We start from the raw sequence: 72,089 nt of genomic DNA, 5'->3' as shown, positions 1-72,089 counted from the left end.
CAGCTGCCGTTGTTGGCGTGGCACTATTTATTAAATTATTGAAGCGTCTTTTCATTATGGCTTGCACTTGTTGAGATAAGCAAGTTATACCCAGGCCGCCACCTCTTATAGGGGTATGCAGATAAGCATCCGCACATGTTCGGTTCAGACCAAGAAACTTTCTAACGGATACTCTGATGATCGTATCAGCGGTTTTTAAAGTCTTCTTGGTGACCATGGCGCTTTGTAATTGATCTTGTATGCGCGGCAACAAGAAGTGTTTAACGATGTTAAGTTTCTGTGCCGGTTGAAGTCCTAATTTGTTTATTCTATAGAGCTGGATTTTGAGGTCGGAAATGGTGGATCGAGTCTGTCCCATGACTCCATACCGCCTGCCCAGGTATTTAAACATATCCTGAGGTGTTAATTGGCGGATGAACTGACCCTCTGCCGCGAATAGAGGCCGAGTAACCACGTAAGAGTGTTTGTTGCCTCAGTTGACGTTAACCGATATGGCAACACTCTTTGTCGGGTTAATCGACATCCCTCGCTTCGCAAAGAACTTAGTAACATTTCTAAGCTGCTTAGTGGCACTCTTGACAGACTCTGCCAATAGCACTAGGTCATCCGCATACGCTAGTACTGACTCCTTCATGTCATCTGAGACAGGTATGCCCGACCCACCATTCTCCAGTTCGCCCTACTAATCCACTACTAAGTTAAAAAGATAGGGCGATAAGGGGTCTCCCTGCTTTACGCCTCTATCGATGTTGATTCTCCTTGTTTCCTTGTTGCCAGCAGAGACTATGGTATAAGATTTTAGGTAGGAGACCATTATATACCTTTTTGTTGTCTCGTCTATAACGAACCTGTTCAGAGCTCGCAGAATGGACCATTGCGATACTGTGTCGAAGGCTCTAGAAAGGTCTAACGACAAGATGTTGTATGGCTTAACTCTACGTCTTCTTTCCTTGATGAGCGTTTGGTGTGAGATGTTATTCAGCAAGTCACAATTGATCTTCTTGAAACCTCTTTGGTTGGCGTGTATCGGTAACGCCCCGAAACGCTTGCCAAGGACACGATGAAACACCCTGACAATGATCGATGATATTGTGATCGGTATCCAGTTGTTAATCAAGCGTTTAGGAATAAGTGTTGTTCTGTTCCCTCGGAGCACCTCGGGAGTAACTCCAAAGAGAAACATGACATTATATAATAGAACCAATCTCTTCACAGGGGCCGTTTTAAGAGCTAACAGGGGCACTGCGTCTAGACCAGCCGCCCTTGATTTAGATGTAATGGCCCATAGGATATCTGACTCTGTAATTGGCTGGTCCAGGTTATGTTCCTCTTTCTGATCTAAGATTGGTTTGTTGTCTAGGAGAGAGGGACTTCCGAATATGCCCCTGTACTCGGACTCTATTGACGCAATGTCAGGTTGTACATCGTCCCCCCAGAGTGGTTTACTGTCTAGGATTTCACGCGCCAAAACGGCTCGATCGGATCGCTATCGTCGTTGGACGACATTGTATTTATAAAAACGCTCATAGTTCCTGTTATTAAAGACTGGGGCCCTGCGGTTTCAATTTGCCTCCTTTTTGGGCTTCCCAGTCCCTGCTTCGTTGAAGAGTGCAGTAATATATTTATTCACCTCTTGTCTCACTCCCTCTCTATGGCGGTCTAGGTTGGTGAAATGAGAGTAACGGAATAAAGTGCTATCATAAGTGTTCCATCCGTCATTAGCGTGCCAGTAATTGTATAAAAACATAGAGATAGTGTTATGCTGGTGTTCTATCGCAATGGGTACGAACTCCTCAGCATTCGGATTAAGACTTTGACGATCTTTAAAGCTCGAGTCCCTGCCTCGATCTCAAGGACTCTCGAGAAGAGAGAACTCCACTACTTCACCTTCTGCTTCCTCGTGGGGCCGCGCGTTTTCGTTCTCAAGTTGTTCGAGGGCCTCGATGTTGTTTTCTTTTCTAAGGAATTCGAGGAGTTCCTTGTATCCATCCTGTTTCCGTCTATATTCGATTGAGTCGATTGTATGGTTAAAATAGATACTCTGGAGATGTTTGTTAATAAAACGGCCAGTATAGGCGAGTTCGTGTTTGGACATTTCTATGTAGTCTTCATCCTCGAATTCAACGGGGGCATTAGGCTTTTCGTAGATATTCTCAAGCTCCTCATTGTACTCCACGGGGTTTGTTCTCCGCATGTGTTGTCGCATTCCAGCTTAAGACTTATAAGTTTGTTTCCATACGGAGCAAACATTGCCGTCAGCCGGGGGTGCAACCCGGCAGCGTAGCCTTTTTAAATGGGTTTGAAGCCCAGTTTCAGTGGCGAAAGTTTTACCACATATGCACAAGACCATAGTTCTAGGACTGAAACTAGGTCTGTCGTAAGTTCGATTCGGTTGTTAGGGGATAGTTGGATAGACAGGAAAAGACTTGTCTACCACTTAGATGAAAAGTCGGAAGGTGTACTATTGGACTCTACCACGGAGAGGTGTACAGAACTTGATTAAGAGGGGCTGCAAACTTTAAAAGCTCACAAAAGCTCCCTTATTGTTAATATTTTCATAACACTTTTATGTGATACACTTTGAACGGCTTCTACATACAAAACTTCTCCATTCAATTTTCACAATTCATCTTTTTCGACAAGCTCATATATATGGGGGAATCTAATTTCCTAATACTTGTTTTTCATTATTATTACTACTTTCATACAACTTTTATATAATACACCTCAGACGTTCAAACATCGAGCGGCCATCTAATATCATAATACTTTTTTCCTTTATTGTTAATATTTTCATAACACTTTTATATAATATACCTTGAACGGCTTCTACATACAAAACATCTCCATTCAATTTTCACAATTCATCTTTTTCGACAAGTTCCTATATAGAGAGCAATCTAATTTCATAATACTATATACTATTTCATAATACATCATTATTACTAGGTGGGTCTTTTCGCGGCAAGCCGCACGGACCTGGACAGAGCCAGTTCTCAACACTTGTCATCATGCAGTCAAAGTGGCCTGTCACATACAAGGTCCCAAACCCCGCCTCTTCCATTTGCCAGTCCCTTCAGTGGGGACTACGTGCCACCCTAGTTCACCCTGGACCCTTAAAGGTGGGTCTCGGTGGCCACAACAGCACGACATGAGGCCTTAGGAATTAACCTGCCCCGCCAATATTTCGTTTTCATAGTCCGCGCCACTTTCCAGGACGGACTCCTTTCCAAAGCGAGGTCAAGACATTGTATTCCCCAGCTGTATTAAGCTGGTGCGCGTCTGAAAGGATCTCACGACACTCCCTGTCCATGTTCCCTGGAAGTGCACAGTGGTCCTCGATAGCCGAAGGTTGATGGTATCTATAAAAATATTTAGAATAAAAATATAAAATATTAAATCTACCTATATCTAATGGTAGTACACCTTCGGGCGAAAATCATATTGAGGCTTCTTAGTTTGAGTAGATTTTTCATCAGTCTATTTAAGATTGAGCCATAAAATAGCGATGAATTGAAAGGCTGCCAATAATAGTTTTGGTAATATAAGATCTGATGTCTTGCTTAGAATACTAGAAATGATATTATTATCTCGACACTAGATTCCACGCGCTCCTACCACGACTAGAGGGGCCACGACGATGTTTCCCAGGGTACGGGATGTCATGGCACTTAGGAAGCGTGGCTCGCTATAAATGGCGCTCTTGTTCACAGCGGCTAGGGAAAGGGAGCTAGATCCCTCCCAGCTGACGGCAATGTCACACAGTATGGCTCTTGAACCCATCTGGAGCACGAGATCGGGTTTTTTTAATGCGCCGTCGATGCATCTAATGTGGGGTTCAACTTCTACTACCCATCATTTCTACTCGGCAATTTTTCGCGTATGCGTAACAAGCTGGTCGTGCTGCCTTATTCTCTGCCAATGTGACGTTGGACGTTTTTGTAATACATGGCTAAGTGACTCGTTACGATCACATCCCATCCTACATTTTCTCTCATGTAGTGGATTGGACGAGATTCCCCTAGTGGGTAGGAGATTGCCTCGAAGTTTCACAGCTCTTTCAAAATCTGACCCTGACCAGTAGGGCTGAGGGTTGTTGACCCAGCTACCCCTTTCTGTGGAGACCATTGCCAGAATATATGTTTTCCAGTCTCTCGATCATCTGCCGTGCGATGATGCTTCCGCCGATGTTATTTGTCCACTTCAATAGTTTTTCATATAGTTTGACGCTATAAGGCAGGAAGAGAACAGCTGCCGTTGTTGGCGTAGCACTATTTATTAAATTATTAAAGCGTCTTTTCATTATGGCGGGCACTTGTTGGGATAAGCAAGTTATACTCAGGCCGCCACCTCTTATAGGGGCATGCAGATAAGCATCCGCACATGTTCGGCTCAGACCAAGAAACTTTCTAACGGATACTCTGATGATCATCTCAGCGGATTTTAAAGCCTTCTTGGTGACTATGGCGCTTTGTAATTGATCTTGTATGGGCGGCAACAAGAAGTGTTTAACGATGTTAAGTTTCTATGCCGGTTGAAGTCCTACTTTGTTTATTCTATAGAGCTGGATTTTGAGGTCGGAAATGGTGGATCGAGTCTGTCCCATGACTCCATACCGCCTGCCCAGGTATTTAAACATATCCTGAGGTGTTAATTGGCGGATGAACTGACCCTCTGCCGCGAATAGAGGCCGAGTAACCACGTAAGAGTGTTTGTTGCCTCGGTTGACGTTAACCGATATGGCAACACTCTTGGTTGGGTTAGTTGACATCCCTCGCTTCGCAAAGAACTCAGTAACAGTTCTAAACTGCTTAGTGGCACCCTTGACAGACTCAGCCAACAGCACAAGGTCATCCGCATACGCTAGTACTGACACCTTCATGTCATTTGAGACAGGTATGCCCGACCCACCATTCTCTAGTTCGCCCTACTAAGTTGAAAAGATAGGCCGATAAAGGGTCTCCCTGCTTTACGCCTCTATCGATGTTAATTCTCCTTGTTTTCTTGTTGCCATCAGAGACTATGGTATAAGATTTCAGGTAGGAGTCCATTATATACCTTTTTGTTGTCTCGTCTATACCGAACCTGTTCAGAGCTCGCAGAATGGACCATTGCGATACTGGGTCGAAGGCTTTAGAAAGGTCTAACGACAAGATGTCGTATGGCTTAACTCTACGTCTTCTTTACTTGATTAGCGTTTGGTGTGAGATGTTATTCAGCAAGTCACCATTGATCTTCTTGAAACCTCTTTGGTTGGCGTGTATCGGTAACGCCCAGAAACGCTTGCCAAGGACACGATGAAACACCCTGACAATGACCGATGATATTGTGATCGGTATCCAGTTGTTAATCAAGCGTTTAGGAATAAGTGTTGTTCTGTTCCCTCGGAGCACCTCGGGTGTAACTCCAAAGAGAAACATGACATTATATAATAGAACCAATCTCTTCACAGGGGCCGTTTTAAGAGCTAGCAGGGGCACTGCGTCTAGACCAGCTGCCCCTGATTTTGATGTAATGGCCCATAGGATATCTGACTCTGTAATTGGCTGGTCCAGGTTATGTTCCTCTTTCTGATCTAAGATTGGTTTGTTGTCTAGGAGAGAGGGACTTCCGAATATGCCCCTGTACTCGGACTCTATTGACGCAATGTCAGGTAGTACATCATCTCCCCAGAGCGATTTCCCGTCCAGGATATCACGCGCCAGAGCGGCTCGATCGGATCGATATCGTCGTTGGACGACATTGTATTTATAAAAACGCTCATGGTTCCTGTTATTAAAGACTGGGGCCCTGCGGTTCCAATTTGCCTCCGCTTTGGGCTTCCCAGTCCCTGCTTCGTTAAAGAGTGCAGTAATATATTAATTCACCTCTTTTCTCACTCCCTCACTATGGCGGGCTAGGTTGGTGAAATGAGAGTAACGGAATAAAGTGCTATCATAAGTGTTCCATCCGTCATTAGCGTGCCAGTAATTGTATAAAAACATAGAGATAGTGTTATGCTGGTGTTCTATCGCAATGGGTACGAACTCCTCAGCATTCGGATTAAGACTTTGACGATCTTCAAAGTTCGAGTCCCTGCCTCGATCTCAAGGACTCTCGAGAAGAGAGAACTCCACTACTTCACCTTCTGCTTCCTCGTGGGGCCGCGCGTTTTCGTTCTCAAGTTGTTTGAGGGCCTCGATGTTGTTTTCTTTTCTAAGGAATTCGAGGAGTTCCTTGTATCCATCCTGTTTCCGTATATATTCGATTGAGTCGATTGTATGGTTAAAATAGATACTCTGGAGATGTTTGTTAATAAAACGGCCAGTATAGGCGAGTTCGTGTTTGGACATTTCTATGTAGTCTTCATCCTCGAATTCAACGGGGGCATTAGGCTTTTCGTAGATATTCTCAAGCTCCTCATTGTACTCCACGGGGTGTGTTCTCCGCATGTGTTGTCGCATTCCAGCTTAAGACTTATAAGTTTGTTTCCATACGGAGCAAACATTGCCGTCAGCCGGGGGTGCACCCCGGCAGCGTAGCCTTCTTAAATGGGTTTGAAGCCCAGTATCAGTGGCGAAAGTTTTACCACATATGCACAAGACCATAGTTCTAGGACTGAAACTAGGTCTGTCGTAAGTTCGATTCAGTTGTTAGGGGATAGTTGGATAGACAGGAAAAGACTTGTCTACCACTTAGATAAAAAGTCGGAAGGTGTACTATCCCTAAAACTAAAACCCCCTGGAGTCTGGAGGTGGGCACGGTCCGATAAAGGAGCCAGATAGGTGACCGTGGGGCAGTCTTCGGATAATCCCAATCTTTTAGAATAGACAAGAGATTGCCGTGTTGGATCAAGACTAAGAATCCTATCTGGGGCGCTCTGTACGTTAGCCACGCCAAAATAAATTCTAGCGTGTTACCGACTCTACCACGGAGGTGTACAGAACTTGATTAGGAGGGGCTGCAAACTTTAAAAGCTCACAAAAGCTCCCTTATTGTTAATATGTTCATATCACTTTTATGTGATACACCTTGGACGGCTTCTACATACAAAACATCTCCATTCAATTTTCACAATTCATCTTTTTCGACAAGTTCATATATATAGGGGAATCTAATTTCCTAATACTTGTTTTTCATTATTATTACTATTTTCATACAACTTTTATAAAACACACCTCGGACGGCTCCATACAATTTTCACAATTCATCATTTTCGACAAGTTCATATATATAGGGTAGAGGTGCTCAAACTTGAACTGCTGGCGATCTACCTCAATATTTTTAGAATACTTACGATCGACTCTGAGAGGCTGCAAGTATGTGTGATGCAGGGTTGTCGTACATACACAATACACCCTACCTACCTAGGTAGGATGTATCGTAGCATATATAGATATTAGCTTTTGCACAATATAGGTACATTATTTTAGTCAAGGTTTGGGTTAGGTTTAGTTAGGTTCTTCTCTACAATATCAATGAAAAACTCATAGTTATTCAAAATTGCGAGTTTTATGGTTGTTACAAAACAAAAGAGTTACATATGGTGTTAAACCTATTTAAAGAGTGGCGGTAGATGTTGAAGCGTGGCACTGCATGTCATCAGCATACTTTTCATAAGATGGTACGTAACCACTGAGTGCTAATCGCAATCATGATGACATATGATCGTCAGTTAGTCGATTGCGATATTTTGACTTAATTATCTTCAGTTCAGAAAATGCAGACTCGCACATGTAAGTTGACCCAAACAATGCCGTCAGTTGAAGGGCGATTTGCCTTAGATTTGGATATTTATCTTCAGATATAAAACACCAGAAATTTGTATCAGATGCTGTAGCTTTGAGATGTATATCTGATATAATCTGCACCAACTCATTTTCAACAGAACATGAGTTCATATTAAACCGACTTGCTATTTCAGTAGCTAATTCCTCAATGTTTTCACATGAAAAAGGATAACTCATAAATAATGTTATATTTTCCAATTTACTGCAATCATAAAAACGCATTTCGAATTGTCTCAAAATATTTGATAATTCAACCTCATACATATCATAATTAAACTGAGGAATCCATTTTTCGTTTTTCAAAATCTGAGTGTCATCACCTCTTTCGTCTAGAAAAGCTGTTATTTCGGGCAATCATTCTTGAAACCTTTGTAGGAACTTTCCGCGAATTAACCACCTGACGTCTGTGTGAAGAACTAAATCAGTGTGTTCAGCTGACCCCCTATCTTCCAAATGCAACTGAAAGAGCCGCCGTTGCAAGCTACGTGCACGGATGGAATTCACAATTTTTGTTGCAATACCCATAATTTCCTCCGTGTTTAAAACTTTGGAACACAAAACTTGTTGATGTATAATGCAATGGAATGAAAAAAATGAAGGGAATTCTTCATTAGCTCGACACAATGCCACAAAATCGTTTTTGTTTCCAGTCATTGCTGGTGCTCCATCGGTTGTAATGCACACTAATTTATATATTGGTAGCTCGTAGTTTTTTACAAAATTAAAGAAAACTTCTTATATATCTTCGCCACGGGTCTTCCCCTTCAGAGGAATGATTGTCAAAAATTCTTCCTTAGCCGACATGTCATTGAATACCATCCGAATAAAAATACACAGCTGGGCAGTGTCTGTCATACCGGTGGATTCGTCGAACTGTAAAGAAAAGTATGTACATTCCATGATATCATGTTTTAGTTTATCTGCGATGTCCTGACTCATGACTTCAATACGCCTTGTGACAGTCGGACGAGATAACTGAAGTTCTCTAATAGCAGACATGATTTCTGTTTTATTTTTAAAATCTCCAAATAAAGTCTCACCCGCTTCAATAAATGCTTCCTTCACCACCGATCCATCTTCGAATGGTTTCTTGTGTTTCGCAAATATATGAGATATTTTAAATGACGCGATCGTAGCAGCTTTTGATTGTTTGGCTGGTCTTCTGAACATGGTTTATTCTTATTTTAAACAAGATATAAAATCACTTACTTTTCGTTTTCTTAACTCACTCTGTAGCGGAAAATCCTTTTGATAGTTTTTATGAACCGTTTTATGATGCCTCTCTAAGTTACCACGCTTAGGTATTGCAACTGACGCACGACAAATAACACAAATGCACTTATCCTTCACCATACAAAAGAAAAATTCTTCCTCCCAATTCTTATTAAAATGATACGTTTTAGATTTCTTCACTGCACTCATTTTCCACTATTTAATAATGAACTTTGTATCGACTTGTCGATCGCGATCGACCGTTTGAGCACCCCTGATATAGGGGAATCTAATTTCATAATACTTGTTTTTCATTATTATTACTATTTTCATACAAGTTTTATATACCTCGGACGTTCATACATCGAGCGGCATCTAATTTCATAATACTTTTGTCGTTTTTGTTACTATTTTCATAACACTTTTATGTGATACACCTCGGACGGCTTCTACATACAAAACAACTCCATTCAATTTTCACAATTCATCTTTTTCGACAAGTTCCTATATCGAGAGCAATCTAATTTCATAATACTATATACTATTTCATAATACATCATTATTACTAAGTGTGTCTTTTCGCGGCAAGCCGCACGGACCTGGACAGAGCCAGTTCTCAACACTTGTCATCATCTACTCAAAGTGGTCTGTCACATACAAGGTCCCAAACCCCGCTTCTTCCATTTGCCAGTCCCTTCAGTGGAGACTACGTGCCACCCTAGTTCACCCTGGTTCCTTAAATCAATAAAGGTGGTACTCGGTGGTCACAACAGCACGACATGGGGCCTTAGGAATTAACCTGCCCCGCCAATATTTCGTTTTCATAGTCCGCGCCACTTTCCAGGACGGACTCCTTTCCAAAGCGAGGCCAAGACATTGTATTCCCCAGCTGTATTAGGCTGGTGCGCGTGTGAAAGGATCTCACGACACTCCCTGTCCATGTTCCCAGGTACCAGGTCTGGAAGTGCACAGTGGTCCTCGATAGCCGAAGGTGGATCGTATCTATAAAAATATTTAGAATAAAAATATAAAGTATTAAATCTACCTGTATCTAATGGTAGTACACCTTCGGGAGAAAATCATATTGAGGCTTCTTAGTTTGAGTAGATGTTTCGTCAGTCTATTTAAGATTGAGCCATAAAATAGCGATAAATTGAAAGGCTGCCAATAATAGTTTTGTTAATGTAAGATCTGATGTCTTGCTTAGAATACTAGAAATGATATTATCTCGACACCAGATTCCACGTGCTCCCACGACTAGAGGGGCCACGACGATATGTTTCCCAGGGTATCGGGATGTCATGGCACTTGGGAAGCGTGGCACGCTATAAATGGCGCTCCTATTTAGAGCGGCTAGGGAAAGGGAGCTAGCACACTATGGCTCTTTAACCTATTTGGAGCACGAGATCGGGTTTCTTTAATGCGCCGTCGATGCATGTAATGTCGGGTTCAAATTCTACTACTCATCATTTCTTCTCGGCAATTTTTCGCGAATTAACGAGCTGGTCGTGCCGCCTTATTCTCTGCCAATGTGACGCAGGACGTTTTTGTAATACATGGCTAAGTAACTCGTTACGATCACATCCCATCCTACATTTTCTCTCATGTAGTGGATTGGACAGGATTGGTAGAAGTATGGGTAGAAGATTGCCTCGAAGCTGCATAGCTCTTTTAAAATCTGTCCCTGACCAGTAGGGCGGAGGGTTGTTGACCCAGCTACCACTTTCTGTGGAGCAGTCACCTTGATGGAGACCATTGCCAGAATATCCGTTTTCCAGTCTCTCGATCATCTGCCGTGCGATGATGCTACTGCTGCCGCCGCTGTTATTTGTCCACATCAACAGTTTTTCATATAGTTTGACGCTATAAGGCAGGGAAAGAACAGCTGCCGTTGTTGGCATAGCACTATTTATTAAATTATTGAAGCGTCTTTTCATTATGGCGGACACTTGTTCGGATAAGCAAGTTATACCCAGGCCGCCACCTCTTATAGGGGCATGCAGATAATCATTAGCACATGTTCGGTTCAGACGAAGAAACTTTCTAACGGATACTCTGATGATCGTATCAGCGGCTTCTAAAGTCTTCTTGGTGACTATGGCGCTTTGTAATTGATCTTGTATGCGCGGTAACAAGAAGTGTTTAACGATGTTAAGTTTCTGTACCGGTTGAAGTCCTGCTTTGTTTATTCTATCGAGTTGGATTTTGAGGTCGGAAATGGTGGATCGAGTCTGTCCCAAGACTCCATACTGCCTGCCCAGGTATTTAAACATATCCTGAGGTGTTAATTGGCGGATGAACTGACCCTCTGCCGCGAATAGAGGCCGAGTAACCACGTAAGAGTGTTTGTTGCCTTGGTTAACGTTAACCGATATGGCAACACTCTTTGTCGGGTTAATCGACATCCCTCGCTTCGCAAATTGAAATTGAAAAGTAAATTCCCAAAAAATTTTTCTCCGAATTTCGGAAAATTTTTAGCCTAGCTCGGGAGACCTGATTTTTCGCAATCCAAAAATATCCGAATTTTTGAAATTACCCCTTTGGGGGGTCTAGATGGAGCCAAAAGTCGGAATTTTCGGAGAACCTCAATTGGGAGTTTGCAACTTTTTTACGTTACAAAATAGCGAAAAAATGGAAAGTTCGTTTTGGGGACAAAAAATATCCATAATCCCACGAACAAAATTTTGGGGGATCCACGGGAGGTTTTTCTGGAATTTTGACATTTAAATATACCAGCGGGAAGCGCCTTGACATACCCTAGTCATTGGTATAAATTATTACTGAATTCCCTCCACTTTGTGAGGGTGCCAGGAATCGCTAAATATTGAACCTGGAGATGCGATTTTCGCAGGATTTTCCGGATTTTGAGCGCCTATAATTGAAATAGGCTCGAAATATTTTTAGCACACCACCCTCCCAAGAGTTGCTCCGAATAGTACCGGAAGGCTCGAAATGGTGTTTTTAGGTAGATGCTGCATATAGCTACCAAAGTGAGAAAAAAATTTTAACCTCAAAATTTAGCGTCACGTGTGACGTCATTTATTAACACCGATGGGTGAAGTTATATATATCAATCGATAGAGGAGAAACATAGAATTTTTTTGCTCATATACAGAGTGGTTTCGAAAAGTTTTCGTAATCTCGAAATTTCGAGGATAATCTCGTGAGGTGAAGGTGATATCTATATGCCTATATACGTATTTTTATTTTCCCAATATTTTTTGTCTCTTGCATATTTTTGGTATTGGTCATACTAAGAAAGTTGTTTTTTATTTATGATATTGAGAGGGAGGTAAGCTTCGCTTGAGGGGGGCATGACATTTTTGTCGAAACAATTCAGACCCTTCATCATAAAGTATAACCAGGTGAGTAGCCAAAAATTTTTGAAAGGGGGGGCCGCCCCCCTACCCCTCTGAAGATTTTTTAGAAGGATCCGAAGCTATCCCAATCTCCATTATTTTTGATTTTCTATACAACGGTTTTTTTATTTTTTTTCTACGACGTCTCCTTCCCCTTCAAAAACCCAGCTCATGTTGCGCGTTAACTAGTACAAGGACCGGCTCTGAAGGGCAAATTTTCAAGGTGCTCCGATTTGGATGAAAATTTGTGAGGAGGGGTAAAATTTGGCCAGAAGAACGGTTCCGATCATAAAAATTTTCCAAAACTAGGTTTAAGGGGTTAAAATTGACTTCGAAAATTTCATCAGGACCGGCTAAGGAGGGGTTGTTAAATTTTGTTTTACGATTTGGCTGAAAATTTGAGATAAGGGGTTTTCGGGGATGAGAAAGCCGATGGTGATATTAGTATTTTTCCTCGTACTTTACTTGAAGAATTTTTAGAAAATATTTTTTTTCTCTTTTCAACTATAAAACTTCGGCAAAATAACTCAAAAATTGGTATCCTCATATAAAAATACGCCTTATTTCATTTTTTCCATCACACGATCCACAATATTTGAATTTTATTCGAATTAAGATTCAAAATTTTTTGTAAATTATATCCCTTGAAAAATTATATATCCCACGTCTATGGTATAATAATATGAATAAAAATATACAGAATCCGAAAGCACAACAATGATATTGTTTGAATAGAATATATTCTCCTTATTTTACCCTTGAACATAAAAACAAAAAAATTTGAAATTCGAATTTAGTATAATAGTAATAATAAATCCGTTGAGCTGAAAATAATGAGTCGAGTAATCATTGAACTTTTCTTCTTAATATTTTGGCTCCGATTTCAACCAAATTTCGTACATAGGGGTCAAATGATATGGGGATTCGACAAGAGATGTCAGTTTTCGGAAAAAAAATTATAACAAGGGGAAAATCCGTGAAAATCCATGAAAATTGAATTTTCGTAAAAACAATATTTCCAATCGAAAAAATAATACATTCTCTGGAATCTCCGGCGACGGATATATGATATTTCATCTTTTTTCCAATACTTTTAGACGAACCCATATTTTCGAAAATTTGGCACAAAACCGAGAAATTTCCGGAATATTGTTGTCATCCCTGAGTATAATATTGAATAAATTCGAAACTATGAGAGTTATCATGCTATTTATGGTATCAATCGATTAAGAAAATCTCCATTTCACTCATTAGTCTCATTGCAATTCTTCATTCCAAACATACGCGTATTATACAGGGTGAAAGTCGAGACAAATTTTTTTCTCAAAAAATTCCACATAAAAATTCATATTATCTACAGATCATCAGCTAAAACGTGGTAATGAGGAAAAATCGAAAAAAGACCATAGGTACTATCATAGAAAAAATATACCTCTTTTCCCTTGGTTACACAAGGCGAGTTAGAGAGCTTTGACTTTGAGCTTTTGCAACGGAATTCGACATTTCAAAGGGTTACCCCTGTGGAATGAAAATGGACAAAAAATCTTTTGACTCCGATTTCAATTAAATTTTGTACATGGGGGTTAAATGATATAGGGATTCGACAAGAGTTGTCAGTTTCCGGAAAAAAAATTTGACAAGGGGAAAATCCGTGAAAATCCATGAAAATTGAATTTTCGTAAAAACGATATTTCCAATCTAAAAAATAATACTAATAATCAAGCCTCGGATTGTCCTCCCATTAATAGCGAACCGTGCCACTTTTTTGATGACGCTAGCTGGCGAAAATAATCACATAGATGGATGGAGAATCAAATTTGGAGAAAACAATTTAATACCAGTTACGTTCACGAGATGTTTCAAATGTTTCTATTCGAGTATTTCGGCTAACGAAAAAAATTATGTCCACCCCGATAATCCCCCCTCAAAAAAGTTCTACGGTGCAGCTGAAACCCACTTTTTTATTATTCGAGCTAGAGAAAAATTGAAAAATTATTGGGATAGAGAATAATGTGTACAATTGCGATACCTACCACCATTAAGGGTAAAATCCTTCATAATTACCAAAGTACCATAGCGATCACACCAACACTTTGAACACACATTTTTGAATGTGTCAAACTTTATGTCTGGAGATACGTGTTCGTCGAATATATGTTTCAAGTTCACCTCATCCTGCTTGAATAACACAATAACATTACAATTGTCGCGAATAAGCTGTTTCGGTATTTTTGAGTATGTTTGACAAAGATATGCAGCATCAATATCTTTATGTCTACACATGGAGTAGTATTCACGAATTTTCTGCTGACCGTCACAGGCTACGTCATCGAATAAAAAGATGGAATTTGGTCGAGCTTTCTCTGGACTAATTATTTCCTCATTGTCTTTAAATGGGAAATACCCAACACCCTTGACTTGCGCTATAACTTCTTGTAGCAATTGATACTTTGGTTGAAATAACGATTTTGAATAGACATAAACATTTTTGAACTTCGCGCCATTTGGATTGAATAGGAGCGCCAGCACGACGTTCGTCTTACCACACCCACTGGGGCCACATATAATGGCACGGAAAGAATTTGGCAACAATTTACCATGTTTGCCAACAGTTGGTGTTGAGGTGAAATCCAGATTTTCAATGGGTATAGTCTGCTCTTGTTGAATTATTTTCATTGTGTGTGTCGTTTTTCGTAGTACTACTCTTTAAATATAGGTGTCACCAATTGAGCGTGTCAGTCTTAATGTTGGTGTTTGAAGGAGATGGTATTTTGAATTCTCTCATCAATAAACTATTGAACTTCACTTACCTAGCTATCAGTACTGTGGACGTAAGTAAACCACCGCCCCCCCCACCCTTTTTCCGAAAAATACATTTTTTTTTAGCCGGTACAAAATTGGAAAAACGTCTTGATCGTGGAGATCCGGGCATCAACCCCTTGGACGCTGCTTGTAAACAACACGATATTTCTTACTGGAAGAATAAGTCTCTCGAAGAACGACACAAAGCCGATCATACTTGAAGATAAAGCTTGGGCACGCGTCAAATCAAAAGACGCTTCACTGGGAGAGAAAGCTGCTGCATTACTTGTAACAGGCGGAATGAAGGTGAAAAGAAAGCTGGGAATGGGTTGTCGTCGCAAACGTCGTTCCTTGCATCGAGATGTTATTCTGAAAGTGGGAAAGTCATTGAAGAGAGGAACATCTATGAAAGACACCGCAACGTTTGCCTTACGAGCAGCCAAAGCACTTATTAAAGAATTTGGCGGCAAAAAAGAAGTCGAGGTTCCTCGAGTAATACCTGTAGCGAAATCCGGAGGTTTCCTACCACTTATTCCTTTGTTTGCCGGTCTTTCGGCAGTTGGAGCTTTGTCAGGTGGTGCTGCTGGGATTGCAAAAACCGTCATTGATGCTAAGCATGCGCAAAAGAAATTGGAGGAAGATGTACGTCATAATAAGGAACGTGTAGGATCTGGCCTATACTTGAAAAAGTATGCAAAAGGTGGATTTGGATTGTATTTAAAAAAAAAACTAATAAAGCTACCCAATCATGCACTATCTGACTTTGACATTGCGCATTATGCAAAATTACTTAAAATATCACATTTTCGAGGAGTTTTCATGCGAGACACCCTCTCCAAAGACGGTCCTCGAAAACAAGAATGCGCAGTGGTTAATTTAGATGTCTCTAAGAATAGTGGGAGTCATTGGGAGGCTTACAGAAAGATAAACAACGATGTAGAGTATTTTGATTCATTTGGTAATTTGAAGCCGCCGAAAGAAGTTGTTGAATATCTGGGAAAGAGTGCGAGAATTTTCTACAACAATACCCAATATCAAAACTACAATCAAATAAATTGCGGACATTTGTGTTTGAAATTTCTACAGCAACAATGACGAGCGTAGAACTATTACTACAACATATCTACCATGGAAAAACGTTGAATAGTTTTACTGCCGAAGAACTAAAGCACTTTCCCATTGAACATCTAATAGAGTGTGTAAGACCTTGGGAATTGTTGGATATGTGGCATAAACTTCCCAATGAATATCGAGGAAATTTTGAACTACAAATACGACTACCTTGTTTCATCCATTACAACCGACCTGATTGGACAACACATTGTGATGGTCCTCCGAGTTCTCAAGCCACTTGTTTTCTTTGTAACAATAAATAGAATAAACAAGTAGTATTATTTAAATTCAAACATCACCCGAATTCCATTAGTCACCATGTCACAGTTGCTGAGAGTAAACAGCATCAATCATGAATTTACCTTTCAACCTACTACGCCTATTGTGCTCGATCCGAATAATGATTACTAAATAGCTTTGCGATCTTTTCATTCTTATCACAGTATACTAAACATTGAAAATTGTAAGTTTTACTACTACGATACCAAGGGCAAGCTTCAAAGTTTTGATTTTCCCACAGGATGTTACGAAATTGCCGATCTTGAAGCGTTTATACGAGATAAATTGGGTGTGGACAATTCAACTAGACCAGAGGGTATATTTTCACTAAAACCCAATCACAATACGTTGAAATGTGAAATTTCCAGTAAATACAAAATTTCATTCAAAGAAGATAATAGTATTGGGAGAATTTTGGGTTTTTGACCGAAAATAGTCGACGCAAACAAAATACACTCGTCAGATCTCCCCGTCAAAATCATTAAAGTATCTAGTATTCGCTTCGATTGTAACATTACCACTGGAGCCTTCGATGCAAACAGACCTGCTCATACTATATACGAATTCGTCATACAAGTGGATCCAGGATATTCCATAGACGAAATTCCTCATAATTTGCACTATTTACCTGTTATACCACAACGTGAAATAACCAATATCACCGTCATCGCTTTAGACCAAGACGGTCAGCCTGTAAACTTTCGTGGAGAACTAAGTACGTTGGTGTTGGAGCTTAGAGCGCGAAGCAAATGGGACTAATAATAAATCATAAAAGACAGTCTACAGAGCATTCAACTTCATTAGATAAGCTACCATCAAAGCTAAAGCAACTCACGTTCGCAAACAAATTGGTTCTGCAATCGTTGGGTTTTAAATTGAAAAATAACAACAATGTATGGAAAACGTCAACGCCAAAACGACAACATGCCTCCAATGTTTGATATCTACCGTAAGCCGATGTTTGACGATTCAATTCGAAAGGCTGAATACAGAACCTATGCTCCATTTATAAAGTCATTCAATTGCAGTGACATTGTGGAGTTTAGCATTAATCAGGTTGATTCGTTCTTTGCAATGAGCGAACCTTTGTTGTGCATTAAAGGTTCGCTTGAAATACACGGAGCTGGTGACGTAAAATTAGCAAATAATGTTGGAGCCTTTCTATTCGATTCATGTACGTACAGTGAAAGTGCCAGAGAAATGGAAACAGTTCGGGATCCTGGAATAGTGAGTGCCGTACGTGCTATGACTTGTTATAACCAAGAAGATTCCAATCATATGGCTATAGCCGGCTGGAATTACCCAAAAGATCCTATTCTGAATGTTAGCGACAAGTCCTTCAACCTTCAAATACCTCTCAAACATATTTTCAGCATTTTCAACGATTATTCAATGATTACATGTGGGCGTCAAACAATACGACTAGTTCGGGCACGAAATGATAATGATTGCTTATATATTACTGAAAAGAATGTCTCTGGAACGCTCTCCACTACAACAGCTAAATTAAACATTACAAGCGTTGAGCTAAAAGTTAAACATATCTTTCCTAATGACGACATAAAATTAAATCTCATGAAATCCATTCAAAAATATCAACCTATAGTTATTCCATTTAGGAAGTGGGAGTTACACGAATTACCCTCAATTACTAAAGGAGCAAGACATGAAGTTTGGGCTGTCAAGACATCCACTTCAGTTGAAAGACCTCGTTTTGTTATTGTTTTCTTTCAAACCGACAAACGTAACTTGAGTACAGCTGACCCGACTTTATTTGACAATACCGACGTACAAAGTATAAGACTGTCACTTAATGGTGATTATTGGCACAATGAAAGAATGCAATTGGATTTCGCTAAAACTGATTACAATGAAGCCTATTTTAACTATACTGAATTCTATCCCAACTACGCAAACTCCACACAGAAGCGCCCCCTGCTGGATTATTCTTCTTTCAAGAAACGAGCATTGTTTGTTATCGATTGTTCAAAACAGGAGGAAAGCATGAAGGCATCCACAGTCGATGTGAAACTTGACATTGAAGCAAACATAGGTTTTCCCGAAAATACCAAAGTATATTGCATCATAATTCACGATTGTGTAATGGAATACTTCCCCCTCACCGAAATTGTTAAAAGCTTGAACTAGATGTTGTGAGTTAGTGTTCGATCAGACGTCAACATGAGAGTAGCTTTTGTAGACATTCAAGGTTTTGTCGTAGACGGTCTTTTCGTTGCCTCGAGCTCACCATAGAAATTGGCTTCAAAAGTTCACATTACATATTTTTACCACCGCGACCGTTTTCTACATTAAGTAACGAGGACAAAAAGACCACATCATACTTGGAAAGAAATGTGCACGGCATTCGATACTCTTCAGGAGATGTAGAATATTCTAAAGTAAATGAAATATTAGAAAGCAAGTTATTGTATGTCGCAGGAGGACAACAAAAAGTCGAGTTTCTGCAAATGAAATGTCACATTTTCGGTATTTTTCCACATATTATTGACGTTTGCAAATTTGATGGTACACCCTGTGAAACTGGAAACTTTGCTCAAGATCCAAACCCCTGTCACGCATCTGGACTATTTTCATGTACTGAAAGAAATGTACAACGTCTCCGTTACTGGTTTTTAAATACTGTATTACCATTATAAATAAAGTTTTTTTTTTTAAAAAATATGGGTTTTATTGAAACACTCTGTATATTCATCAACTTTTATATTACATGAAGATTGGAATTTTCGTTTTACAATTTTCAAAATAATTTTTTAAATTAAAAAAAATACAGCCACTAATATTACACATGACATAGCAAAAACAGAATTAATTTCATTTTTTTATCCCCTTCTGTTCTGTTGAAAATGGTGTAGGTTGAATACGTCTTAACGGATAAGTAGTTTGCGACAGTCTACGGGCCAACTGATGGACCTCTTCAGGTACCCAGTGAAGACTGCTCCACGTCACTTTCTTATCAAATAAACTAAGATTCTGCATTTGTTCCATAACCTCACTTTTATCTCCATAGAAAGCAATATCTTTCTTTAATTCGCCAATGCTATTAATAAACTCTTCAATTCGACGTCTGTACTCTTCTGAAGACATATTACGAAAGAGAACATTCTCATACGTAGACACGTTTGATGATCGTTTGACGCAGCACTTGACGTTTGACTTAACGACGTGACGTTTGACGTAACGACGTGACGTTTGACATAACGACGTGACGTAACGATGTGACGTTTGACGCAACGACAAGAGAGATACATTTCATGAATATTGTTTTTACTGCTATTACATAAAGATATATTGGAAACTAACAAAAACACAAGAATTTTAAAAATAATTTTATTATAAGAAAACGACAATATTCTACATTTATGAGAGAGATTCATTCCATGAATATTGTTTTTACTGCTTTTTCTTAAATAAAAGCTCACATTATCGCTGAAACTCTTTATTACTCTCGTGACTGTCATAGTATAACACTTATACATGAAGGATGACATCACAATGACCAGTGGAAAGAAAAAAAAATAAAAATACATTTCTAATAAAGCCCTGTTGGGCACAGACTTATGTCTAACACTTATGTCTAACCGCCACCGTTCATAATACCGCAAAAACACAGGAATAATTTTATAATAAGAAAACGACAATATTCTACATTTATGAGAGAGAGAGAGAGAGAGATACATTCCATGAATATTGTTTTTACTGCATAGCGGCCTCAAAAGTATCAATGTCACTGTCTATATCAGAACCATCAAAACGATTATTTCTAAGCATCTCATGTAAATTATTAATACAGGACTCATGTGATTTTATCATGAATAAGACTTTGTTAAAACAACTCTGACACCAATAGGACATTTCTTGATATACACATTCAACAATTTCGTCACCATCAAATACTTCATGACAGTGATCATAATTAACAAAAATGTTCTTTTTTAAATATTTATGGACCGTTCTATATACAAAATAACATGATTTACAAACATTTATACGATATTGTGGAAGCGAATATCCACTAGACCATACGAAGTAAGTAGATTCTTCAAACATATCTCCCCAATTTGTTTAGTGTTTCTTAAATATAACGGTATTTCTTTATTATAGTCAATATATTCTATTCCAATGGATGAAGAATTTGGATTACTCTCAGCCTCTTTTATCATCGCATTCCATTTGTAAACAGGAAATTTTTTCACAATTTTTTCGGTCAATTTCCGAGGAAGAGGGGATTGCTCTGCGAAATCGGCTGCTGACTTTATCGTTTCACAAATTTTTATGATGCATAATTCCATTAATGTTGAGGAGTTCATTATCTACAAGAGAGTAAGTTTGGAATACTATAATGACCCCACGGCAGCGTATCATAACTATTGGTAATCAAATATCTTTTATCGTCATGAGGACTTAGCGCAATTTTTGTTCTATGTTCTATGCTATATATGTTATGAGCATATGACCTAATACAGCGTTGAGTAATATTTTTTTCTTTGAAATCATTTGAACAGTTTACATAATCTTCAAAATTTATTTTGTTTTTTACTACATTATATCGAACTCCTTTTGCCTTCTTTACTATTGCACTTGATTGAACTTTAATAGAATACATTTTAGACTTCAAGCCTGCAAAATGAGTCATAATTTGGCCTTTTAGCACCTCCTCATATGCATCATCACAGATAAGCTCATACACAAAACTGTCTGTGTCCATATACATTAATTTACATCTATCAATACCCAATTTCGGAATCATGTAATCATAATGGAATTGATACATACACAGCTTCGACAAATCCAAAACTGTCATACCAACATAAAGAGGCTTATTGAAAACCAATTCTGATTTAGTGAGTTCTACTGCAATTAGGTTTTCATTAAAAACTGTTCGACTATGAAACCTAACACTAGATATCAAATTTTTGGCGCTGTATCGACCATTCCAGGTTTTAACAAGTTTTACAATTCGGTGCTTCCGTATATTTTCCATCGTCTTTCCAAACACAGCATTATTTGCCAATTTATATAAATTTTTCTCAAAGTCATTGGTAGCTGCAGCCCTCAAACGAGTATTTAGTTCGATATAGGGCCGCAGCCATGCAGATTGATTGAATTTCAGAATTTTATGTATCTTTTTAATTTTCAAACCGTTGGCTAACATTTGTTTTAAATTACGATAGTGAACTGTGTATTCTTTTTTACAATAAAGCGTTGTCATTAATTTGGAATAATTTGAGCCTACAAGCTTGCGGTGTTCGGGAGCAAATGGAAAATCTCTGTGAAGATCATGTAATTCATGTGGATACTCCAAGTCTACTTGTAATATACATATATCCTACGGAAGAATTATCTGCCACAGACATAACATCAAAATTTTCATTATCTAACCATTCAAATCCTCCGTATGGTAATGGTTCACACATAGCCCACCCGTATAAATTATTGACGTCCAGGTAGAGTAAGTACTTTGAGGGTTTTGTAGAATCATATTCAGGCATGTACTTATTGTTAGCATTCGATAATCTACTGCTACAAACCGAAATTCCTCCTCGAATTGCTTTCTCGATAAACATGATCATGTCTACGTCATGCAATAACTCTAATTTACATCCTATATATTTCAACATACAGTCCCAAGTATATCCAGGCATTGTATAAGTACCATGCAGGGTCTAAACCATAAGTAATTGAACATTTTCTTCGAAATTGTTCGAAAACATCTGATAAAAGTAAAACATCGGTCTTTAAGTACAGATCAGAATACTGACCCAAATTTTCAATATCAAATGATTTCCACACTGCATGAGCATGAGAATACTTCTCAATACTGATGTTTTTATCCTCCAATTTATTATAAAATGCCTCTATTGGTGGTAGTTCACAAGTATTTAATTTTTCCCAACTATCTATAAAATCGTAACAGAAAACCCCTTTTTTGGCTATTAATTTAAATTGTTCGACACTTAAATTACTAAATTCTCTTTTGGAAATTTTTAAATCATTATCATTCAATGTAGCAGCCAATTCTTCCAAGGAAGCACCCAAAAACCTCAGTGAATCTATGAATCGAAATTTTATATTTGTATCTGAATCGTTAAGTGTAAATGAAATGTATTTTTCTTTATTTATGGGGAGTAAACTGATGTTTCCTCTTTTACTTAATTCCGAAATGATGAAATGGCTATCGTAGTTACTTAAGTTATAGAAAACTGTAGGTACAACAAACAGTTTTTTGAAATTTAAATTGCATGCTTGATGTGCAAAAAATAAAATGATCGTGATCTCTAACAATGATATCTGTAGAGGAAAAACCCTTTTCACATATGTGACACATTGTTGTCACACGTAAATCTGGTTTTTCTTCCATAGGTGTAATAGTTTTAATTTCTGATTTAATACTTTCAGCTAAATTCGATAATTCATTTGCAAACCAATCCATGCAATCTCTACCTCTGTAGCTCTTGAAAAAACTCAAGTCTTCGTTGTAGCTACATTTTACATAGTAACCAGCACTATATGCTATATGTTTTTGATATTTATTTGTCTTATTATGAAGCTGTGTTTTATCTGTAAATTGTTCTAGCATGCACTCAAAGTCGGCATAAACTACAAAAGGCGTAGTTTGTTTATATATATAATTTCTAAAACTAACAGATTCATATTTTGGAAAAGACATTTTATAATTATTTAATTCAGAGCATAATTTCAAGTGGACATTCAATTTACGTTCACTACTGAAATAATTTATGCAGCGATTGCAAATAAATTTTTTATATGTAGTTTTACTTAACTGACTATTAATTAAACGTGGCAAATCTTTGATCCAGCAGTAGTGATATGTAATTTCTGAATTGTCATTATCTATAGGAGGTGCTTCATAATCGTTTAGCTTTGGAAAATATGTATTTTGAATTAATAAAAGATTTACATGTTTCTCGTGTATTGATTTAGCAAGTCTTACTGGATATACTTTGTAAAATGGTTTTTTATTATTTATTTCAATTAAATCCAAGGCATAGACATTGACGGAAATGTTATTAGATTTTTCAAACTTTGAAATTTGATGCAGGGGCATCGGAGCTTCCAAGTCTTGTGTATTCAAGACTGCGCTATAATATGGATATGAGGAAGTGAGTTCTTTATGATTTTTGGCTGGGTACAAAGCACTAACAATTGACCAATAAAAACATGCTTGGTCAGAATTTTTAATGTTTATGCACCCTCGCTTTTTTTGAATAGGTTCTGGAAGTTTAATATAAGATGAGCCGTTTCCAATTTCAAATTTATTGAAATTTACTTCTAAAGAAATAATTTTACTTAATGCAAAACCAGAGTCCCTCTCTTGAAATTCTGATAATTTAAAATTAATTTTATCTTTGACGTTCTCGAAAAACCATCGCTCTATATCGGTCGATACATCGATAATAGAATTTTTAGTCTTAAAATAATGGAAACTAGAAATTTCATTTTCACCAGATTTTTTAATGAACTCTCCACAAAAACAAACATAAACTTTAACAACAAAATATTTTTTCCTAAAAATTCCCTTATTTTATTTTTAAAAATTATTTGACAATCATTTAAAAATTACGTTAAGTCCTTATGATATAAATTTACTATAAGTCCGGTTTTAATTCTTCTTGTAAATGCAGAAGCTACATTTTCCCATTTAACCCTATTTTTCAGTTTATTATTCAGCCCCATACCTATATTCCTATTTGAAATAAGTTGTTTAAAATGTTTGAAATGTCCTATGTATGTTTGTAATTTCCTAATTGTACCTACATGCAGTCCTCCTTTTTTAATTGTCAAATTACATACTTTAATTTGTTTTTTCAATCGATTCAACCAAACTTCCACATCTCTATCCGTTATCTTATCAAACAATATTTTTCTGACATTTTTAATGACTTGCAGTAAATTTTCAGATTTTTTTACAATATTCATGGTACTCACCTCTCTCTCTCTCTCTCTCTCTCTCTCTTTGTGTGTCTTAGGCACGTCTATAGTTCCTCAATTTCAAATGACGCTAGCCGTTGATTTTTTCCAACATCCACTAATCCCTTGAATATAATTCCGTATTTTTCCTTTTCAAATTCTTCAATGACTGGTTTGTAGACACTTGTGACTCTTTGCGGTAAAAACACTACTTCTGTATCTAAATCCAATAAAACTGATTCTCCGAATTTGGAATTGACTATTTTTGCCTTCTTTATAGCCCTCAGAGTATTCAAAGGTAGTTCTTGTATTTTTGTTATTGGTTTTCTCTCTGTAATTAGAGACGTTGCGTTAATTTTTTTTAAATCCATCTGAAAAGAGAGAGAGCGCGTAACGCACAAGAAAAAAAAATACTTACATTTTTTGTTAAGGCACAATTTTAACAGATACTAGTATTTGTTCTTCAGAGCTGGTTTCTCTTGCTGGCAGTGGAAGAGACCGACTCCAACACAATGCAACATCTTATTTATACTCATGTCATTATCTTCATACGATTGTGATAGAATGTTCTAGAAAAAATTTTGACAATTTTGTAATTTCCTGTAAATGTGGTCCATATGGTTTCCGAATATTCTAATAAATTTTCACTATTTCCTGTACATGTGGTCCATTTGGTTTAGAAATATTCTTATCAATTTCCTGCGTTATCAAAAAATTTCTTATTAATAGGTAAAAGTTATCTTAAGATTGGCGTTCGGGAATTTCCAAAAAAAAAAAAATTTAATAAGAGTTTATTTAAAATATACAACATCATTGATAAAAAGAAATTATTTTTGTTAATAAAATTTTGAGATGATTTAAAAGGTCTCCATTTGGACATGGAATATCGAACACGTTCCAATTAAAGGGTTCGGCTGCAACAAGTTTTTTGGTAAACTCATTATATTTGTAGTATGTGGTGTTTTTGAAAAAGTACATGTGTCCGTCAATGTACTGGAATGCTCCTGTAACATCTGTGGGTAGTCCAGGGAAAATATCTTTTATTTGTCCTCTATTCCGAACAGTTTTCAAGTTCTTGTCAAATTCAATATAATTACTGTTATAAAATACATATATTTTCCCATGATTGCTTTGAAACATTGTGTTTATTTGAGAATTCTTAGGTATAATTAAATTATTTTCCTCAAATATTTGTAGAGCGGGAAAATCTGCTACATAGTATTTACGGTCATTGACTGCTCTTAAATTATCTGAAGAACTTTGAAAAATCTGAATTATGGGACCCACTTCTTCAGGTAAATAATCATCGAGTATTTCTCGTTGCGAGGGAATAAGTTTCGAGTTCAAATCAATTTTCCATAGGGAATTTTCATTAATAATATATAAATGGTAATTTTCAAATTCACCAGCCATGGCAATGAACATATACTCCGGTATTATGACACATAAATTTTTATCCGATTCATTTGGTTGATGTGCAAGTGTCTTTGTAGTCGGTGGCAGCGCTGATGTGGGTTTGAAAGGATTATTTACATATGTATTGATTGGTCCATAAAGAGCTTCAAGGGCCATTTTATCATCCTCATCCAATTTAGGAGCAATGTTGAATTGATACCATGGATACATTATTGCTGTCTCAATAACACTGTGAGCAATTCTTAAAATATGCCCAATTTCATGAATTAATACCATAAGTAGGCTAGTCTGATCTTCTGAACTTGATCCATCCAAACTTAAATCCCACTTCTCATCAGCATCAATATGAAGCTCTATACAACTGTTGCCTTTTGGGAAATAAGCATGTGCCAACACCTTTCCGGGGCCATCAAATGTACTGGAGCACTCACCTCTACCTTGGCAATTTGCTCGAAAATAGTGCTTTCCCCGTACAACTGTAATAGATATATCGGGAGCATAAGGCCGTATTTTGTGTATTAATTCAAATTTAAACTTTGAACTGTTATTCCACACTTCAAAAGCCTTTTTGGTTACTTTAAGATATTCTGGAGTTGCCTGAGGGAAATACCATTTCAAATCAAATTTTGACCATTTTGATTTAACTCTAAAAGAATGATCATCGTCGGAAGCTGCTTCACTCACATTACATCTTGGTCTATTTAGAAGTTGAATTGTATTTTCATCTAATTCTCCCGTTGCAGGGATATTATATCTTTTTTGAAAACTCAACAAATAATCCTCAAGTTTAGTCAAATCATTTTCATTTGCGTACCCGAACCGGTGTAAATACTTCATAGCATAATGTTGGTCGACAACGCATAGTACTGGACATAGTACTGCAGCTAATATAATGATTAACATGATCTTCACTCTTCTGCTATCCTCAAAAAACTAATTTCCAATCACATTAATAACGGAATATATAATTTTTAAAAAACCCAAAAACTTTTAACCGACCTGGTATATCAGGGCTCCCGCTGTTATCATCGCAACGAATATATAACTTTACGCATGCGCAAAAACGGAGTCTCTCTCTCTCTGTCTTACACATTGTCTCGCTGCTCTCTCTCTAACACACGGTTTTCCCTATTTCTGTAGTCAGACATACGTTGCTCATCTACTAATCTACCTATATCCAATGGTAGTACACCTTCGGGCGAAAATCATATTGAGGCTTCTTAGTTTGAGTAGATGTTTCATCAGTCTATTTAAGATTGAGCCATAAAATAGCGATGAATTGAAAGGCTGCCAATAATAGTTTTGGTAATGTAAGATCTGATGTCTTGCTTAGAATACTAGAAATGATATTATTATCTCGACACCAGATTCCACGCGCTCCCCCGACTAGTGGGGCCACGACGATATGTTTCCAGGGTATCGGGATGTCATGGCACTTGGGAAGCGTGGCTCGCTATAAATGGCGCTCTTGTTCAGAGCGGCTAGGGAAAGGGAGCTAGATCCCTCCCAGCTGACGGCAATGTCACACAGTATGGCTCTTGAATCCATTTGGAGCACGAGATCAGGTTTTTTAATGCGCCGTCGATGCATCTAATGTTGGGTTCAACTTCTACTACCCATCATTTCTACTCGGCAATTTTCTACATTTACTACATTACTACTATAAGGCAGGGAAAGAACAGCTGCCGTTGTTGGCGTGGCACTATTTATTAAATTATTGAAGCGTCTTTTCATTATGGCTTGCACTTGTTGAGATAAGCAAGTTATACCCAGGCCGCCACCTCTTATAGGGGTATGCAGATAAGCATCCGCACATGTTCGGTTCAGACCAAGAAACTTTCTAACGGATACTCTGATGATCGTATCAGCGGTTTTTAAAGTCTTCTTGGTGACCATGGCGCTTTGTAATTGATCTTGTATGCGCGGCAACAAGAAGTGTTTAACGATGTTAAGTTTCTGTGCCGGTTGAAGTCCTAATTTGTTTATTCTATAGAGCTGGATTTTGAGGTCGGAAATGGTGGATCGAGTCTGTCCCATGACTCCATACCGCCTGCCCAGGTATTTAAACATATCCTGAGGTGTTAATTGGCGGATGAACTGACCCTCTGCCGCGAATAGAGGCCGAGTAACCACGTAAGAGTGTTTGTTGCCTCAGTTGACGTTAACCGATATGGCAACACTCTTTGTCGGGTTAATCGACATCCCTCGCTTCGCAAAGAACTTAGTAACATTTCTAAGCTGCTTAGTGGCACTCTTGACAGACTCTGCCAATAGCACTAGGTCATCCGCATACGCTAGTACTGACTCCTTCATGTCATCTGAGACAGGTATGCCCGACCCACCATTCTCCAGTTCGCCCTACTAATCCACTACTAAGTTAAAAAGATAGGGCGATAAGGGGTCTCCCTGCTTTACGCCTCTATCGATGTTGATTCTCCTTGTTTCCTTGTTGCCAGCAGAGACTATGGTATAAGATTTTAGGTAGGAGACCATTATATACCTTTTTGTTGTCTCGTCTATAACGAACCTGTTCAGAGCTCGCAGAATGGACCATTGCGATACTGTGTCGAAGGCTCTAGAAAGGTCTAACGACAAGATGTTGTATGGCTTAACTCTACGTCTTCTTTCCTTGATGAGCGTTTGGTGTGAGATGTTATTCAGCAAGTCACAATTGATCTTCTTGAAACCTCTTTGGTTGGCGTGTATCGGTAACGCCCCGAAACGCTTGCCAAGGACACGATGAAACACCCTGACAATGATCGATGATATTGTGATCGGTATCCAGTTGTTAATCAAGCGTTTAGGAATAAGTGTTGTTCTGTTCCCTCGGAGCACCTCGGGAGTAACTCCAAAGAGAAACATGACATTATATAATAGAACCAATCTCTTCACAGGGGCCGTTTTAAGAGCTAACAGGGGCACTGCGTCTAGACCAGCCGCCCTTGATTTAGATGTAATGGCCCATAGGATATCTGACTCTGTAATTGGCTGGTCCAGGTTATGTTCCTCTTTCTGATCTAAGATTGGTTTGTTGTCTAGGAGAGAGGGACTTCCGAATATGCCCCTGTACTCGGACTCTATTGACGCAATGTCAGGTTGTACATCGTCCCCCCAGAGTGGTTTACTGTCTAGGATTTCACGCGCCAAAGCGGCTCGATCGGATCGCTATCGTCGTTGGACGACATTGTATTTATAAAAACGCTCATAGTTCCTGTTATTAAAGACTGGGGCCCTGCGGTTTCAATTTGCCTCCTTTTTGGGCTTCCCAGTCCCTGCTTCGTTGAAGAGTGCAGTAATATATTTATTCACCTCTTGTCTCACTCCCTCTCTATGGCGGTCTAGGTTGGTGAAATGAGAGTAACGGAATAAAGTGCTATCATAAGTGTTCCATCCGTCATTAGCGTGCCAGTAATTGTATAAAAACATAGAGATAGTGTTATGCTGGTGTTCTATCGCAATGGGTACGAACTCCTCAGCATTCGGATTAAGACTTTGACGATCTTTAAAGCTCGAGTCCCTGCCTCGATCTCAAGGACTCTCGAGAAGAGAGAACTCCACTACTTCACCTTCTGCTTCCTCGTGGGGCCGCGCGTTTTCGTTCTCAAGTTGTTCGAGGGCCTCGATGTTGTTTTCTTTTCTAAGGAATTCGAGGAGTTCCTTGTATCCATCCTGTTTCCGTCTATATTCGATTGAGTCGATTGTATGGTTAAAATAGATACTCTGGAGATGTTTGTTAATAAAACGGCCAGTATAGGCGAGTTCGTGTTTGGACATTTCTATGTAGTCTTCATCCTCGAATTCAACGGGGGCATTAGGCTTTTCGTAGATATTCTCAAGCTCCTCATTGTACTCCACGGGGTTTGTTCTCCGCATGTGTTGTCGCATTCCAGCTTAAGACTTATAAGTTTGTTTCCATACGGAGCAAACATTGCCGTCAGCCGGGGGTGCAACCCGGCAGCGTAGCCTTTTTAAATGGGTTTGAAGCCCAGTTTCAGTGGCGAAAGTTTTACCACATATGCACAAGACCATAGTTCTAGGACTGAAACTAGGTCTGTCGTAAGTTCGATTCGGTTGTTAGGGGATAGTTGGATAGACAGGAAAAGACTTGTCTACCACTTAGATGAAAAGTCGGAAGGTGTACTATTGGACTCTACCACGGAGAGGTGTACAGAACTTGATTAAGAGGGGCTGCAAACTTTAAAAGCTCACAAAAGCTCCCTTATTGTTAATATTTTCATAACACTTTTATGTGATACACTTTGAACGGCTTCTACATACAAAACTTCTCCATTCAATTTTCACAATTCATCTTTTTCGACAAGCTCATATATATGGGGGAATCTAATTTCCTAATACTTGTTTTTCATTATTATTACTACTTTCATACAACTTTTATATAATACACCTCAGACGTTCAAACATCGAGCGGCCATCTAATATCATAATACTTTTTTCCTTTATTGTTAATATTTTCATAACACTTTTATATAATATACCTTGAACGGCTTCTACATACAAAACATCTCCATTCAATTTTCACAATTCATCTTTTTCGACAAGTTCCTATATAGAGAGCAATCTAATTTCATAATACTATATACTATTTCATAATACATCATTATTACTAGGTGGGTCTTTTCGCGGCAAGCCGCACGGACCTGGACAGAGCCAGTTCTCAACACTTGTCATCATGCAGTCAAAGTGGCCTGTCACATACAAGGTCCCAAACCCCGCCTCTTCCATTTGCCAGTCCCTTCAGTGGGGACTACGTGCCACCCTAGTTCACCCTGGACCCTTAAAGGTGGGTCTCGGTGGCCACAACAGCACGACATGAGGCCTTAGGAATTAACCTGCCCCGCCAATATTTCGTTTTCATAGTCCGCGCCACTTTCCAGGACGGACTCCTTTCCAAAGCGAGGTCAAGACATTGTATTCCCCAGCTGTATTAAGCTGGTGCGCGTCTGAAAGGATCTCACGACACTCCCTGTCCATGTTCCCTGGAAGTGCACAGTGGTCCTCGATAGCCGAAGGTTGATGGTATCTATAAAAATATTTAGAATAAAAATATAAAATATTAAATCTACCTATATCTAATGGTAGTACACCTTCGGGCGAAAATCATATTGAGGCTTCTTAGTTTGAGTAGATTTTTCATCAGTCTATTTAAGATTGAGCCATAAAATAGCGATGAATTGAAAGGCTGCCAATAATAGTTTTGGTAATATAAGATCTGATGTCTTGCTTAGAATACTAGAAATGATATTATTATCTCGACACTAGATTCCACGCGCTCCTACCACGACTAGAGGGGCCACGACGATGTTTCCCAGGGTACGGGATGTCATGGCACTTAGGAAGCGTGGCTCGCTATAAATGGCGCTCTTGTTCACAGCGGCTAGGGAAAGGGAGCTAGATCCCTCCCAGCTGACGGCAATGTCACACAGTATGGCTCTTGAACCCATCTGGAGCACGAGATCGGGTTTTTTTAATGCGCCGTCGATGCATCTAATGTGGGGTTCAACTTCTACTACCCATCATTTCTACTCGGCAATTTTTCGCGTATGCGTAACAAGCTGGTCGTGCTGCCTTATTCTCTGCCAATGTGACGTTGGACGTTTTTGTAATACATGGCTAAGTGACTCGTTACGATCACATCCCATCCTACATTTTCTCTCATGTAGTGGATTGGACGAGATTCCCCTAGTGGGTAGGAGATTGCCTCGAAGTTTCACAGCTCTTTCAAAATCTGACCCTGACCAGTAGGGCTGAGGGTTGTTGACCCAGCTACCCCTTTCTGTGGAGACCATTGCCAGAATATATGTTTTCCAGTCTCTCGATCATCTGCCGTGCGATGATGCTTCCGCCGATGTTATTTGTCCACTTCAATAGTTTTTCATATAGTTTGACGCTATAAGGCAGGAAGAGAACAGCTGCCGTTGTTGGCGTAGCACTATTTATTAAATTATTAAAGCGTCTTTTCATTATGGCGGGCACTTGTTGGGATAAGCAAGTTATACTCAGGCCGCCACCTCTTATAGGGGCATGCAGATAAGCATCCGCACATGTTCGGCTCAGACCAAGAAACTTTCTAACGGATACTCTGATGATCATCTCAGCGGATTTTAAAGCCTTCTTGGTGACTATGGCGCTTTGTAATTGATCTTGTATGGGCGGCAACAAGAAGTGTTTAACGATGTTAAGTTTCTATGCCGGTTGAAGTCCTACTTTGTTTATTCTATAGAGCTGGATTTTGAGGTCGGAAATGGTGGATCGAGTCTGTCCCATGACTCCATACCGCCTGCCCAGGTATTTAAACATATCCTGAGGTGTTAATTGGCGGATGAACTGACCCTCTGCCGCGAATAGAGGCCGAGTAACCACGTAAGAGTGTTTGTTGCCTCGGTTGACGTTAACCGATATGGCAACACTCTTGGTTGGGTTAGTTGACATCCCTCGCTTCGCAAAGAACTCAGTAACAGTTCTAAACTGCTTAGTGGCACCCTTGACAGACTCAGCCAACAGCACAAGGTCATCCGCATACGCTAGTACTGACACCTTCATGTCATTTGAGACAGGTATGCCCGACCCACCATTCTCTAGTTCGCCCTACTAAGTTGAAAAGATAGGCCGATAAAGGGTCTCCCTGCTTTACGCCTCTATCGATGTTAATTCTCCTTGTTTTCTTGTTGCCATCAGAGACTATGGTATAAGATTTCAGGTAGGAGTCCATTATATACCTTTTTGTTGTCTCGTCTATACCGAACCTGTTCAGAGCTCGCAGAATGGACCATTGCGATACTGGGTCGAAGGCTTTAGAAAGGTCTAACGACAAGATGTCGTATGGCTTAACTCTACGTCTTCTTTACTTGATTAGCGTTTGGTGTGAGATGTTATTCAGCAAGTCACCATTGATCTTCTTGAAACCTCTTTGGTTGGCGTGTATCGGTAACGCCCAGAAACGCTTGCCAAGGACACGATGAAACACCCTGACAATGACCGATGATATTGTGATCGGTATCCAGTTGTTAATCAAGCGTTTAGGAATAAGTGTTGTTCTGTTCCCTCGGAGCACCTCGGGTGTAACTCCAAAGAGAAACATGACATTATATAATAGAACCAATCTCTTCACAGGGGCCGTTTTAAGAGCTAGCAGGGGCACTGCGTCTAGACCAGCTGCCCCTGATTTTGATGTAATGGCCCATAGGATATCTGACTCTGTAATTGGCTGGTCCAGGTTATGTTCCTCTTTCTGATCTAAGATTGGTTTGTTGTCTAGGAGAGAGGGACTTCCGAATATGCCCCTGTACTCGGACTCTATTGACGCAATGTCAGGTAGTACATCATCTCCCCAGAGCGATTTCCCGTCCAGGATATCACGCGCCAGAGCGGCTCGATCGGATCGATATCGTCGTTGGACGACATTGTATTTATAAAAACGCTCATGGTTCCTGTTATTAAAGACTGGGGCCCTGCGGTTCCAATTTGCCTCCGCTTTGGGCTTCCCAGTCCCTGCTTCGTTAAAGAGTGCAGTAATATATTAATTCACCTCTTTTCTCACTCCCTCACTATGGCGGGCTAGGTTGGTGAAATGAGAGTAACGGAATAAAGTGCTATCATAAGTGTTCCATCCGTCATTAGCGTGCCAGTAATTGTATAAAAACATAGAGATAGTGTTATGCTGGTGTTCTATCGCAATGGGTACGAACTCCTCAGCATTCGGATTAAGACTTTGACGATCTTCAAAGTTCGAGTCCCTGCCTCGATCTCAAGGACTCTCGAGAAGAGAGAACTCCACTACTTCACCTTCTGCTTCCTCGTGGGGCCGCGCGTTTTCGTTCTCAAGTTGTTTGAGGGCCTCGATGTTGTTTTCTTTTCTAAGGAATTCGAGGAGTTCCTTGTATCCATCCTGTTTCCGTATATATTCGATTGAGTCGATTGTATGGTTAAAATAGATACTCTGGAGATGTTTGTTAATAAAACGGCCAGTATAGGCGAGTTCGTGTTTGGACATTTCTATGTAGTCTTCATCCTCGAATTCAACGGGGGCATTAGGCTTTTCGTAGATATTCTCAAGCTCCTCATTGTACTCCACGGGGTGTGTTCTCCGCATGTGTTGTCGCATTCCAGCTTAAGACTTATAAGTTTGTTTCCATACGGAGCAAACATTGCCGTCAGCCGGGGGTGCACCCCGGCAGCGTAGCCTTCTTAAATGGGTTTGAAGCCCAGTATCAGTGGCGAAAGTTTTACCACATATGCACAAGACCATAGTTCTAGGACTGAAACTAGGTCTGTCGTAAGTTCGATTCAGTTGTTAGGGGATAGTTGGATAGACAGGAAAAGACTTGTCTACCACTTAGATAAAAAGTCGGAAGGTGTACTATCCCTAAAACTAAAACCCCCTGGAGTCTGGAGGTGGGCACGGTCCGATAAAGGAGCCAGATAGGTGACCGTGGGGCAGTCTTCGGATAATCCCAATCTTTTAGAATAGACAAGAGATTGCCGTGTTGGATCAAGACTAAGAATCCTATCTGGGGCGCTCTGTACGTTAGCCACGCCAAAATAAATTCTAGCGTGTTACCGACTCTACCACGGAGGTGTACAGAACTTGATTAGGAGGGGCTGCAAACTTTAAAAGCTCACAAAAGCTCCCTTATTGTTAATATGTTCATATCACTTTTATGTGATACACCTTGGACGGCTTCTACATACAAAACATCTCCATTCAATTTTCACAATTCATCTTTTTCGACAAGTTCATATATATAGGGGAATCTAATTTCCTAATACTTGTTTTTCATTATTATTACTATTTTCATACAACTTTTATAAAACACACCTCGGACGGCTCCATACAATTTTCACAATTCATCATTTTCGACAAGTTCATATATATAGGGTAGAGGTGCTCAAACTTGAACTGCTGGCGATCTACCTCAATATTTTTAGAATACTTACGATCGACTCTGAGAGGCTGCAAGTATGTGTGATGCAGGGTTGTCGTACATACACAATACACCCTACCTACCTAGGTAGGATGTATCGTAGCATATATAGATATTAGCTTTTGCACAATATAGGTACATTATTTTAGTCAAGGTTTGGGTTAGGTTTAGTTAGGTTCTTCTCTACAATATCAATGAAAAACTCATAGTTATTCAAAATTGCGAGTTTTATGGTTGTTACAAAACAAAAGAGTTACATATGGTGTTAAACCTATTTAAAGAGTGGCGGTAGATGTTGAAGCGTGGCACTGCATGTCATCAGCATACTTTTCATAAGATGGTACGTAACCACTGAGTGCTAATCGCAATCATGATGACATATGATCGTCAGTTAGTCGATTGCGATATTTTGACTTAATTATCTTCAGTTCAGAAAATGCAGACTCGCACATGTAAGTTGACCCAAACAATGCCGTCAGTTGAAGGGCGATTTGCCTTAGATTTGGATATTTATCTTCAGATATAAAACACCAGAAATTTGTATCAGATGCTGTAGCTTTGAGATGTATATCTGATATAATCTGCACCAACTCATTTTCAACAGAACATGAGTTCATATTAAACCGACTTGCTATTTCAGTAGCTAATTCCTCAATGTTTTCACATGAAAAAGGATAACTCATAAATAATGTTATATTTTCCAATTTACTGCAATCATAAAAACGCATTTCGAATTGTCTCAAAATATTTGATAATTCAACCTCATACATATCATAATTAAACTGAGGAATCCATTTTTCGTTTTTCAAAATCTGAGTGTCATCACCTCTTTCGTCTAGAAAAGCTGTTATTTCGGGCAATCATTCTTGAAACCTTTGTAGGAACTTTCCGCGAATTAACCACCTGACGTCTGTGTGAAGAACTAAATCAGTGTGTTCAGCTGACCCCCTATCTTCCAAATGCAACTGAAAGAGCCGCCGTTGCAAGCTACGTGCACGGATGGAATTCACAATTTTTGTTGCAATACCCATAATTTCCTCCGTGTTTAAAACTTTGGAACACAAAACTTGTTGATGTATAATGCAATGGAATGAAAAAAATGAAGGGAATTCTTCATTAGCTCGACACAATGCCACAAAATCGTTTTTGTTTCCAGTCATTGCTGGTGCTCCATCGGTTGTAATGCACACTAATTTATATATTGGTAGCTCGTAGTTTTTTACAAAATTAAAGAAAACTTCTTATATATCTTCGCCACGGGTCTTCCCCTTCAGAGGAATGATTGTCAAAAATTCTTCCTTAGCCGACATGTCATTGAATACCATCCGAATAAAAATACACAGCTGGGCAGTGTCTGTCATACCGGTGGATTCGTCGAACTGTAAAGAAAAGTATGTACATTCCATGATATCATGTTTTAGTTTATCTGCGATGTCCTGACTCATGACTTCAATACGCCTTGTGACAGTCGGACGAGATAACTGAAGTTCTCTAATAGCAGACATGATTTCTGTTTTATTTTTAAAATCTCCAAATAAAGTCTCACCCGCTTCAATAAATGCTTCCTTCACCACCGATCCATCTTCGAATGGTTTCTTGTGTTTCGCAAATATATGAGATATTTTAAATGACGCGATCGTAGCAGCTTTTGATTGTTTGGCTGGTCTTCTGAACATGGTTTATTCTTATTTTAAACAAGATATAAAATCACTTACTTTTCGTTTTCTTAACTCACTCTGTAGCGGAAAATCCTTTTGATAGTTTTTATGAACCGTTTTATGATGCCTCTCTAAGTTACCACGCTTAGGTATTGCAACTGACGCACGACAAATAACACAAATGCACTTATCCTTCACCATACAAAAGAAAAATTCTTCCTCCCAATTCTTATTAAAATGATACGTTTTAGATTTCTTCACTGCACTCATTTTCCACTATTTAATAATGAACTTTGTATCGACTTGTCGATCGCGATCGACCGTTTGAGCACCCCTGATATAGGGGAATCTAATTTCATAATACTTGTTTTTCATTATTATTACTATTTTCATACAAGTTTTATATACCTCGGACGTTCATACATCGAGCGGCATCTAATTTCATAATACTTTTGTCGTTTTTGTTACTATTTTCATAACACTTTTATGTGATACACCTCGGACGGCTTCTACATACAAAACAACTCCATTCAATTTTCACAATTCATCTTTTTCGACAAGTTCCTATATCGAGAGCAATCTAATTTCATAATACTATATACTATTTCATAATACATCATTATTACTAAGTGTGTCTTTTCGCGGCAAGCCGCACGGACCTGGACAGAGCCAGTTCTCAACACTTGTCATCATCTACTCAAAGTGGTCTGTCACATACAAGGTCCCAAACCCCGCTTCTTCCATTTGCCAGTCCCTTCAGTGGAGACTACGTGCCACCCTAGTTCACCCTGGTTCCTTAAATCAATAAAGGTGGTACTCGGTGGTCACAACAGCACGACATGGGGCCTTAGGAATTAACCTGCCCCGCCAATATTTCGTTTTCATAGTCCGCGCCACTTTCCAGGACGGACTCCTTTCCAAAGCGAGGCCAAGACATTGTATTCCCCAGCTGTATTAGGCTGGTGCGCGTGTGAAAGGATCTCACGACACTCCCTGTCCATGTTCCCAGGTACCAGGTCTGGAAGTGCACAGTGGTCCTCGATAGCCGAAGGTGGATCGTATCTATAAAAATATTTAGAATAAAAATATAAAGTATTAAATCTACCTGTATCTAATGGTAGTACACCTTCGGGAGAAAATCATATTGAGGCTTCTTAGTTTGAGTAGATGTTTCGTCAGTCTATTTAAGATTGAGCCATAAAATAGCGATAAATTGAAAGGCTGCCAATAATAGTTTTGTTAATGTAAGATCTGATGTCTTGCTTAGAATACTAGAAATGATATTATCTCGACACCAGATTCCACGTGCTCCCACGACTAGAGGGGCCACGACGATATGTTTCCCAGGGTATCGGGATGTCATGGCACTTGGGAAGCGTGGCACGCTATAAATGGCGCTCCTATTTAGAGCGGCTAGGGAAAGGGAGCTAGCACACTATGGCTCTTTAACCTATTTGGAGCACGAGATCGGGTTTCTTTAATGCGCCGTCGATGCATGTAATGTCGGGTTCAAATTCTACTACTCATCATTTCTTCTCGGCAATTTTTCGCGAATTAACGAGCTGGTCGTGCCGCCTTATTCTCTGCCAATGTGACGCAGGACGTTTTTGTAATACATGGCTAAGTAACTCGTTACGATCACATCCCATCCTACATTTTCTCTCATGTAGTGGATTGGACAGGATTGGTAGAAGTATGGGTAGAAGATTGCCTCGAAGCTGCATAGCTCTTTTAAAATCTGTCCCTGACCAGTAGGGCGGAGGGTTGTTGACCCAGCTACCACTTTCTGTGGAGCAGTCACCTTGATGGAGACCATTGCCAGAATATCCGTTTTCCAGTCTCTCGATCATCTGCCGTGCGATGATGCTACTGCTGCCGCCGCTGTTATTTGTCCACATCAACAGTTTTTCATATAGTTTGACGCTATAAGGCAGGGAAAGAACAGCTGCCGTTGTTGGCATAGCACTATTTATTAAATTATTGAAGCGTCTTTTCATTATGGCGGACACTTGTTCGGATAAGCAAGTTATACCCAGGCCGCCACCTCTTATAGGGGCATGCAGATAATCATTAGCACATGTTCGGTTCAGACGAAGAAACTTTCTAACGGATACTCTGATGATCGTATCAGCGGCTTCTAAAGTCTTCTTGGTGACTATGGCGCTTTGTAATTGATCTTGTATGCGCGGTAACAAGAAGTGTTTAACGATGTTAAGTTTCTGTACCGGTTGAAGTCCTGCTTTGTTTATTCTATCGAGTTGGATTTTGAGGTCGGAAATGGTGGATCGAGTCTGTCCCAAGACTCCATACTGCCTGCCCAGGTATTTAAACATATCCTGAGGTGTTAATTGGCGGATGAACTGACCCTCTGCCGCGAATAGAGGCCGAGTAACCACGTAAGAGTGTTTGTTGCCTTGGTTAACGTTAACCGATATGGCAACACTCTTTGTCGGGTTAATCGACATCCCTCGCTTCGCAAATTGAAATTGAAAAGTAAATTCCCAAAAAATTTTTCTCCGAATTTCGGAAAATTTTTAGCCTAGCTCGGGAGACCTGATTTTTCGCAATCCAAAAATATCCGAATTTTTGAAATTACCCCTTTGGGGGGTCTAGATGGAGCCAAAAGTCGGAATTTTCGGAGAACCTCAATTGGGAGTTTGCAACTTTTTTACGTTACAAAATAGCGAAAAAATGGAAAGTTCGTTTTGGGGACAAAAAATATCCATAATCCCACGAACAAAATTTTGGGGGATCCACGGGAGGTTTTTCTGGAATTTTGACATTTAAATATACCAGCGGGAAGCGCCTTGACATACCCTAGTCATTGGTATAAATTATTACTGAATTCCCTCCACTTTGTGAGGGTGCCAGGAATCGCTAAATATTGAACCTGGAGATGCGATTTTCGCAGGATTTTCCGGATTTTGAGCGCCTATAATTGAAATAGGCTCGAAATATTTTTAGCACACCACCCTCCCAAGAGTTGCTCCGAATAGTACCGGAAGGCTCGAAATGGTGTTTTTAGGTAGATGCTGCATATAGCTACCAAAGTGAGAAAAAAATTTTAACCTCAAAATTTAGCGTCACGTGTGACGTCATTTATTAACACCGATGGGTGAAGTTATATATATCAATCGATAGAGGAGAAACATAGAATTTTTTTGCTCATATACAGAGTGGTTTCGAAAAGTTTTCGTAATCTCGAAATTTCGAGGATAATCTCGTGAGGTGAAGGTGATATCTATATGCCTATATACGTATTTTTATTTTCCCAATATTTTTTGTCTCTTGCATATTTTTGGTATTGGTCATACTAAGAAAGTTGTTTTTTATTTATGATATTGAGAGGGAGGTAAGCTTCGCTTGAGGGGGGCATGACATTTTTGTCGAAACAATTCAGACCCTTCATCATAAAGTATAACCAGGTGAGTAGCCAAAAATTTTTGAAAGGGGGGGCCGCCCCCCTACCCCTCTGAAGATTTTTTAGAAGGATCCGAAGCTATCCCAATCTCCATTATTTTTGATTTTCTATACAACGGTTTTTTTATTTTTTTTCCACGACGTCTCCTTCCCCTTCAAAAACCCAGCTCATGTTGCGCGTTAACTAGTACAAGGACCGGCTCTGAAGGGCAAATTTTCAAGGTGCTCCGATTTGGATGAAAATTTGTGAGGAGGGGTAAAATTTGGCCAGAAGAACGGTTCCGATCATAAAAATTTTCCAAAACTAGGTTTAAGGGGTTAAAATTGACTTCGAAAATTTCATCAGGACCGGCTAAGGAGGGGTTGTTAAATTTTGTTTTACGATTTGGCTGAAAATTTGAGATAAGGGGTTTTCGGGGATGAGAAAGCCGATGGTGATATTAGTATTTTTCCTCGTACTTTACTTGAAGAATTTTTAGAAAATATTTTTTTTCTCTTTTCAACTATAAAACTTCGGCAAAATAACTCAAAAATTGGTATCCTCATATAAAAATACGCCTTATTTCATTTTTTCCATCACACGATCCACAATATTTGAATTTTATTCGAATTAAGATTCAAAATTTTTTGTAAATTATATCCCTTGAAAAATTATATATCCCACGTCTATGGTATAATAATATGAATAAAAATATACAGAATCCGAAAGCACAACAATGATATTGTTTGAATAGAATATATTCTCCTTATTTTACCCTTGAACATAAAAACAAAAAAATTTGAAATTCGAATTTAGTATAATAGTAATAATAAATCCGTTGAGCTGAAAATAATGAGTCGAGTAATCATTGAACTTTTCTTCTTAATATTTTGGCTCCGATTTCAACCAAATTTCGTACATAGGGGTCAAATGATATGGGGATTCGACAAGAGATGTCAGTTTTCGGAAAAAAAATTATAACAAGGGGAAAATCCGTGAAAATCCATGAAAATTGAATTTTCGTAAAAACAATATTTCCAATCGAAAAAATAATACATTCTCTGGAATCTCCGGCGACGGATATATGATATTTCATCTTTTTTCCAATACTTTTAGACGAACCCATATTTTCGAAAATTTGGCACAAAACCGAGAAATTTCCGGAATATTGTTGTCATCCCTGAGTATAATATTGAATAAATTCGAAACTATGAGAGTTATCATGCTATTTATGGTATCAATCGATTAAGAAAATCTCCATTTCACTCATTAGTCTCATTGCAATTCTTCATTCCAAACATACGCGTATTATACAGGGTGAAAGTCGAGACAAATTTTTTTCTCAAAAAATTCCACATAAAAATTCATATTATCTACAGATCATCAGCTAAAACGTGGTAATGAGGAAAAATCGAAAAAAGACCATAGGTACTATCATAGAAAAAATATACCTCTTTTCCCTTGGTTACACAAGGCGAGTTAGAGAGCTTTGACTTTGAGCTTTTGCAACGGAATTCGACATTTCAAAGGGTTACCCCTGTGGAATGAAAATGGACAAAAAATCTTTTGACTCCGATTTCAATTAAATTTTGTACATGGGGGTTAAATGATATAGGGATTCGACAAGAGTTGTCAGTTTCCGGAAAAAAAAATTTGACAAGGGGAAAATCCGTGAAAATCCATGAAAATTGAATTTTCGTAAAAACGATATTTCCAATCTAAAAAATAATACTAATAATCAAGCCTCGGATTGTCCTCCCATTAATAGCGAACCGTGCCACTTTTTTGATGACGCTAGCTGGCGAAAATAATCACATAGATGGATGGAGAATCAAATTTGGAGAAAACAATTTAATACCAGTTACGTTCACGAGATGTTTCAAATGTTTCTATTCGAGTATTTCGGCTAACGAAAAAAATTATGTCCACCCCGATAATCCCCCCTCAAAAAAGTTCTACGGTGCAGCTGAAACCCACTTTTTTATTATTCGAGCTAGAGAAAAATTGAAAAATTATTGGGATAGAGAATAATGTGTACAATTGCGATACCTACCACCATTAAGGGTAAAATCCTTCATAATTACCAAAGTACCATAGCGATCACACCAACACTTTGAACACACATTTTTGAATGTGTCAAACTTTATGTCTGGAGATACGTGTTCGTCGAATATATGTTTCAAGTTCACCTCATCCTGCTTGAATAACACAATAACATTACAATTGTCGCGAATAAGCTGTTTCGGTATTTTTGAGTATGTTTGACAAAGATATGCAGCATCAATATCTTTATGTCTACACATGGAGTAGTATTCACGAATTTTCTGCTGACCGTCACAGGCTACGTCATCGAATAAAAAGATGGAATTTGGTCGAGCTTTCTCTGGACTAATTATTTCCTCATTGTCTTTAAATGGGAAATACCCAACACCCTTGACTTGCGCTATAACTTCTTGTAGCAATTGATACTTTGGTTGAAATAACGATTTTGAATAGACATAAACATTTTTGAACTTCGCGCCATTTGGATTGAATAGGAGCGCCAGCACGACGTTCGTCTTACCACACCCACTGGGGCCACATATAATGGCACGGAAAGAATTTGGCAACAATTTACCATGTTTGCCAACAGTTGGTGTTGAGGTGAAATCCAGATTTTCAATGGGTATAGTCTGCTCTTGTTGAATTATTTTCATTGTGTGTGTCGTTTTTCGTAGTACTACTCTTTAAATATAGGTGTCACCAATTGAGCGTGTCAGTCTTAATGTTGGTGTTTGAAGGAGATGGTATTTTGAATTCTCTCATCAATAAACTATTGAACTTCACTTACCTAGCTATCAGTACTGTGGACGTAAGTAAACCACCGCCCCCCCCACCCTTTTTCCGAAAAATACATTTTTTTTTAGCCGGTACAAAATTGGAAAAACGTCTTGATCGTGGAGATCCGGGCATCAACCCCTTGGACGCTGCTTGTAAACAACACGATATTTCTTACTGGAAGAATAAGTCTCTCGAAGAACGACACAAAGCCGATCATACTTGAAGATAAAGCTTGGGCACGCGTCAAATCAAAAGACGCTTCACTGGGAGAGAAAGCTGCTGCATTACTTGTAACAGGCGGAATGAAGGTGAAAAGAAAGCTGGGAATGGGTTGTCGTCGCAAACGTCGTTCCTTGCATCGAGATGTTATTCTGAAAGTGGGAAAGTCATTGAAGAGAGGAACATCTATGAAAGACACCGCAACGTTTGCCTTACGAGCAGCCAAAGCACTTATTAAAGAATTTGGCGGCAAAAAAGAAGTCGAGGTTCCTCGAGTAATACCTGTAGCGAAATCCGGAGGTTTCCTACCACTTATTCCTTTGTTTGCCGGTCTTTCGGCACTTGGAGCTTTGTCAGGTGGTGCTGCTGGGATTGCAAAAACCGTCATTGATGCTAAGCATGCGCAAAAGAAATTGGAGGAAGATGTACGTCATAATAAGGAACGTGTAGGATCTGGCCTATACTTGAAAAAGTATGCAAAAGGTGGATTTGGATTGTATTTAAAAAAAAAACTAATAAAGCTACCCAATCATGCACTATCTGACTTTGACATTGCGCATTATGCAAAATTACTTAAAATATCACATTTTCGAGGAGTTTTCATGCGAGACACCCTCTCCAAAGACGGTCCTCGAAAACAAGAATGCGCAGTGGTTAATTTAGATGTCTCTAAGAATAGTGGGAGTCATTGGGAGGCTTACAGAAAGATAAACAACGATGTAGAGTATTTTGATTCATTTGGTAATTTGAAGCCGCCGAAAGAAGTTGTTGAATATCTGGGAAAGAGTGCGAGAATTTTCTACAACAATACCCAATATCAAAACTACAATCAAATAAATTGCGGACATTTGTGTTTGAAATTTCTACAGCAACAATGACGAGCGTAGAACTATTACTACAACATATCTACCATGGAAAAACGTTGAATAGTTTTACTGCCGAAGAACTAAAGCACTTTCCCATTGAACATCTAATAGAGTGTGTAAGACCTTGGGAATTGTTGGATATGTGGCATAAACTTCCCAATGAATATCGAGGAAATTTTGAACTACAAATACGACTACCTTGTTTCATCCATTACAACCGACCTGATTGGACAACACATTGTGATGGTCCTCCGAGTTCTCAAGCCACTTGTTTTCTTTGTAACAATAAATAGAATAAACAAGTAGTATTATTTAAATTCAAACATCACCCGAATTCCATTAGTCACCATGTCACAGTTGCTGAGAGTAAACAGCATCAATCATGAATTTACCTTTCAACCTACTACGCCTATTGTGCTCGATCCGAATAATGATTACTAAATAGCTTTGCGATCTTTTCATTCTTATCACAGTATACTAAACATTGAAAATTGTAAGTTTTACTACTACGATACCAAGGGCAAGCTTCAAAGTTTTGATTTTCCCACAGGATGTTACGAAATTGCCGATCTTGAAGCGTTTATACGAGATAAATTGGGTGTGGACAATTCAACTAGACCAGAGGGTATATTTTCACTAAAACCCAATCACAATACGTTGAAATGTGAAATTTCCAGTAAATACAAAATTTCATTCAAAGAAGATAATAGTATTGGGAGAATTTTGGGTTTTTGACCGAAAATAGTCGACGCAAACAAAATACACTCGTCAGATCTCCCCGTCAAAATCATTAAAGTATCTAGTATTCGCTTCGATTGTAACATTACCACTGGAGCCTTCGATGCAAACAGACCTGCTCATACTATATACGAATTCGTCATACAAGTGGATCCAGGATATTCCATAGACGAAATTCCTCATAATTTGCACTATTTACCTGTTATACCACAACGTGAAATAACCAATATCACCGTCATCGCTTTAGACCAAGACGGTCAGCCTGTAAACTTTCGTGGAGAACTAAGTACGTTGGTGTTGGAGCTTAGAGCGCGAAGCAAATGGGACTAATAATAAATCATAAAAGACAGTCTACAGAGCATTCAACTTCATTAGATAAGCTACCATCAAAGCTAAAGCAACTCACGTTCGCAAACAAATTGGTTCTGCAATCGTTGGGTTTTAAATTGAAAAATAACAACAATGTATGGAAAACGTCAACGCCAAAACGACAACATGCCTCCAATGTTTGATATCTACCGTAAGCCGATGTTTGACGATTCAATTCGAAAGGCTGAATACAGAACCTATGCTCCATTTATAAAGTCATTCAATTGCAGTGACATTGTGGAGTTTAGCATTAATCAGGTTGATTCGTTCTTTGCAATGAGCGAACCTTTGTTGTGCATTAAAGGTTCGCTTGAAATACACGGAGCTGGTGACGTAAAATTAGCAAATAATGTTGGAGCCTTTCTATTCGATTCATGTACGTACAGTGAAAGTGCCAGAGAAATGGAAACAGTTCGGGATCCTGGAATAGTGAGTGCCGTACGTGCTATGACTTGTTATAACCAAGAAGATTCCAATCATATGGCTATAGCCGGCTGGAATTACCCAAAAGATCCTATTCTGAATGTTAGCGACAAGTCCTTCAACCTTCAAATACCTCTCAAACATATTTTCAGCATTTTCAACGATTATTCAATGATTACATGTGGGCGTCAAACAATACGACTAGTTCGGGCACGAAATGATAATGATTGCTTATATATTACTGAAAAGAATGTCTCTGGAACGCTCTCCACTACAACAGCTAAATTAAACATTACAAGCGTTGAGCTAAAAGTTAAACATATCTTTCCTAATGACGACATAAAATTAAATCTCATGAAATCCATTCAAAAATATCAACCTATAGTTATTCCATTTAGGAAGTGGGAGTTACACGAATTACCCTCAATTACTAAAGGAGCAAGACATGAAGTTTGGGCTGTCAAGACATCCACTTCAGTTGAAAGACCTCGTTTTGTTATTGTTTTCTTTCAAACCGACAAACGTAACTTGAGTACAGCTGACCCGACTTTATTTGACAATACCGACGTACAAAGTATAAGACTGTCACTTAATGGTGATTATTGGCACAATGAAAGAATGCAATTGGATTTCGCTAAAACTGATTACAATGAAGCCTATTTTAACTATACTGAATTCTATCCCAACTACGCAAACTCCACACAGAAGCGCCCCCTGCTGGATTATTCTTCTTTCAAGAAACGAGCATTGTTTGTTATCGATTGTTCAAAACAGGAGGAAAGCATGAAGGCATCCACAGTCGATGTGAAACTTGACATTGAAGCAAACATAGGTTTTCCCGAAAATACCAAAGTATATTGCATCATAATTCACGATTGTGTAATGGAATACTTCCCCCTCACCGAAATTGTTAAAAGCTTGAACTAGATGTTGTGAGTTAGTGTTCGATCAGACGTCAACATGAGAGTAGCTTTTGTAGACATTCAAGGTTTTGTCGTAGACGGTCTTTTCGTTGCCTCGAGCTCACCATAGAAATTGGCTTCAAAAGTTCACATTACATATTTTTACCACCGCGACCGTTTTCTACATTAAGTAACGAGGACAAAAAGACCACATCATACTTGGAAAGAAATGTGCACGGCATTCGATACTCTTCAGGAGATGTAGAATATTCTAAAGTAAATGAAATATTAGAAAGCAAGTTATTGTATGTCGCAGGAGGACAACAAAAAGTCGAGTTTCTGCAAATGAAATGTCACATTTTCGGTATTTTTCCACATATTATTGACGTTTGCAAATTTGATGGTACACCCTGTGAAACTGGAAACTTTGCTCAAGATCCAAACCCCTGTCACGCATCTGGACTATTTTCATGTACTGAAAGAAATGTACAACGTCTCCGTTACTGGTTTTTAAATACTGTATTACCATTATAAATAAAGTTTTTTTTTTTAAAAAATATGGGTTTTATTGAAACACTCTGTATATTCATCAACTTTTATATTACATGAAGATTGGAATTTTCGTTTTACAATTTTCAAAATAATTTTTTAAATTAAAAAAAATACAGCCACTAATATTACACATGACATAGCAAAAACAGAATTAATTTCATTTTTTTATCCCCTTCTGTTCTGTTGAAAATGGTGTAGGTTGAATACGTCTTAACGGATAAGTAGTTTGCGACAGTCTACGGGCCAACTGATGGACCTCTTCAGGTACCCAGTGAAGACTGCTCCACGTCACTTTCTTATCAAATAAACTAAGATTCTGCATTTGTTCCATAACCTCACTTTTATCTCCATAGAAAGCAATATCTTTCTTTAATTCGCCAATGCTATTAATAAACTCTTCAATTCGACGTCTGTACTCTTCTGAAGACATATTACGAAAGAGAACATTCTCATACGTAGACACGTTTGATGATCGTTTGACGCAGCACTTGACGTTTGACTTAACGACGTGACGTTTGACGTAACGACGTGACGTTTGACATAACGACGTGACGTAACGATGTGACGTTTGACGCAACGACAAGAGAGATACATTTCATGAATATTGTTTTTACTGCTATTACATAAAGATATATTGGAAACTAACAAAAACACAAGAATTTTAAAAATAATTTTATTATAAGAAAACGACAATATTCTACATTTATGAGAGAGATTCATTCCATGAATATTGTTTTTACTGCTTTTTCTTAAATAAAAGCTCACATTATCGCTGAAACTCTTTATTACTCTCGTGACTGTCATAGTATAACACTTATACATGAAGGATGACATCACAATGACCAGTGGAAAGAAAAAAAAATAAAAATACATTTCTAATAAAGCCCTGTTGGGCACAGACTTATGTCTAACACTTATGTCTAACCGCCACCGTTCATAATACCGCAAAAACACAGGAATAATTTTATAATAAGAAAACGACAATATTCTACATTTATGAGAGAGAGAGAGAGAGAGATACATTCCATGAATATTGTTTTTACTGCATAGCGGCCTCAAAAGTATCAATGTCACTGTCTATATCAGAACCATCAAAACGATTATTTCTAAGCATCTCATGTAAATTATTAATACAGGACTCATGTGATTTTATCATGAATAAGACTTTGTTAAAACAACTCTGACACCAATAGGACATTTCTTGATATACACATTCAACAATTTCGTCACCATCAAATACTTCATGACAGTGATCATAATTAACAAAAATGTTCTTTTTTAAATATTTATGGACCGTTCTATATACAAAATAACATGATTTACAAACATTTATACGATATTGTGGAAGCGAATATCCACTAGACCATACGAAGTAAGTAGATTCTTCAAACATATCTCCCCAATTTGTTTAGTGTTTCTTAAATATAACGGTATTTCTTTATTATAGTCAATATATTCTATTCCAATGGATGAAGAATTTGGATTACTCTCAGCCTCTTTTATCATCGCATTCCATTTGTAAACAGGAAATTTTTTCACAATTTTTTCGGTCAATTTCCGAGGAAGAGGGGATTGCTCTGCGAAATCGGCTGCTGACTTTATCGTTTCACAAATTTTTATGATGCATAATTCCATTAATGTTGAGGAGTTCATTATCTACAAGAGAGTAAGTTTGGAATACTATAATGACCCCACGGCAGCGTATCATAACTATTGGTAATCAAATATCTTTTATCGTCATGAGGATTTAGCGCAATTTTTGTTCTATGTTCTATGCTATATATGTTATGAGCATATGACCTAATACAGCGTTGAGTAATATTTTTTTCTTTGAAATCATTTGAACAGTTTACATAATCTTCAAAATTTATTTTGTTTTTTACTACATTATATCGAACTCCTTTTGCCTTCTTTACTATTGCACTTGATTGAACTTTAATAGAATACATTTTAGACCTCAAGCCTGCAAAATGAGTCATAATTTGGCCTTTGTTTTCATCTTTCATAACTCCCAGAACTTTTTTATTTACCTGTGGAATATTATAGTTATTATTGATGGGGTAATCTGAAGTATCGAATTTTGTTAAATCAGCTTTTAGCACCTCCTCATATGCATCATCACAGATAAGCTCATACACAAAACTGTCTGTGTCCATATACATTAATTTACATCTATTAATACCCAATTTCGGAATCATGTAATCATAATGGAATTGATACATACACAGCTTCGACAAATCCAAAACTGTCATACCAACATAAAGAGGCTTATTGAAAACCAATTCTGATTTAGTGAGTTCTACTGCAATTAGGTTTTCATTAAAAACTGTTCGACTATGAAACCTAACACTAGATATCAAATTTTTGGCGCTGTATCGACCATTCCAGGTTTTAACAAGTTTTACAATTCGGTGCTTCCGTATATTTTCCATCGTCCTTCCAAACACAGCATTATTTGCCAATTTATATAAATTTTTCTCAAAGTCATTGGTAGCTGCAGCCCTCAAACGAGTATTTAGTTCGATATAGGGCCGCAGCCATGCAGATTGATTGAATTTCAGAATTTTATGTATCTTTTTAATTTTCAAACCGTTGGCTAACATTTGTTTTAAATTACGATAGTGAACTGTGTATTCTTTTTTACAATAAAGCGTTGTCATTAATTTGGAATAATTTGAGCCTACAAGCTTGCGGTGTTCGGGAGCAAATGGAAAATCTCTGTGAAGATCATGTAATTCATGTGGATACTCCAAGTCTACTTGTAATATACATATATCCTACGGAAGAATTATCTGCCACAGACATAACATCAAAATTTTCATTATCTAACCATTCAAATCCTCCGTATGGTAATGGTTCACACATAGCCCACCCGTATAAATTATTGACGTCCAGGTAGAGTAAGTACTTTGAGGGTTTTGTAGAATCATATTCAGGCATGTACTTATTGTTAGCATTCGATAATCTACTGCTACAAACCGAAATTCCTCCTCGAATTGCTTTCTCGATAAACATGATCATGTCTACGTCATGCAATAACTCTAATTTACATCCTACATATTTCAACATACAGTCCCAAGTATATCCAGGCATTGTATAGTACCATGCAGGGTCTAAACCATAAGTAATTGAACATTTTCTTCGAAATTGTTCGAAAACATCTGATAAAAGTAAAACATCGGTCTTTAAGTACAGATCAGAATACTGACGCAAATTTTCAATATCAAATGATTTCCACACTGCATGAGCATGAGAATACTTCTCAATACTGATGTTTTTATCCTCCAATTTATTATAAAATGCCTCTATTGGTGGTAGTTCACAAGTATTTAATTTTTCCCAACTATCTATAAAATCGTAACAGAAAACCCCTTTTTTGGCTATTAATTTAAATTGTTCGACACTTAAATTACTAAATTCTCTTTTGGAAATTTTTAAATCATTATCATTCAATGTAGCAGCCAATTCTTCCAAGGAAGCACCCAAAAACCTCAGTGAATCTATGAATCGAAATTTTATATTTGTATCTGAATCGTTAAGTGTAAATGAAATGTATTTTTCTTTATTTATGGGGAGTAAACTGATGTTTCCTCTTTTACTTAATTCCGAAATGATGAAATGGCTATCGTAGTTACTTAAGTTATAGAAAACTGTAGGTACAACAAACATTTTTTTGAAATTTAAATTGCATGCTTGATGTGCAAAAAATAAAATGATCGTGATCTCTAACAATGATATCTGTAGAGGAAAAACCCTTTTCACATATGTGACACATTGTTGTCACACGTAAATCTGGTTTTTCTTCCATAGGTGTAATAGTTTTAATTTCTGATTTAATACTTTCAGCTAAATTCGATAATTCATTTGCAAACCAATCCATGCAATCTCTACCTCTGTAGCTCTTGAAAAAACTCAAGTCTTCGTTGTAGCTACATTTTACATAGTAACCAGCACTATATGCTATATGTTTTTGATATTTATTTGTCTTATTATGAAGCTGTGTTTTATCTGTAAATTGTTCTAGCATGCACTCAAAGTCGGCATAAACTACAAAAGGCGTAGTTTGTTTATATATATAATTTCTAAAACTAACAGATTCATATTTTGGAAAAGACATTTTATAATTATTTAATTCAGAGCATAATTTCAAGTGGACATTCAATTTACGTTCACTACTGAAATAATTTATGCAGCGATTGCAAATAAATTTTTTATATGTAGTTTTACTTAACTGACTATTAATTAAACGTGGCAAATCTTTGATCCAGCAGTAGTGATATGTAATTTCTGAATTGTCATTATCTATAGGAGGTGCTTCATAATCGTTTAGCTTTGGAAAATATGTATTTTGAATTAATAAAAGATTTACATGTTTCTCGTGTATTGATTTAGCAAGTCTTACTGGATATACTTTGTAAAATGGTTTTTTATTATTTATTTCAATTAAATCCAAGGCATAGACATTGACGGAAATGTTATTAGATTTTTCAAACTTTGAAATTTGATGCAGGGGCATCGGAGCTTCCAAGTCTTGTGTATTCAAGACTGCGCTATAATATGGATATGAGGAAGTGAGTTCTTTATGATTTTTGGCTGGGTACAAAGCACTAACAATTGACCAATAAAAACATGCTTGGTCAGAATTTTTAATGTTTATGCACCCTCGCTTTTTTTGAATAGGTTCTGGAAGTTTAATATAAGATGAGCCGTTTCCAATTTCAAATTTATTGAAATTTACTTCTAAAGAAATAATTTTACTTAATGCAAAACCAGAGTCCCTCTCTTGAAATTCTGATAATTTAAAATTAATTTTATCTTTGACGTTCTCGAAAAACCATCGCTCTATATCGGTCGATACATCGATAATAGAATTTTTAGTCTTAAAATAATGGAAACTAGAAATTTCATTTTCACCAGATTTTTTAATGAACTCTCCACAAAAACAAACATAAACTTTAACAACAAAATATTTTTTCCTAAAAATTCCCTTATTTTATTTTTAAAAATTATTTGACAATCATTTAAAAATTACGTTAAGTCCTTATGATATAAATTTACTATAAGTCCGGTTTTAATTCTTCTTGTAAATGCAGAAGCTACATTTTCCCATTTAACCCTATTTTTCAGTTTATTATTCAGCCCCATACCTATATTCCTATTTGAAATAAGTTGTTTAAAATGTTTGAAATGTCCTATGTATGTTTGTAATTTCCTAATTGTACCTACATGCAGTCCTCCTTTTTTAATTGTCAAATTACATACTTTAATTTGTTTTTTCAATCGATTCAACCAAACTTCCACATCTCTATCCGTTATCTTATCAAACAATATTTTTCTGACATTTTTAATGACTTGCAGTAAATTTTCAGATTTTTTTACAATATTCATGGTACTCACCTCTCTCTCTCTCTCTCTCTCTCTCTTTGTGTGTCTTAGGCACGTCTATAGTTCCTCAATTTCAAATGACGCTAGCCGTTGATTTTTTCCAACATCCACTAATCCCTTGAATATAATTCCGTATTTTTCCTTTTCAAATTCTTCAATGACTGGTTTGTAGACACTTGTGACTCTTTGCGGTAAAAACACTACTTCTGTATCTAAATCCAATAAAACTGATTCTCCGAATTTGGAATTGACTATTTTTGCCTTCTTTATAGCCCTCAGAGTATTCAAAGGTAGTTCTTGTATTTTTGTTATTGGTTTTCTCTCTGTAATTAGAGACGTTGCGTTAATTTTTTTTAAATCCATCTGAAAAGAGAGAGAGCGCGTAACGCACAAGAAAAAAAAATACTTACATTTTTTGTTAAGGCACAATTTTAACAGATACTAGTATTTGTTCTTCAGAGCTGGTTTCTCTTGCTGGCAGTGGAAGAGACCGACTCCAACACAATGCAACATCTTATTTATACTCATGTCATTATCTTCATACGATTGTGATAGAATGTTCTAGAAAAAATTTTGACAATTTTGTAATTTCCTGTAAATGTGGTCCATATGGTTTCCGAATATTCTAATAAATTTTCACTATTTCCTGTACATGTGGTCCATTTGGTTTAGAAATATTCTTATCAATTTCCTGCGTTATCAAAAAATTTCTTATTAATAGGTAAAAGTTATCTTAAGATTGGCGTTCGGGAATTTCCAAAAAAAAAAAAATTTAATAAGAGTTTATTTAAAATATACAACATCATTGATAAAAAGAAATTATTTTTGTTAATAAAATTTTGAGATGATTTAAAAGGTCTCCATTTGGACATGGAATATCGAACACGTTCCAATTAAAGGGTTCGGCTGCAACAAGTTTTTTGGTAAACTCATTATATTTGTAGTATGTGGTGTTTTTGAAAAAGTACATGTGTCCGTCAATGTACTGGAATGCTCCTGTAACATCTGTGGGTAGTCCAGGGAAAATATCTTTTATTTGTCCTCTATTCCGAACAGTTTTCAAGTTCTTGTCAAATTCAATATAATTACTGTTATAAAATACATATATTTTCCCATGATTGCTTTGAAACATTGTGTTTATTTGAGAATTCTTAGGTATAATTAAATTATTTTCCTCAAATATTTGTAGAGCGGGAAAATCTGCTACATAGTATTTACGGTCATTGACTGCTATTAAATTATCTGAAGAACTTTGAAAAATCTGAATTATGGGACCCACTTCTTCAGGTAAATAATCATCGAGTATTTCTCGTTGCGAGGGAATAAGTTTCGAGTTCAAATCAATTTTCCATAGGGAATTTTCATTAATAATATATAAATGGTAATTTTCAAATTCACCAGCCATGGCAATGAACATATACTCCGGTATTATGACACATAAATTTTTATCCGATTCATTTGGTTGATGTGCAAGTGTCTTTGTAGTCGGTGGCAGCGCTGATGTGGGTTTGAAAGGATTATTTACATATGTATTGATTGGTCCATAAAGAGCTTCAAGGGCCATTTTATCATCCTCATCCAATTTAGGAGCAATGTTGAATTGATACCATGGATACATTATTGCTGTCTCAATAACACTGTGAGCAATTCTTAAAATATGCCCAATTTCATGAATTAATACCATAAGTAGGCTAGTCTGATCTTCTGAACTTGATCCATCCAAACTTAAATCCCACTTCTCATCAGCATCAATATGAAGCTCTATACAACTGTTGCCTTTTGGGAAATAAGCATGTGCCAACACCTTTCCGGGGCCATCAAATGTACTGGAGCACTCACCTCTACCTTGGCAATTTGCTCGAAAATAGTGCTTTCCCCGTACAACTGTAATAGATATATCGGGAGCATAAGGCCGTATTTTGTGTATTAATTCAAATTTAAACTTTGAACTGTTATTCCACACTTCAAAAGCCTTTTTGGTTACTTTAAGATATTCTGGAGTTGCCTGAGGGAAATACCATTTCAAATCAAATTTTGACCATTTTGATTTAACTCTAAAAGAATGATCATCGTCGGAAGCTGCTTCACTCACATTACATCTTGGTCTATTTAGAAGTTGAATTGTATTTTCATCTAATTCTCCCGTTGCAGGGATATTATATCTTTTTTGAAAACTCAACAAATAATCCTCAAGTTTAGTCAAATCATTTTCATTTGCGTACCCGAACCGGTGTAAATACTTCATAGCATAATGTTGGTCGACAACGCATAGTACTGGACATAGTACTGCAGCTAATATAATGATTAACATGATCTTCACTCTTCTGCTATCCTCAAAAAACTAATTTCCAATCACATTAATAACGGAATATATAATTTTTAAAAAACCCAAAAACTTTTAACCGACCTGGTATATCAGGGCTCCCGCTGTTATCATCGCAACGAATATATAACTTTACGCATGCGCAAAAACGGAGTCTCTCTCTCTCTGTCTTACACATTGTCTCGCTGCTCTCTCTCTAACACACGGTTTTCCCTATTTCTGTAGTCAGACATACGTTGCTCATCTACTAATCTACCTATATCCAATGGTAGTACACCTTCGGGCGAAAATCATATTGAGGCTTCTTAGTTTGAGTAGATGTTTCATCAGTCTATTTAAGATTGAGCCATAAAATAGCGATGAATTGAAAGGCTGCCAATAATAGTTTTGGTAATGTAAGATCTGATGTCTTGCTTAGAATACTAGAAATGATATTATTATCTCGACACCAGATTCCACGCGCTCCCCCGACTAGTGGGGCCACGACGATATGTTTCCAGGGTATCGGGATGTCATGGCACTTGGGAAGCGTGGCTCGCTATAAATGGCGCTCTTGTTCAGAGCGGCTAGGGAAAGGGAGCTAGATCCCTCCCAGCTGACGGCAATGTCACACAGTATGGCTCTTGAATCCATTTGGAGCACGAGATCAGGTTTTTTAATGCGCCGTCGATGCATCTAATGTTGGGTTCAACTTCTACTACCCATCATTTCTACTCGGCAATTTTCTACATTTACTACATTACTACTATAAGGCAGGGAAAGAACAGCTGCCGTTGTTGGCGTGGCACTATTTATTAAATTATTGAAGCGTCTTTTCATTATGGCTTGCACTTGTTGAGATAAGCAAGTTATACCCAGGCCGCCACCTCTTATAGGGGTATGCAGATAAGCATCCGCACATGTTCGGTTCAGACCAAGAAACTTTCTAACGGATACTCTGATGATCGTATCAGCGGTTTTTAAAGTCTTCTTGGTGACCATGGCGCTTTGTAATTGATCTTGTATGCGCGGCAACAAGAAGTGTTTAACGATGTTAAGTTTCTGTGCCGGTTGAAGTCCTAATTTGTTTATTCTATAGAGCTGGATTTTGAGGTCGGAAATGGTGGATCGAGTCTGTCCCATGACTCCATACCGCCTGCCCAGGTATTTAAACATATCCTGAGGTGTTAATTGGCGGATGAACTGACCCTCTGCCGCGAATAGAGGCCGAGTAACCACGTAAGAGTGTTTGTTGCCTCAGTTGACGTTAACCGATATGGCAACACTCTTTGTCGGGTTAATCGACATCCCTCGCTTCGCAAAGAACTTAGTAACATTTCTAAGCTGCTTAGTGGCACTCTTGACAGACTCTGCCAATAGCACTAGGTCATCCGCATACGCTAGTACTGACTCCTTCATGTCATCTGAGACAGGTATGCCCGACCCACCATTCTCCAGTTCGCCCTACTAATCCACTACTAAGTTAAAAAGATAGGGCGATAAGGGGTCTCCCTGCTTTACGCCTCTATCGATGTTGATTCTCCTTGTTTCCTTGTTGCCAGCAGAGACTATGGTATAAGATTTTAGGTAGGAGACCATTATATACCTTTTTGTTGTCTCGTCTATAACGAACCTGTTCAGAGCTCGCAGAATGGACCATTGCGATACTGTGTCGAAGGCTCTAGAAAGGTCTAACGACAAGATGTTGTATGGCTTAACTCTACGTCTTCTTTCCTTGATGAGCGTTTGGTGTGAGATGTTATTCAGCAAGTCACAATTGATCTTCTTGAAACCTCTTTGGTTGGCGTGTATCGGTAACGCCCCGAAACGCTTGCCAAGGACACGATGAAACACCCTGACAATGATCGATGATATTGTGATCGGTATCCAGTTGTTAATCAAGCGTTTAGGAATATTTTAATATTTTCATAAAACTTTTATATAATATACCATGACATTTGTTAATTCTCCTTGTTTTCTTGTTGCCAGCAGATACTATGGTATAAGATTTCAGGTAGGAGTCCATTATATACCTTTTTGTTGTCTCGTCTATACCGAACCTGTTCAGAGCTCGCAGAATGGACCATTGCGATACTGTGTCGAAGGCTTTAGAAAGGTCTAACGACAAGATGTCGTATGGCTTAACTCTACGTCTTCTTTACTTGATGAGCGTTTGGTGTGAGATGTTATTCAGCAAGTCACCATTGATCTTCTTGAAACCTCTTTGGTTGGCGTGTATCGGTAACGCCCAGAAACGCTTGCCAAGGACACGATGAAACACCCTGACAATGACCGATGATATTGTGATCGGTATCCAGTTGTTAATCAAGCGTTTAGGAATAAGTGTTGTTCTGTTCCCTCGGAGCACCTCGGGAGTAACTCCAAAGAGAAACATGACATTATATAATAGAACCAATTTCTTTACAGGGGCCGTTTTAAGAGCTAGCAGGGGCACTGCGTCTAGACCAGCTGCCCCTGATTTTGATGTAATGGCCCATAGGATATCTGACTCTGTAATTGGCTGGTCCAGGTTATGTTCCTCTTTCTGATCTAAGATTGGTTTGTTGTCTAGGAGAGAGGGACTTCCGAATATGCCCCTGTACTCGGACTCTATTGACGCAATGTCAGGTAGTACATCATCTCCCCAGAGCGATTTCCCGTCCAGGATATCACGCGCCAGAGCGGCTCGATCGGATCGATATCGTCGTTGGACGACATTGTATTTATAAAAACGCTCATGGTTCCTGTTATTAAACACTGGGGCCCTGCGGTTTCAATTTGCCTTCGCTTTGGGCTTCCCAGTCCCTGCTTCGTTAAAGAGTGCAGTAATATATTAATTCACCTCTTTTCTCACTCCCTCACTATGGCGGGCTAGGTTGGTGAAATGAGAGTAACGGAATAAAGTGCTATCATAAGTGTTCCATCCGTCATTAGCGTGCCAGTAATTGTATAAAAACATAGAGATAGTGTTATGCTGGTGTTCTATCGCAATGGGTACGAACTCCTCAGCATTCGGATTAAGACTTTGACGATCTTTAAAGCTCGAGTCCCTGCCTCGATCTCAAGGACTCTCGAGAAGAGAGAACTCCACTACTTCACCTTCTGCTTCCTCGTGGGGCCGCGCGTTTTCGTTCTCAAGTTGTTCGAGGGCCACGATGTTGTTTTCTTTTCTAAGGAATTCGAGGAGTTCCTTGTATCCATCCTGTTTCCGTCTATATTCGATTGAGTCGATTGTATGGTTAAAATAGATACTCTGGAGATGTTTGTTAATAAAACGGCCAGTATAGGCGAGTTCGTGTTTGGACATTTCTATGTAGTCTTCATCCTCGAATTCAACGGGGGCATTAGGCTTTTCGTAGATATTCTCAAGCCCCTCATTGTACTCCACGGGGTGTGTTCTCCGCATGTGTTGTCGCATTCCAGCTTAAGACTTATAAGTTTGTTTCCATACGGAGCAAACATTGCCGTCAGCCGGGGGTGCACCCCGGCAGCGTAGCCTTCTTAAATGGGTTTGAAGCCCAGTATCAGTGGCGAAAGTTTTACCACATATGCACAAGACCATAGTTCTAGGACTGAAACTAGGTCTGTCGTAAGTTCGATTCGGTTGTTAGGGGATAGTTGGATAGACAGGAAAAGACTTGTCTACCACTTAGATAAAAAGTCGGAAGGTGTACTATCCCTAAAACTAAAACCCCCTGGAGTCTGGAGGTGGGCACGGTCCGATAAAGGAGCCAGATAGGTGACCGTGGGGCAGTCTTCGGATAATCCCAATCTTTTAGAATAGACAAGAGATTGCCGTGTTGGATCAAGACTAAGAATCCTATCTGGGGCGCTCTGTACGTTAGCCACGCCAAAATAAATTCTAGCGTGTTACCGACTCTACCACGGAGGTGTACAGAACTTGATTAGGAGGGGCTGCAAACTGTAAAAGCTCACAAAAGCTCCCTTATTGTTAATATGTTCATATCACTTTTATGTGATACACCTTGGACGGCTTCTACATACAAAACATCTCCATTCAATTTTCACAATTCATCTTTTTCGACAAGTTCATATATATAGGGGAATCTAATTTCCTAATACTTGTTTTTCATTATTATTACTATTTTCATACAACTTTTATAAAACACACCTCAGACGGCTTCTACATACAAATTGTCTCCATTCAATTTTCACAATTCATATTTTTCGACAAGTTCCTATATCGAGCGCAATCTAATTTCATAATACTTGTTTTTCATTATTATCACTAATTTCATACAACTTTTATATAATACACCTCGGACGTTCATACATCGAGCGGCATCTAATTTCATAATACTTTTTTCGTTTTTGTTACTATTTTCATAACACTTTTATGTGATACACCTCGGACGGCTTCTACATACAAAACAACTTCATTAAAATTTCACAATTCATCTTTTTCGACAAGTTCCTATATCGAGAGCAATCTAATTTCATAATACTATATACTATTTCATAATACATCATTATTACTAGGTGTGTCTTTTCGCGGCAAGCCGCACGGACCTGGACAGAGCCAGTTCTCAACACTTGTCATCATCTACTCAAAGTGGTCTGTCACATACAAGGTCCCAAACCCCGCTTCTTCCATTTGCCAGTCCCTTCAGTGGAGACTACGTGCCACCCTAGTTCACCCTGGTTCCTTAAATCAATAAAGGTGGTACTCGGTGGTCACAACAGCACGACATGGGGCCTTAGGAATTAACCTGCCTCGCCAATATTTCGTTTTCATAGTCCGCGCCACTTTCCAGGACGGACTCCTTTCCAAAGCGAGGCCAAGACATTGTATTCCCCAGCTGTATTAGGCTGGTGCGCGTGTGAAAGGATCCCACGACACTCCCTGTCCATGTTCCCAGGTACCAGGTCTGGAAGTGCACAGTGGTCCTCGATAGCCGAAGGTGGATGGTATCTATAAAAATATTTAGAATAAAAATATAAAATATTAAATCTACCTGTATCTAATGGTAGTACACCTTCGGGAGAAAATCATATTGAGGCTTCTTAGTTTGAGTAGATGTTTCGTCAGTCTATTTAAGATTGAGCCATAAAATAGCGATAAATTGAAAGGCTGCCAATAATAGTTTTGTTAATGTAAGATCTGATGTCTTGCTTAGAATACTAGAAATGATATTATCTCGACACCAGATTCCACGTGCTCCCACGACTAGAGGGGCCACGACGATATGTTTCCCAGGGTATCGGGATGTCATGGCACTTGGGAAGCGTGGCACGCTATAAATGGCGCTCCTATTTAGAGCGGCTAGGGAAAGGGAGCTAGCACACTATGGCTCTTTAACCTATTTGGAGCACGAGATCGGGTTTCTTTAATGCGCCGTCGATGCATGTAATGTCGGGTTCAAATTCTACTACTCATCATTTCTTCTCGGCAATTTTTCGCGAATTAACGAGCTGGTCGTGCCGCCTTATTCTCTGCCAATGTGACGCAGGACGTTTTTGTAATACATGGCTAAGTAACTCGTTACGATCACATCCCATCCTACATTTTCTCTCATGTAGTGGATTGGACAGGATTGGTAGAAGTATGGGTAGAAGATTGCCTCGAAGCTGCATAGCTCTTTTAAAATCTGTCCCTGACCAGTAGGGCGGAGGGTTGTTGACCCAGCTACCACTTTCTGTGGAGCAGTCACCTTGATGGAGACCATTGCCAGAATATCCGTTTTCCAGTCTCACGATCATCTGCCGTGCGATGATGCTACTGCTGCCGCCGCTGTTATTTGTCCACATCAACAGTTTTTCATATAGTTTGACGCTATAAGGCAGGGAAAGAACAGCTGCCGTTGTTGGCATAGCACTATTTATTAAATTATTGAAGCGTCTTTTCATTATGGCGGACACTTGTTCGGATAAGCAAGTTATACCCAGGCCGCCACCTCTTATAGGGGCATGCAGATAATCATTAGCACATGTTCGGTTCAGACGAAGAAACTTTCTAACGGATACTCTGATGATCGTATCAGCGGCTTCTAAAGTCTTCTTGGTGACTATGGCGCTTTGTAATTGATCTTGTATGCGCGGTAACAAGAAGTGTTTAACGATGTTAAGTTTCTGTACCGGTTGAAGTCCTGCTTTGTTTATTCTATCGAGTTGGATTTTGAGGTCGGAAATGGTGGATCGAGTCTGTCCCAAGACTCCATACTGCCTGCCCAGGTATTTAAACATATCCTGAGGTGTTAATTGGCGGATGAACTGACCCTCTGCCGCGAATAGAGGCCGAGTAACCACGTAAGAGTGTTTGTTGCCTTGGTTAACGTTAACCGATATGGCAACACTCTTTGTCGGGTTAATCGACATCCCTCGCTTCGCAAATTGAAATTGAAAAGTAAATTCCCAAAAAATTTTTCTCCGAATTTCGGAAAATTTTTAGCCTAGCTCGGGAGACCTGATTTTTCGCAATCCAAAAATATCCGAATTTTTGAAATTACCCCTTTGGGGGGTCTAGATGGAGCCAAAAGTCGGAATTTTCGGAGAACCTCAATTGGGAGTTTGCAACTTTTTTACGTTACAAAATAGCGAAAAAATGGAAAGTTCGTTTTGGGGACAAAAAATATCCATAATCCCACGAACAAAATTTTGGGGGATCCACGGGAGGTTTTTCTGGAATTTTGACATTTAAATATACCAGCGGGAAGCGCCTTGACATACCCTAGTCATTGGTATAAATTATTACTGAATTCCCTCCACTTTGTGAGGGTGCCAGGAATCGCTAAATATTGAACCTGGAGATGCGATTTTCGCAGGATTTTCCGGATTTTGAGCGCCTATAATTGAAATAGGCTCGAAATATTTTTAGCACACCACCCTCCCAAGAGTTGCTCCGAATAGTACCGGAAGGCTCAAAATGGTGTTTTTAGGTAGATGCTGCATATAGCTACCAAAGTGAGAAAAAAATTTTAACCTCAAAATTTAGCGTCACGTGTGACGTCATTTATTAACACCGATGGGTGAAGTTATATATATCAATCGATAGAGGAGAAACATAGAATTTTTTTGCTCATATACAGAGTGGTTTCGAAAAGTTTTCGTAATCTCGAAATTTCGAGGATAATCTCGTGAGGTGAAGGTGATATCTATATGCCTATATACGTATTTTTATTTTCCCAATATTTTTTGTCTCTTGCATATTTTTGGTATTGGTCATACTAAGAAAGTTGTTTTTTATTTATGATATTGAGAGGGAGGTAAGCTTCGCTTGAGGGGGGCATGACATTTTTGTCGAAACAATTCAGACCCTTCATCATAAAGTATAACCAGGTGAGTAGCCAAAAATTTTTGAAAGGGGGGGCCGCCCCTCTACCCCTCTGAAGATTTTTTAGAAGGATCCGAAGCTATCCCAATCTCCATTATTTTTGATTTTCTATACAACGGTTTTTTTATTTTTTTTCTACGACGTCTCCTTCCCCTTCAAAAACCCAGCTCATGTTGCGCGTTAACTAGTACAAGGACCGGCTCTGAAGGGCAAATTTTCAAGGTGCTCCGATTTGGATGAAAATTTGTGAGGAGGGGTAAAATTTGGCCAGAAGAACGGTTCCGATCATAAAAATTTTCCAAAACTAGGTTTAAGGGGTTAAAATTGACTTCGAAAATTTCATCAGTACCGGCTAAGGAGGGGTTGTTAAATTTTGTTTTACGATTTGGCTGAAAATTTGAGATAAGGGGTTTTCGGGGATGAGAAAGCCGATGGTGATATTAGTATTTTTCCTCGTACTTTACTTGAAGAATTTTTAGAAAATATTTTTTTTCTCTTTTCAACTATAAAACTTCGGCAAAATAACTCAAAAATTGGTATCCTCGTATAAAAATACGCCTTATTTCATTTTTTCCATCACACGATCCACAATATTTGAATTTTATTCGAATTAAGATTCAAAATTTTTTGTAAATTATATCCCTTGAAAAATTATATATCCCACGTCTATGGTATAATAATATGAATAAAAATATACAGAATCCGAAAGCACAACAATGATATTGTTTGAATAGAATATATTCTCCTTATTTTACCCTTGAACATAAAAACAAAAAAATTTGAAATTCGAATTTAGTATAATAGTAATAATAAATCCGTTGAGCTGAAAATAATGAGTCGAGTAATCATTGTACTTTTCTTCTTAATATTTTGGCTCCGATTTCAACCAAATTTCGTACATAGGGGTCAAATGATATGGGGATTCGACAAGAGATGTCAGTTTTCGGAAAAAAAATTATAACAAGGAGAAAATCCGTGAAAATCCATAAAAATTGAATTTTCGTAAAAACAATATTTCCAATCTAAAAAATAATACATTCTCTGGAATCTCCGGCGACGGATATATGATATTTGATCTTTTTTCCAATACTTTTAGACGAACCCATATTTTCAAAAATTTGGCACAAAACCGAGAAATTTCCGGAATATTGTTGTCATCCCTGAGTATAATATTGAATAAATTCGAAACTATGAAAGTTATCATGCTATTCATGGTATCAATCGATTAAGAAAATCTCCATTTCACTCATTAGCCTCATTGCAATTCTTCATTCCAAACATACGCGTATTATACAGGGTGAAAGTCGAGACAAATTTTTTTCTCAAAAAATTCCACATAAAAATTCATATTATCTACAGATCATCAGCTAAAACGTGGTAATGAGGAAAAATCGAAAAAAGACCATAGGTACTATCATAGAAAAAATATACCTCTTTTCCCTTGGTTACACAAGGCGAGTTAGAGAGCTTTGACTTTGAGCTTTTGCAACGGAATTCGACATGTCAAAGGGTTATCCCTGTGGAATGAAAATGGACAAAAAATCTTTTGACTCCGATTTCAATTAAATTTTGTACATGGGGGTTAAATGATATAGGGATTCGACAAGAGTTGTCAGTTTCCGGAAAAAAAAATTTGACAAGGGGAAAATCCGTGAAAATCCATGAAAATTGAATTTTCGTAAAAACGATATTTCCAATCTAAAAAATAATACTTTTTCTGAAATCTCTGTTGACGAATATATGATATTTAATCTTTTTCCCCATACTTTAAGACGAACCCATATTTTCAAAAATTTGGCACAAAACCGAGAAATTTCCGGAATATTGTTGTCATCCCTGAGTATAATATTGAATAAATTCGAAACTATGAGAGTTATCATGCTATTTATGGTATCAATCGATTAAGAAAATCTCCATTTCACTCATTAGTCTCATTGCAATTCTTCATTCCAAACATACGCGTATTATACAGGGTGAAAGTCGAGACAAATTTTTTTCTCAAAAAATTCCACATAAAAATTCATATTATCTACAGATCATCAGCTAAAACGTGGTAATGAGGAAAAATCGAAATAAGACCATAGGTACTATCATAGAAAAAATATACCTCTCTTCACTTGGCTACACAAGGCGAGTTAGAGAGCTTTGACTTTGAGCTTTTGCAACGGAATTCGACATTTCAAAGGGTTACCCCTGTGGAATGAAAATGGAGAAAAAATCTTTTGACTCCGATTTCAATTAAATTTTGTACATGGGGGTTAAATGATATAGGGATTCGACAATAGTTGTCAGTTTCCGGAAAAAAATTTGACAAGGGGATAATCCGTGAAAATCCATGAAAATTGAATTTTCGTAAAAACGATATTTTCAATCTAAAAAATAATACTAATAATCAAGCCTCGGATTGTCCTCCCATTAATAGCGAACCGTGCCACTTTTTTGATGACGCTAGCTGGCGAAAATAATCACATAGATGGATGGAGAATCAAATTTGGAGAAAACAATTTAATACCAGTTACGTTCACGAGATGTTTCAAATGTTTCTATTCGAGTATTTCGGCTAACGAAAAAAATTATGTCCACCCCGATAATCCCCCCTCAAAAAAGTTCTACGGTGCAGCTGAAACCCACTTTTTTATTATTCGAGCTAGAGAAAAATTGAAAAATTATTGGGATAGAGAATAATGTGTACAATGTATGCAATACATAAACCGATTTTTTCATTTGAAAAAATTTACGGGGAAAAATTGAAAAGTAAATCCCCAAAAATATTTTTTTCGAATCTCGGAAAATTTTCAGCCTAGCTTGATAGTCGTGATTTTTCTCAATCCAAAAATATTCGAATTTTTGAAATTGGCCCCTTTTTTTGGGAGGTCTAGGTGGATCCAAAAGTCCGAATTTTCGGAGAACCTCAATTGGGGGTGTGGAACTTTTTTACGTTACACGATAGCGAAGAAATGGGAAGTACGTTTTGGGGACAAAAAAATATCCATAATCCCACGATCAAAATTGTGTGTGTGGATGGAAAAATCTTCATAATATCCATCAGAAGTTGTCCCAGGTGTGCATCGCTTCACACAACCTAACCCAACATACATTATTTCTTTATTTTTGGACAGGTACCTATTAGATCGAGCGGAATATAATTTCATAATATTTTTTTCCCTTTGTATTACTATTTTCATACAACTTTTATATGTTACACCCCGAACGGCTTCTACATACAAAACACCTCCATTCAATTTTCACAATTCATCTTTTTCGACAAGTTCCTATATCGAGCGGAATCTAATTTCATAATACTTTTTTTCGTTATTGTTGATATTTTCCATAACACTTTTATATAATATACCTCGAACGGCTTCTTCATAAAAAACATCTCCATTCAATTTCCACAATTCATCTTTTTCGACAAGTTCATATTTTTAGGGAAATCTCATTTCATAATACTAGACACTAGCGCCCTCTGCCGGCCAGACGACAAACTTAACACGGTTTTATAGACACTAGCGCCCTCTGCCGGCGAGTCACCAAACTTAACACGGTTTTATAGACATTAGCGCCCTCTGCCGGCCAAACGACAAACTAAACACGAACTTTTTCTAATCTAATTTTCACAATACATCTATCTCGTCAAGTTTATATATCGAGCAGAATCTACTTTGATAATAAATTATTTTTTTTTTCGTTATTACTATTTCATACAGCTTTTATATATTACACCTCGAACGGTTTCTATTTTCATAAAACTTTAAACTAACCTAACCTAACCTTTTTTTTAGTGTGGATGGAAAAATCTTCATAATATCCATCAGAAGTTGTCCCAGGTGTGCATCGCTTCACACAACCTAACCTAACATACATCTCATTTCATAATACTTTTTATTACTTTTATATAATACATATATAATACAATATAATTTTATATAATACACGACAAGTTCATATATATATATAGGGGAATCTCATTTCATAATACTAGACACTAGCGCCCTCTGCCGGTTTCTATTTTCATAAAACTTTAAACTAACCTAACCTAACCTAACCTAACCTAATCTATCCTAACCTAACCTAACCTAACCTCTTTCTTAGTGTGGATGGAAAAATCTCCATTCAATTTTCACAATTCATCTTTTTCAACAAGTTCATATATTTGGGAAAATCTAATTTCATAATACTTGTTTTTAATCATTATTACTATCTTCATAAAACTTTTATATAACACACCTCGAACGGCTTCTACATACAAAACATCTCCATTCAATTTTCACAATTCATCTTTTTCGACAAGGTCCTATATCGAGCGGAATCTAATTTCATAATACTAGACACTAGCGCCCTCTGTCGGTTTCTATTTTCATAAAACTTTAAACTAACCCAACCTAACCTAACCTAACCTAACCTAATCTATCCTAACCTAATCTAACCTAACCTCTTTCTTAGTGTGGATGGGAAAATCTCCATTCAATTTTCACAATTCATCTTTTTCAACAAGTTCATATATTTGGGAAAATCTAATTTCATAATACTTGTTTTTCATCATTATTACTATCTTCATAAAACTTTTATATAACACACCTCGAACGGCTTCTACATACAAAACATCTCCAATCAATTTTCACAATTCATCTTTTTCGACAAGTTCCTATATCGAGCTGAATCTAATTTCATAATAATTTCATAATACTAAACTAGCGCCCTCTGCCGGCCAGACCCCAAACTTGACACGGTTTTATAGACACTAGCGCCCTCTGCCGGCCAAACGCCAAACTTAACACGGTTTTATAGACACTAGCGCCCTCTGCCGGCCAGACGCCAAACTTAACACGGTTTTATAGACACTAGCGCACTCTGCCGGTCAGACGCCAAACTTGACACGGTTTTATAGACAGTAGCGCCCTCTGCCGGCCAGACGCCAAACTTGGCACGGTTTTATAGACACGATTTTTTTTTCGTTATTATTAGTATTTCATACAACTTTTATATGTTACACCTCGAACAGTTTCTATTCTCATAAAACTTTAAACTAACCTAACCTAACCTAACCTAACCTATCCTAACCTAACCTAACCTATCCTATCCTATCCTAACCTAACCTAGCCTAACCTAACCTTTTTTTTAGTGTGGATGGGCAAATCTTCATAATACCAATCATAAAGTGTCCCAGATGTGCATCGCTTCACACAACCTAACCTAACATACATCTATCTCTTTATTTTTGGACAAGTACCTATATCGAGCGGCAATCTAATTTCATAATACTTTTTTCCCTTTGTATTACTATTTTCATACAAGTTTTATATGTTACACCCCGAACGGCTTCTACATACAAAACACCCCCATTCAATTTTCACAATTGATCTTATTCGACAATTTCATACATCGAGCGAACATCTAATTTCATAATACTTTGGTTTTCATAATTCTAACTAGCGCCCTCTGCCGGCCAGACGCCAAACTTAACACGGTTTTATAGACACTAGCGCACCCTGCCGGCCAGACGCCAAACTTTACACGGTTTTATAGACACTAGCGCCCTCTGCCGGCCAGACGCCAAACTTGACACGGTTTTATAGACACTAGCGCCCTCTGCCGGCCAAACGCCAAACTTAACACGGTTTTATAGACACTAGCGCCCTCTGCCGGCCAGACGCCAAACTTGACACGGTTTCATAGACACTAGCACCCTCTGCCGGCCAGACGCCAAACTTGACACGGTTTTATAGACACGATTTTTTTTTCGTTATTATTACTATTTCATACAACTTTCATATGTTACACCTCGAACAGTTTCTATTCTCATAAAACTTTAAACTAACCTAACCTATCCTAACCTAACCTAACCTGTCCTAACCTAACCTAACCTATCCTATCCTAACCTAACCTAACCTAACCTAACCTTTTTTTTAGTGTGGATGGGCAAATCTTCATAATACCAATCAGAAAGTGTCCCAGATATGCATCGCTTCACACAACCTAACCTAACATACATCTATCTCTTTATTTTTGGACAAGTACCTATATTGAGCGGCAATCTAATTTCATAATACTTTTTTCCCTTTGTATTACTATTTTCATACAACTTTTATATGTTACACCCCGAATGGCTTCTACATACAAAACACCCCCATTCAATTTTCACAATTGATCTTTTTCGACAATTTCATACATCGAGCGAACATCTATTTCCATACAACTTTTATATAACACACCTCGAACGGCTTCTACATAAAAAACATCTCCATTCAATTTTCGCAATTCATCTTTTTCGACAAGTTCTTATATCCTACCGGCCAGAAGACAAACTAAACACGGTTTTATAGACACTAGCGCCCTCTGCCGGCCAGACGCCAAACTTAACACGGTTTTATAGACACTAGCGCCCTCTGCCGGCCAGACGCCTACCTTAACACGGTTTTATAGACACTAGCGCCCTCTGCCGGCCAGACCCCAAACTTGACACGGTTTTATAGACACTAGCGCCCTCTGCCGGCCAAACGCCAAACTTAACACGGTTTTATAGACACTAGCGCCCTCTGCCGGCCAGACGCCAAACTTAACACGGTTTTATAGACACTAGCGCCCTCTGCCGGCCAGACGCCAAACTTAACACGGTTTTATAGACACTAGCGCACTCTGCCGGTCAGACGCCAAACTTGACACGGTTTTATAGACAGTAGCGCCCTCTGCCGGCCAGACGCCAAACTTGGCACGGTTTTATAGACACGATTTTTTTTTCGTTATTATTAGTATTTCATACAACTTTTATATGTTACACCTCGAACAGTTTCTATTCTCATAAAACTTTAAACTAACCTAACCTAACCTAACCTAACCTATCCTAACCTAACCTAACCTATCCTATCCTATCCTAACCTAACCTAGCCTAACCTAACCTTTTTTTTAGTGTGGATGGGCAAATCTTCATAATACCAATCATAAAGTGTCCCAGATGTGCATCGCTTCACACAACCTAACCTAACATACATCTATCTCTTTATTTTTGGACAAGTACCTATATCGAGCGGCAATCTAATTTCATAATACTTTTTTCCCTTTGTATTACTATTTTCATACAAGTTTTATATGTTACACCCCGAACGGCTTCTACATACAAAACACCCCCATTCAATTTTCACAATTGATCTTATTCGACAATTTCATACATCGAGCGAACATCTAATTTCATAATACTTTGGTTTTCATAATTCTAACTAGCGCCCTCTGCCGGCCAGACGCCAAACTTAACACGGTTTTATAGACACTAGCGCACCCTGCCGGCCAGACGCCAAACTTTACACGGTTTTATAGACACTAGCGCCCTCTGCCGGCCAGACGCCAAACTTGACACGGTTTTATAGACACTAGCGCCCTCTGCCGGCCAAACGCCAAACTTAACACGGTTTTATAGACACTAGCGCCCTCTGCCGGCCAGACGCCAAACTTGACACGGTTTCATAGACACTAGCACCCTCTGCCGGCCAGACGCCAAACTTGACACGGTTTTATAGACACGATTTTTTTTTCGTTATTATTACTATTTCATACAACTTTCATATGTTACACCTCGAACAGTTTCTATTCTCATAAAACTTTAAACTAACCTAACCTATCCTAACCTAACCTAACCTGTCCTAACCTAACCTAACCTATCCTATCCTAACCTAACCTAACCTAACCTAACCTTTTTTTTAGTGTGGATGGGCAAATCTTCATAATACCAATCAGAAAGTGTCCCAGATATGCATCGCTTCACACAACCTAACCTAACATACATCTATCTCTTTATTTTTGGACAAGTACCTATATTGAGCGGCAATCTAATTTCATAATACTTTTTTCCCTTTGTATTACTATTTTCATACAACTTTTATATGTTACACCCCGAACGGCTTCTACATACAAAACACCCCCATTCAATTTTCACAATTGATCTTTTTCGACAATTTCATGCATCGAGCGAACATCTATTTCCATACAACTTTTATATAACACACCTCGAACGGCTTCTACATAAAAAACATCTCCATTCAATTTTCGCAATTCATCTTTTTCGACAAGTTCTTATATCCTACCGGCCAGAAGACAAACTAAACACGGTTTTATAGACACTAGCGCCCTCTGCCGGCCAGACGCCAAACTTAACACGGTTTTATAGACACTAGCGCCCTCTGCCGGCCAGACGCCTACCTTAACACGGTTTTATAGACACTAGCGCCCTCTGCCGGCCAGACCCCAAACTTGACACGGTTTTATAGACACTAGCGCCCTCTGCCGGCCAAACGCCAAACGTAACACGGTTTTATAGACACTAGCGCCCTCTGCCGGCCAGACGCCAAACTTAACACGGTTTTATAGACACTAGCGCACTCTGCCGGTCAGACGCCAAACTTGACACGGTTTTATAGACACTAGCGCCCTCTGCCGGCCAGACGCCAAACTTGGCACGGTTTTATAGACACGATTTTTTTTTCGTTATTATTACTATTTCATACAACTTTTATATGTTACACCTCGAACAGTTTCTATTCTCATAAAACTTTAAACTAACCTAACCTAACCTAACCTATCCTAACCTAACCTAACCTATCCTATCCTATCCTAACCTAACCTAGCCTAACCTAACCTTTTTTTTAGTGTGGATGGGCAAATCTTCATAATACCAATCGGAAAGTGTCCCAGATGTGCATCGCTTCACACAACCTAACCTAACATACATCTATCTCTTTATTTTTGGACAAGTACCTATATCGAGCGGCAATCTAAATTCATAATACTTTTTTCCCTTTGTATTACTATTTTCATACAACTTTTATATGTTACACCCCGAACGGCTTCTACATACAAAACACCCCCATTCAATTCTCACAATTGATCTTTTTCGACAATTTCATACATCGAGCGAACATCTATTTCCATACAACTTTTATATAACACACCTCGAACGGCTTCTACATAAAAAACATCTCCATTCAATTTTCGCAATTCATCTTTTTCGACAAGTTCTTATATCCTACCGGCCAGAAGACAAACTAAACACGGTTTTATAGACACTAGCGCCCTCTGTCGGCCAAACGCCAAACTTAAGACGGTTTTATAGACACTAGCCCCCTCTGCCGGCGAGACGCCAAACTTGACACGGTTTTATAGACACTAGCGCCCTCTGCCGGCCAAACGCCAAACTTAACACGGTTTTATAGACACTAGCGCCCTTTGCCGGCCAGACGCCAAACTTGACACGGTTTTATATACACTAGCGCCCTCTGCTGGCCAGGCGCCAAACTTGACACGGTTTTATAGACACGATTTTTTTTTTTTCGTTATTATTACTATTTCATACAACTTTTATATGTTACACCTCGAACAGTTTCTATTCTCATAAAACTTTAAACTAACCTAACCTAACCTAACCTAACCTATCCTAACCTAACCTAACCTAACCTAACCTTTTTTTTAGTGTGGTTGGGCAAATCTTCATAATACCAATCAGAAAGTGTCCCAGATGTGCATCGCTTCACACAACCTAACCTAACATACATCTATCTCTTTATTTTTGGACAAGTACCTATATCGAGCGGCAATCTAATTTCATAATACTTTTTTCCCTTTGTATTACTATTTTCATACAACTTTTATATGTTACACCCCGAACGGCTTCTACATACAAAACACCCCCATTCAATTTTCACAATTGATCTTATTCGACAATTTCATACATCGAGCGAACATCTATTTCCATAAAACTTTTATATAACACACCTCGAACGGCTTCTACATAAAAAACATCTCCATTCAATTTTCGCAATTCATCTTTTTCGACAAGTTGTTATATCCTACCGGCCAGAAGACAAACTAAACACGGTTTTATAGACACTAGCGACCTCTGCCGGCCAAACGCCAATCTTAACACGGTTTTATAGACACTAGCCCCCTCTGCCGGCGAGACGCCAAACTTAACACGGTTTTATAGACACTAGCGCCCCCAGCCGGCCAGACGCCAAACTTAACACGGTTTTATAGACACTAGCGCCCTCTGCCAGCCAGACGCCAAACTTGACACGGTTTTATATACACTAGCGCCCTCTGCCGGCCAGGCGCCAAACTTGACACGGTTTTATAGACACGATTTTTTTTTCGTTATTATTACTATTTCATACAACTTTTATATGTTACACCTCGAACAGTTTCTATTCTCATAAAACTTTAAACTAACCTAACCTAACCTAACCTAACCTATCCTAACCTAACCTAACCTAACCTAACCTATCCTATCCTAACCTAACCTAACCTAACCTTTTTTTTAGTGTGGATGGGCAAATCTT

General features: G+C 38.3%; 4 protein-coding genes across 4 annotated transcripts; 2 read left to right on the top strand and 2 right to left on the bottom strand.

Moving 5' to 3' along the window:
* Positions 1–17,425: 17,425 nt before the first annotated feature.
* On the top strand, positions 17,426–18,682 carry LOC130449192 (uncharacterized). The gene has a single exon (XM_056786873.1). The coding sequence runs from the start codon at positions 17,426–17,428 to the stop codon at positions 18,680–18,682; it is 1,257 nt and encodes a 418-aa protein (XP_056642851.1).
* A 5,867-nt stretch (positions 18,683–24,549) lies between these two features.
* LOC130449190 (matrix metalloproteinase-2-like) lies at positions 24,550–28,503 on the bottom strand. The gene is made up of 2 exons (XM_056786872.1): positions 25,760–28,503; positions 24,550–24,855 (listed from the first exon to the last, which is right to left on the bottom strand). The coding sequence occupies exons 1-2, from the start codon at positions 26,801–26,803 to the stop codon at positions 24,550–24,552; spliced, it is 1,350 nt and encodes a 449-aa protein (XP_056642850.1). The 5' UTR covers positions 26,804–28,503.
* Positions 28,504–45,005: 16,502 nt separating this feature from the next.
* LOC130449189 (uncharacterized) lies at positions 45,006–46,262 on the top strand. Its single transcript, XM_056786871.1, has one exon. It carries the CDS (start codon positions 45,006–45,008, stop codon positions 46,260–46,262), a length of 1,257 nt encoding a protein of 418 aa, XP_056642849.1.
* Positions 46,263–47,860: 1,598 nt separating this feature from the next.
* On the bottom strand, positions 47,861–56,185 carry LOC130449480 (matrix metalloproteinase-16-like). The gene is made up of 2 exons (XM_056787329.1): positions 52,187–56,185; positions 47,861–48,445 (listed from the first exon to the last, which is right to left on the bottom strand). Exon 1 carries the CDS (start codon positions 54,483–54,485, stop codon positions 52,977–52,979), a length of 1,509 nt encoding a protein of 502 aa, XP_056643307.1. The 5' UTR covers positions 54,486–56,185; the 3' UTR covers positions 47,861–48,445; positions 52,187–52,976.
* Positions 56,186–72,089: the final 15,904 nt, after the last annotated feature.

This window comes from Diorhabda sublineata, chromosome 10 (genome assembly GCF_026230105.1).
Source record: "Diorhabda sublineata isolate icDioSubl1.1 chromosome 10, icDioSubl1.1, whole genome shotgun sequence".
NCBI classification, from domain to species: domain Eukaryota; kingdom Metazoa; phylum Arthropoda; class Insecta; order Coleoptera; family Chrysomelidae; genus Diorhabda; species Diorhabda sublineata.
The sequence above is the reverse complement of the archived record's forward strand: the minus strand, read 5'-3'. Positions and strand labels throughout refer to the sequence as shown.

Bases quoted from the DNA above. Each gene is read 5' to 3' on its own strand.
- LOC130449192 (XM_056786873.1), top strand. From the start codon at position 17,426: ATGTATGGAAAACGTCAACGCCAAAACGACAACATGCCTCCAATGTTT.
- LOC130449480 (XM_056787329.1), bottom strand. From the start codon at position 54,485: ATGTTAATCATTATATTAGCTGCAGTACTATGTCCAGTACTATGCGTT.
- LOC130449189 (XM_056786871.1), top strand. From the start codon at position 45,006: ATGTATGGAAAACGTCAACGCCAAAACGACAACATGCCTCCAATGTTT.
- LOC130449190 (XM_056786872.1), bottom strand. From the start codon at position 26,803: ATGTTAATCATTATATTAGCTGCAGTACTATGTCCAGTACTATGCGTT. The intron at 24,856-25,759 runs ATTCAGATTTTT...CTCTCTTTTCAG, and splicing joins CTGAAGAAGTGGGTCCCATA to ATGGATTTAAAAAAAATTAA.